This window comes from Apis laboriosa, unplaced genomic scaffold, assembly GCF_014066325.1.
Source record: "Apis laboriosa isolate Shangri-la unplaced genomic scaffold, ASM1406632v1 scaffold49_cov149, whole genome shotgun sequence".
In the NCBI taxonomy this organism is placed as follows: Eukaryota; Metazoa; Arthropoda; class Insecta; order Hymenoptera; family Apidae; genus Apis; species Apis laboriosa.
In genome coordinates this window covers 1,444,710-1,510,453 of record NW_025223500.1, presented here as the reverse complement: position 1 = coordinate 1,510,453, position 65,744 = coordinate 1,444,710, and the positions used below count along the sequence as shown (strand labels likewise).

The 65,744-nt window shown below is 31.6% G+C and overlaps 4 protein-coding genes and 1 long non-coding RNA gene across 7 annotated transcripts in view; 4 read left to right on the top strand and 1 right to left on the bottom strand.

The window, feature by feature from the left end:
- Nucleotides 1-5,080: 5,080 nt before the first annotated feature.
- Nucleotides 5,081-19,426, top strand: LOC122716883 (protein snail). Its single transcript, XM_043940372.1, has 3 exons — nt 5,081-5,470; nt 16,911-17,565; nt 18,078-19,426. Exons 1-3 carry the CDS (start codon nt 5,152-5,154, stop codon nt 18,772-18,774), a joined length of 1,671 nt encoding a protein of 556 aa, XP_043796307.1. The 5' UTR covers nt 5,081-5,151; the 3' UTR covers nt 18,775-19,426.
- A 22,120-nt stretch (nt 19,427-41,546) lies between these two features.
- Nucleotides 41,547-46,831, top strand: LOC122716884 (juvenile hormone esterase-like). The gene is made up of 10 exons (XM_043940373.1): nt 41,547-41,774; nt 42,141-42,272; nt 42,886-43,045; nt 43,126-43,311; nt 43,927-44,135; nt 44,262-44,424; nt 44,579-44,682; nt 45,207-45,354; nt 45,422-45,554; nt 46,516-46,831. The coding sequence occupies exons 1-10, from the start codon at nt 41,577-41,579 to the stop codon at nt 46,736-46,738; spliced, it is 1,656 nt and encodes a 551-aa protein (XP_043796308.1). The 5' UTR covers nt 41,547-41,576; the 3' UTR covers nt 46,739-46,831.
- A 588-nt stretch (nt 46,832-47,419) lies between these two features.
- Nucleotides 47,420-51,236, top strand: LOC122716921 (juvenile hormone esterase-like). The gene is made up of 10 exons (XM_043940437.1): nt 47,420-47,548; nt 47,903-48,040; nt 48,501-48,660; nt 48,755-48,940; nt 49,577-49,776; nt 49,901-50,063; nt 50,202-50,353; nt 50,433-50,580; nt 50,667-50,799; nt 51,029-51,236. Exons 1-10 carry the CDS (start codon nt 47,483-47,485, stop codon nt 51,234-51,236), a joined length of 1,554 nt encoding a protein of 517 aa, XP_043796372.1. The 5' UTR covers nt 47,420-47,482.
- Nucleotides 51,237-53,632: 2,396 nt separating this feature from the next.
- LOC122716881 (solute carrier family 26 member 6-like) overlaps nt 53,633-65,744 on the top strand; it is a 16,426-nt gene continuing 4,314 nt past the window's right edge. The window contains exons 1-8 of one of the 3 annotated variants that reach the window (XM_043940369.1): nt 53,633-54,006; nt 57,979-58,092; nt 59,188-59,349; nt 59,996-60,106; nt 61,467-61,639; nt 61,735-61,902; nt 65,298-65,399; nt 65,594-65,727. In XM_043940369.1, the coding sequence (XP_043796304.1) occupies nt 57,996-58,092; nt 59,188-59,349; nt 59,996-60,106; nt 61,467-61,639; nt 61,735-61,902; nt 65,298-65,399; nt 65,594-65,727 (947 nt within the window). In that variant the 5' untranslated portion in view covers nt 53,633-54,006; nt 57,979-57,995. Of the gene's footprint in view, nt 54,007-56,054; nt 56,882-57,978; nt 58,093-59,187; nt 59,358-59,995; nt 60,107-61,466; nt 61,640-61,734; nt 61,903-65,297; nt 65,400-65,593; nt 65,728-65,744 lie in introns of those variants that run through there. The other 2 variants (XM_043940368.1, XM_043940370.1) reach the window with 2 other exon arrangements.
- LOC122716893 lies at nt 58,860-60,350 on the bottom strand. Its single transcript, XR_006347117.1, has 4 exons — nt 60,165-60,350; nt 59,895-60,100; nt 59,254-59,414; nt 58,860-59,008 (listed from the first exon to the last, which is right to left on the bottom strand). It is a non-coding gene; the product is annotated as an uncharacterized LOC122716893 (long non-coding RNA).

Below are 65,744 nucleotides of genomic sequence, written 5' to 3'. Positions count from 1 at the left end.
GGGGATAAATCACGAGGTCAAAGGTGGTGCGGTAAGTGGCGTGGTTCGCGCCACCGTTTAATTAGCGATTGATTAGAGATAGCGGCGGAAAGACGAATGCGCCGCGAGATAGCGCGTCAAACTCACTGATACTCGCGGATCGGAATTAATACGCGACGATCGCGCATGAAATATGCAATATAAATACTTTTACCTTTCGAATTGTGAAACGATCAAAATTATTCCTTTTTTTTTTTTTTTTTTTTTTTATTTCGATTATTATTTTGTTTCGGGTTTTAAATTTAGTAACGTGACCTTCAAAGGTCGGATGGTCAAGTTACTCTGAAAGCTTATCTGAAAATTGATAAACAATGGAATATTTAACACGGTCGATCGGAGAATTTTAGACCACGTTTTCGTGTAATTATCGGTGAATGAAATAATAGATGTGGTAAGAATTGGATTTAAAAAGGAAGTGAATAATTTGAAAAAATGTATGTATGTAATAGAATGAGATTTGTATTGTTTAACAAAGTGAAGAAGAGAGAAAAATGAAATTTGAAAATTTGTGAAGGAGAGTTTTGCCCCTCCCCTCCCTTTCTCGAGAGTTTTGAAGGGAAAAAAGTTTTGAAGCGTGCAGTTAGGATTGTATGATGCGAGAGAGGGTGAGCAAGGGCTTGACTGTTCTATTTACCGATGGAAAGGGATTGATAGGGTAGTGTAAGAATAGAAGCACTTGTGTTGATTGCTCTAGAATGTTCTATAAGCAGCATTGAAATTCTACCAATTGTTTCTGCTGTGTTGGATACAACTTTCTTTAATAATCAATTCGAGAATTGTTTCTATATATAAGTATTTTTTAACGCGAGAAAAATTGCATGTGAAGTTATTCAGATCAAAATCAAAATGAAACGAGATTATTTCCATTATTTCTGATTAGTTTGCATTACCTCCGGTGTAATAAAATCTCATGCATAATAAACGGGCAAGGAATAAAATATATGGGTATTAATAAACCTATTAATAAACCTGAATATTCCTTATTTTGATAACAATCGATTTTATTACGAATATTCTGCGATATACGATTCGAGAGAAAGAATTTTATTTTTTCTCTAAAATATAAAAAATACAATTATCAATTAATCCCCCATTTATTAAGTTTTTCATTAAATTCGACGAATTAAAAATTGATCGTTGAATTATAACGAAATATACACCGATAAATTTATCAATATTATATCGTTAAAATGAAATAAATCAAATAAAAAAAAAAAATGATAAATTAGATCACGAGGTCCAACGTTTGCTGAAATATCGATAGATAAATTAAATTAACGTGACAAATTAAGAGTCTTACGAGATATAAAGAATCTGCAGGATCTATAACATTCCCGTTTTATCAACTTCCAATTTTTATTACTCTGACGAGTTTTCGATGAACACGGTATTCTATAACCGATCCCGCAAATCGAGATGCATCAGCTGTTGCGGCACGGTTTCGTCATATGGCACGGTTATTACGCGACACCACTTAGAAAGTTTGCGCGCCGGTGGAGGAGCGACAATAGTCGGTAAATAGGGCACGGGCGACGATGAGAGTTTCCGTTGGAAACATCTGTCCGCAAAACACGAACCAATCTCGATATTGTCGCGGGTGATCGGCGCCTCGAACTTCTTCGTTTCAGTGGGAATTGTGGTCGACAGTTTCCGAATCTCTGCGCCGCAAATGAAACGAGGAACACTGCTGATGACGCTTAAGATAGCTCTGTATATATTACGAGAACCGTACTTTATATGTACTTTATATTTTTAGACTCTCTTATATTCGATGCATTTAAACGGCGTGGAATCAGATTTTTCTTCTCCTTTCTCTAAAGCGAAAAAATCGAATTATTCTAAACTGACCAAGAAATCGTTACATCGTTGAAATAAATATAAATAATAGCGTATTTATATTATAATTATATACACGAAACGAAACAATTAACAGATCACAGTTGATATGTTCTAGAACTACTGTTTACGATCGATAACACCCATTTATTACGGTTTGCTTCACAAATTTCACGAAACTCCTAGCGTTCCAACTCGACGGATCGCGGTTGATGCGCTTTGCAAACAAACCTGGATCCTTACCACGAGACGCCCGTTGTACACAAGCGTGCCTCGCTATTGATCGGACCTGTGGAATCGATAATAAAGGAAAAACCGGTGGCTATCAATTTCCTTTTCTACACAAAAAGTTGAAACCGGTTGTAATTAAGGAGAGGCGCCGTCATCGAAACCAGGAACCTGGTTTCGATTCGTTCGCATCCCATTTACAAGAGAAAGAGAGAGAGAGAGAGAGAGAACTCGAGAGGCCCGAACAGCGAAACACCGTTGAAAGACATGGTTGGCGTGGGTCAGTAGACGGGACAGGAAGGCCAGCGTGATATTCGATACGAGGGATCGCGTGAGCGGGGTGGCTGGTGCCACCCTAACGTGGCACGTGGGGCGCTACCAGGTGTTGCCTAGACGTCGGGTCGATGCCGATCCGCGGCGCATGCGCGGCCTCCCCACCACTCCTCGCCGCTCCCCACCACCGCCGCGGCGGACCTTCGCCCCCCACCACTCGAGCCTCGTCTCTCCTGGCTCCTCCGCCTCTCCTCCACTCCCCCCTCCCCTCCCTTCCCTTTTTTTGCACGACAGGGAAGAGACATAGAGGAGCTCTGGCCCTTCCCTCGGCATCTCTCGCCCCGAACGTGTGCGCCACCCTCCTCCTCTTCTGCACCCCCCTTTCCAGAGGCTGCACCAACACCATCAACCTGCTACCAACAAGTTCGCGTCGCGTATCGGGCGACATAGCGTCACCACTGTGCACAGCCAATCTTCCATAGGAATTACCATCGTGCCTCCCCCTTGGGAGTTTACACACTCGTCGTGACGCGAGGAATGAGGCCGGTGCCCGTGGCAGCCCGGCCAGCTGTTCTCTCTTCCGCTCCCTCTCTCTCGCTCTCCCACGATGTCTACATTCGACGCACGGTGCGGCCTCGACGACCACCGACCACTTGCACACGAGGACGGTTTCGGTGGTTCGGTATAGTTCCTTTCCTCTCCCCCTCTTTCTCTCTCTCTCTCTTTCTTTCTTTCTTTCTCGTTCGTGAGCTACCCGTGGGTTCACTAACCTCCACCGTGACACACGATGATGGGCGTACGAGCTTCCGTTTCGTTGGATTTACAGGTTTTGCCCGCACAGGAAATTAAGTCTCGATCGATCGAACTCGAATCAATTTGATACGTCCTTCCCCTCTATTACCTTCTCCCCAGGCTATATCACGAGTTGCTCCTCGTAGATAGATCGAAAGATCGTGGACAAATACGGACAGGGAGAAAAAGGAAGAAACCGTTCGTTTCGAATCCGGATTAGCATGTGCAATTTGGAACGAACCAATATTGCCGTTGTAATATATACGAATATCCGGCAGACTGTCTCGTAAATCCGAGTTTGCACAAAGCGTGCACGGGCGGAAAAGGAGGAGAAAGAAGGAGACAGTCGTGTGCACCCTCATTCGTCGCAATGACGCAGCCGAACGGGGGCACGAAAAAATATCGCCCCTCGAATCTTAACCGCCCAACCACTCTCTCAACTTGCAATCTTCACCCCTCCCCTCCTCCCTCTTCAAAACGATCCACTCCCCGTGCGAACAATCGCGATCCAATTCCAAACCGTGAAAAGAGAATTCGAGTCGAGTCTCGATCGTGGCCTACGCCAATGGCTACGTGCTGCGCGAACACACAGGGGCGCGCGCGCGCGCACACAATCAAAAGGCCTGCAGAAATCGAGAACTAGCACCCTCGAGGGGTTGCGCAGCCATCCCTTGGTTCAGCATAAACCGTCAGCAGCAGCGGCGGTGGCGGTGGCGGTGGTGGTGGTGGTGGCGGCGGCGACGGCAGCGCCGCCCCGCGATGCTGACTCAAGGGGAGCCGCAACGGAGGGGCGACGGGGGTTCCCAGTTGCTAGTGTAGGAGGTGGAAACCGTTGGCCGTTGCACGAGGAGGAGGGAAAGCAACGGAGGGGTAGGGGATAAGCGGCAGCGCCACCGACCAAACAGTCGCACCCCGTCGTTGTGATCGTATTCGAGGGCACCCCCTGTCACTGGCGAGAGCCGCGACAGGGAGCGACCGATAGAGTATCGGACGGACGGACGGACGGACGGACGGACGGATGGTCAGTCAGTCAGTCAGTCAGTCAGTCGGTCCACTCAGTTTAGCCAGCCACCTCGAAAGTTAGCAGTAGTCGTCGTGCGAGGAAAAGAAGTGCACCCGCGCCGAGGAAGGGTTGAACGAATATACATATACATACACACACACACACTATATATATATATACACACGCGCGCAGCAGAGATATAGAGACGTGCATGTATATGTATTTATACAAACGTCGAAGAGAGGCACGAGGCTGGAGGCAAGCTAGTGTATAAGGTGAAACGAAGAGCGCAAGAAGAGAGTAACACGTTGGAGGAGAAGGAAGAGGAGTAAGAAGAAGGAAGGAAGGAATAATCGGTATTAGGAATCAAGTACAGTACAGTAGGAATAGTAGTTGTCTAGTAGTAGAAGAAACGGGAGAAAGGGGTGAGGGCCGGGAAAGTGGAGGAGGGTTGTCGTGCGAGCAGGCTGGTGGCATGGTGGCGGTGCATCCTACGAAGGAGCTGCCCTCGCCGTGCCGATGACGAGGCTGCAGATCACGCCCCAACGTGAGCAAGGAAGGACGAAGAGGAAGAGGCAGCGGGCACCGTCCACGACGACGGGAACCTCGATCATCCGGGGAGAGGTTAACGACAGGTTACAGATACGGAAGGGGCTGAGTGACGGAAGGCGGCGACGGAGGCGACGGCGTCGCAACATCGACGACCGCATCGCCGTGGTCGGCGGCTGGTGTGACGAGGAACGCGATACGGGTGCCGGTGGCGGGCTGTAGGCCGGTCGAGGTCCACCGCGTCGGTCGTCCTCGGTACGGTGGTGCGTTTGGTGCGGGTGTTTTGGTGAGGGGTGTGTTGGTATAAATAACAGTGGTGTCAACGTCGGAGGTTTCTCGTGGAAGGGAGAGCTTACCCGCCAACCGGCCGGCCACCTGGCGAGACCTGGGCCGCGACGGCTGCTGCAACGGGGAACAACCACCGCGCCAACATGCCGCGCTGCCTCATGGCCAAGAAATGGAAGGCCTACCCGTGGCCGGATCGCGTGGACGATCCGCAGGAGGAGGAGAACGATCCTTCGGGGGTGCTGCAGGAGAGCCATGGCGTGCAGCAGACCACCGCTTCGCTGGAGAAGAGGCAGCACAGGCACGAGCCCGTGGAGGACGAGGAGATCGACGTGGTCGGGGACACGGATAGCAGGCAGACAGTCGATCATCAGCAGACTTGTTGGGGCCCCCATAGCCCCACCGCTGGTGCAACCGCGCCTAGCCCACCGCCGCTCAACGCCTCCGGTGCTCTCTATTATCATGGTGAGTAAACGATCGTTCGATTATCGCCCCCCCCTCCTTTGAACAGTTTTTCGCTGGAAAAGGAAATTTCGTCGAAAATCGGCCTGATAAAAAATTCCACGTGTTCCAATTGTGTATTATTTACATCCCCGTGTGCCACGCCCTACATTTAACACGCCCGGATTCCATGGATTCTAATCTCATGTCGTATCATCCACGGACGAAGAGAGAGAGAGAGAGAGAGAGGACTTTCTTACCCCTGCGAGAGAGATCGTGTATCCTGGAGTCTGGCCATGCGTCGAGCCACGGGGGTGACACACCCGCCGATTGGCCGATCGGTTGTGTGCTATAGAGAAATTGCGGCACTTGTACGAACTGCGACGAGAACACGAGGCAGCTCTCCCCATGGGACTCGAGGACTGTCAGAGAAATATCGTTTGGACAACGTCTCCCCCTCCTTCCTTCTCCTCCCCCGCCCTCTCCTCCATTTAATGATTTTCCTCGTTTAGCGATCGTGCACGATGGATTCTGGCCATGCGTCGCACGCACACGTGTGCACATGTGTATATATTATGTATATACATATATATATATATATGTGTGTGTATATGTATATGTATATACACACAAATACACGCGTTTCAGCGACACACCCGCCAGGCCGATCGTTGATTCTACTGCGGATCTTTGGGTGGATCGAAGCAAAAGGGGAGGAAATGATTCCTCTTTCTCCCTCTCGTCCCCATTTGGGTCACGTTCCTTTTACGAACAAAGCGTCTGGCGGGGTTTTCTTTTTTTCCTTTCTTTTTGGAACCGCTTTTTCTCTCGTGCCTCCGCCTGATCTCTCGCGTTATAACAAACGGGGACACGAGGATTTCGGATCGGAGCTGCGTTCCGATTTCCCTTCGAATGAAGAGCCTCTTTGCGTGATTCATGGACGAGGCTCTTGCGTAATGTTGTTTTATTTTTTATTTAACAATTTTTTGAGAAAAATGGTGTTCTGGAAAAAATATTGCTTGCTCTCGAACACCGTTATTCAGAAATATTTTTGAATAATTATATGATTGGGATTCTGTTGAATTCTATTTCGAATTCTATTTCGCTTTTTATATTCGAAGATTGCCACCTGTTTCGAAGCGATGGGCTAGCAATTTCGAGAAAAGAATACTGTAATACTTTCAAGAAGAAAAGTTAAACTTTGCTCAAACTGGAAAATGGAGGTACATGTTGAATGCATTCCACAAGTTGACTCACATAGCATGTAAAAATCATGCGTTTATAAAGGTCTTGAACATTTCTCGCTTCGTTTATTTATAACCAATGTTACGAAAATTGTTCGATTCATACGATGGATAATCCTTGTGTATATATATATTTTTACATTCATCGTTACGTAATCACGTCTTTTGTTTTTAACGACCGCTTACGTTGATCACCTCGTCGCGAAAAAATTCACACAGCTGTTAATTGAATTCCGTTATCGATTCTAACGGCCGGGTCTTTAACATGGCGCGAACTGTTACGTAACACGTGTGCCCCCCACCACTACCACCACCACCACTACTACTACCGCCACGCCGTGTTTCAGCCGTGGAATTTATGAAAAGTAAAGCGACCATCGTTCAACGTTCTTATCGAAATTTCCATAATGCGTCCTCTTGTTACGTTTAAATCTTCAAACGTGTTAAGATTAAAAGGTGTGTTAACGTGTACGATATATCGTATGCTGAGAGAATATTTGTTATTTGGAATTGAAGAGAAAGATCTGTCTTATTTGTTCGTTCGAAAATTTGTATGAAGTTTGTATGAATTTCTATATATATATATATATATATATATATATATATAGAAGATAACTCGGTTTAATTTATTCGTAACCTTTCGTTCGAAATTATACGCGACCTTGCAAGATCAGAATTCAGGTCGAAAATATGTAAGAACGACGTGGCATCGATTAAACGGCTTCCTTTTGCTATGACTTCATAACACACGAATAAACGAGCTACATTTTCTTCGCGGTCACGTAATGCATGATTGTAAGGGCTCCTTTTCACGCCTCCGTCAGATTCCAGTTTTCCATCTATTTACGTCTATTTAATTGACCACGTCATCGAGAATCTTAAATAAAGCAGAAGCGTATAATAATTGGTTTATACACGATTATTAAATGCCCTGTGGATTATTTTGCAAAATAACCTTGAAACTTGGATAGAAATCCTTTTAGAAAGTACTTGCTTTATTTGTTTAAAATTTTATTATTCGTGTAATTGGACAAATGATGATCGTAATTCGGTATTCGTTTGATTTTCTCTTTTATCAATTTTAATTAACCTCAACTTTTTCGTGAGAAAATGAAAACTTTTTATATGTTTCAAGATCGGGCAAGGTTTAAATAAAATCTTATCAATAGAAATTTTCACCATTTCTCGAATAATAAAAGTTCACATTATAAATGGATTTTAATTGGCAAAAGTTCAGTAGGTCGTTAACTAAAATTTCGTTTCAGAATGAATAGAGGTCGAGTAAGTTTCTCCAGTGTTTTTCAATCTTTTTTTTTTTTTTGAATTGCATTTCGCCCTTTGTAATATTCGAATAACTTTTCCTCTCTTTCTCTCTCTCTCTCTCTCTCTTCATCCTTTTTCCATACATGATAAGGAATTATTAAAAAACAGAATTAGCACAAATTTATCGCTATGCAACGATTTGAATATTTGAAAGCAAGTTCCTCTCGATAGTCTTTTTTCGTTATAAATATTCATATATAATAAATCACAAGAGTTTTTCTTAAATTAAATAACGAGAAGATCACTCTCATATCCTTGTACAATATAAACATTATTTTTGAATGAAAAGCTCTAAATTTCTAGTCTATCATTGACTGATCGACGATAACAACTATTCCAAACGTGGAATTTACTAACAAGAGATACACGTGTACCAGAAAATCAATAATAATATTTCAATAATAAATACATTGTTGCCCATTAATGAAGGATAAATGCAATCGATATAATCGTTCATTTCTTCAACGAGATTATCGATATCCCATCATTCACGACTTTCTTCGAATCGAAGAATTTCTCTTCGACTCGAACAAGACACGAAGAAATAATAATATATTCGCAACAGAATAATCGAACAATAATGTTACGAAATTAGATCCTGCTTCATCTCGTGGTTACGTAAGATACACAAAATTGCGATTCGATAAAAGAATCAAGTCGAAAAACATTTGTCAACATCGAAAAACAAATTCAGAGTTTTAACATGGTTATATAAATATTGGAAGGATTTTCAGGAAAGAATTCTATTCGTCGGAGTAACTACGACAGTTTCTACGGAGCGAATTTTAAAAATAGGTAAAAAAGAAAAAAAAAAATCGCTACCTTCAAATTTTTGCGAAATGTGAGCGCGGCCAGATTTTCCAGAGTCATCAAGAGGTCCGAATCCGCGTTGGCGGATACGCTAATTGCCAGCTTCATTATCACAGTCGCTCGACACCCACTGCGGGTTCTCGTGTTGCGCAAACGCGCCTCGCATCGCGTTTTTCGTTGCAGATGCTCGAATCGAGACGTGAACCTTCCTTCTCTCTGGATTCTCGAACAATCAACCAAATGTTGTTCCGAAAATCACGATTTCCAAAGGAAATATATTATTCTTACACTGCAGAAATATTGACAATAATTTCAATAATGTCAAATTATAAAATTTGATATATTGATTTTGATAAAATTTCAAAATTTTTTTAGATATATACATACACGTACAAAAAAGGGGATAAAAAAGAGAAAGGGAGAGAGAAAATTATGTTTTATTTTTTACATAAATACGCAATTTTTATTATTATTTTAATTACTCATTCGTGAATTCGTTCTTAAAGTACGATGCAAGCGAACGATAAGCAATTATATTTTTTAAGCTTCGTGCAACGAGGATGCGAAATACACCCCTCCCTCCCTCTTAAGGTCTTATCTGGCTAAGAAATCAATATTTTTGATTAATCATACAACAACAACAAATCGATGAGCTACCATTAATATTTTCGTCACAACATTAAAAATGGAAAATCAATCGAATAAATTGAAGAAAAATAAATAAATATCTCAAAATCAAACTGTTACTGCAGATCTGCCTCCCTCCTCCTGCAAGATCCTCCTCGATACCCATACTCGCATCCTTATCGTGAACTATTTAACATCAGACAAGGGGCTTGCCCCCTGTAAGAATGTTATCGACAAGTATAACGCGTTGGCTCGAAACGATCGGATAGGCGAATAACAATAGGAAAAAAGGACCTTACGTCGCCCTTTGAAAGGCTAGAATCAACAGACTCGTGAGAGCGTGCAGAGCGTTCATTCGACATTATTGATTCTCACCCTCCCCTCTCGCCCCTCTGCTCTCCACTCCGCCCCTCTGCTCCCCACCCTCCATCCTCATCCACTTACTCTGCTCTCTGTCTCTCCCTAGGCCGTTGATGAAATGCACTTCCAGACACGACTCGCTCTCCTCCCCTCTCTCTCTCTCTCTCTCTCATCCCCTTTTTTGTACGTGTATGTATGTATATATTATATATATATATATGTGTGTGTGTGTGTGTGTGTGTATGTATGTGTACGTTGACTTCCTTTTATTTCAGCCAATAATAGATGCGCGCCGGTTGATCGATCGCCGGCCACGGTTTTCTGATTTATTGCTGTCACGTCCGTCCCCCCCTAATGTCGACTCAACCAAGGAATTAGACACCCCGCGATTCGTCAAAGTGCTCCTCTTTACTCGTTCTCTTCTTTGCGGAATCGCCACCGAATTTCCCTATTTTTGGATCACCCGGATTTTGGATTTTTTGTTGTTTCTGGCACGGTTTAAAGAGGATTTCGGATCGGTGAAATTCTTTGGACGAGTCTTTTCGTTTCTATCGATTTTTTCACCATCGAGATTATTTTTTTTTTTCGATATAATTTCGGTAGAAGTTAGTTCAATATTGGATTTAAAGATAACGGCGCGTAGAAAAATATTATACGAAATTTTAGGGCAATATTGGAAGAGAATTTCTAAGAATTTGCTTTTGAAAAATATAATTTAAAAATTTTGGTTGTTAATGTACATTCGATGACACGTTTTAAATTATTTATTTCTATTTATTTTTACGTTATTTATTTATCATTTGCAAGCATAATTTACGATAATCGATTTATATATATATATAAAGTTTATATTAATAATTTAAATAATAATAATTTTAATAATTAATAATTTAAAGTTTATATTAATAATTTATATTTTTTTATATTAATTATTTTTGAGATTTAAATTGTTGAACGTGTGATAATAGAGTGAATTTTTAGGAATTTTTACAGAGTATGTATGAGAAGAAGAAATAGAAAAAGAGAAGTGGAGAACTTCTAAATGAATTAAGTTATTTATGATATTTTAAAAAAATGTTAATTGTTAATATTAAGGATTACAATTATGTTCGTGTCATTCATGTTCATTCTTAGGAGAAATTTTCATTCTTATTAGCCACGTTTGCATTCCAATGCTGCAAATCGTCATGAATATTTTATCAAGGTGTAATACGGCCGTATCAAGAAAGTCGAATTTAAAAATATAACACGTGTTCGCGCTGATAGAGTTACCATTTTTAACCAAAGTTTCAAGATTAATTTAAATGGATGATTCCATTAATCTTATCTTAATGAATTATTAATAGTTGCAATTTTAGATTCATTTAAATTTTTCATTTTCTCTTATACTGCTTCTCCCTTTTTCTTAATTTTATTGAACGTATAGAAAAACAGAAATTATATATATATATCTTATATTTTTACTATTATATTTTATTATTATTACTTGTTATTTTATTATTATTGTTGTTATTTTATTATTATTGTTTCTTTTTATTATTTTTTACCTTTGTGATTCTAGTCAACAATTGATTGACTTCTAGAACGAGATTTGGAAATGGAGAAGTTTACCCGTTTCACGCGGTTCGAGATTTCGAGATTTCGAGAGATAGGAATCGATTTTGAAAATCCGCTGAGTACGCACGTACCATCCGGATTATCGGTTTAAAGATTGCCGCTCGAGCGCGACTTTAGACATTGGAACGGGGTCAACACTTTCCGCGATTTGTTGAATTTGCGGAATAAACTAATCCCTGTTTATCGAAGATCTTCCTCGAATCCCAACCCAAGTGAAAATTTTCCACAGACTACGCCGTTTGAATCGATATCTTATTCGACGAGTTAATCCAAATTTCGATCACTGCTTTCGTCGATTTGGAACAATTTAGGTAATTTTGATTTTTATACGAATATTATTCTGATTCTGAATTTTGGTTTCAATATTTACAAACGATACAGAGTTGGGGAAGAAATATAAAAATATGTATTTCCATTGTCAGGTATCGACAATGGAACGTACATTTAATGCTTGACTTGTGAATAGATTGCTCATGGAAAATTTGAATGTATAAAAATACATATACAAAAGAATACAAGATGTAGTATTTGTAATATTTGAAGAATAAGATAAATTTCTATTTAAATCTTCCCTTATTTATTTATGAAAATTTGTAATCAGAAACGAATTTTCATTCTACAATTAAAAAAAAAAAATTAACCTTATTTCCAATATAATATTGTTAACGAAACTACTACGAAACACAAATCACGGAAAACATTTCCAATCCAATTGTACAACACGGTTAGTGTACAACTAGAAACGAATTTACATCGAACAATCAACGAACACGTTTCATCGATTGGAATCGAGTGGGTGGAACCGAGTCGATAAACGTATTTACGGGAAAAATAACAAGAATTTTTGTATCTTTTTCACAACGACGTCAAAGAGAAAGATGTAACAAGAAAAAAAAATAAAATAAATAAGAAGAAAAAGAAGAGATGATTCTTTGGAAAGGGATGCAGTGTTAACAGTGTTAACAGTGTTATAGAAATTAAAGTAACAGATTTTTTTTAAATATAAAATTTTTTACTCAGTTAACTGCAAGTATGAAAGTAAGATTATTCTTCTCTTTTAATACGCCTGTTTCATCTACTAAATTCGATGAAGAATCTTTCAAGAAAAGAATCTTATGAAAAAATTATACAAAAGTTGTGTGAAAACTTATAAAAATTGTTTGGCATAAGATGATGTATTATGCAGTATTAGTAGTTTTTCTATAGTTTGATGCATGTAGAAGTCATGTGAAAGTCAACTTTCATTTCTCTAAATGGAATCATGTAATTTTTATTGAATTAATATTGCATATCGAGTAACGTTAAACATCTCTTGGAAACAATTTTTATAAAATCATTTTTCTCGTATAATTCTTTCCTTAACTGGCTTTTCATAAAAATAATTCAGACACTGATATATATTTAATTTCAACTATCTATTAGTTTCTTTAGATGAAGAATTATTACACTTTAAAATAATATTATTTTTTATTTTTCTGAATAATTATATTCACAGCAATGTCTATTCCATCAAAACGAAGTTGAATAGTTATTTCTGATTCATATTATATCTATCTGATATTGAATTATCAGAGAAATAATATTATCCTTTTATTTTTCATTATATTGTTATAGAGATTATCTTTGTTAAATTATCAAGATTCACATAACTAAAGTGACTATCTAACATGGCTATATTCGTGTTAAATTCTATATTACTTCAATTACTGAAAACTAACATTGTTGTGCACTCGGTGTTACGCTTTATATATATTCTCACGAAGCTCTGATAACATCGGTCAATCCTTGGAAACACACCGATCAAGATGTCACGTATTCAAACGCTATTGTAAACAGCAATAACGAAAATCTAAAATTATACTGACTTGCAACTATATCCTGAAAAATTATTTTTATTTATCCATTTTATACAATTAATTAATCGATCGCGAAGAAATATACAAGCTCTATCATCTCGAATAAAAATATCCTTATTTAAACAGAATTATTCAATTACGAAAAAATTCATTTATTCGTTAATAATTATTATTTATCATTCAAATAACCCTACTTACGATATTTACATACGATTCTCAATTAATCTAATCGATTCATAATTGCCAATATAACCAACGACTCAGTGTTGCTCAGTGTTGCCAATTGTCCCTTAGCATGGAGTGGTTAACGATAATTTCTCCGCTCGAATGTTCGGGGGTCTCGTTCGCAACAATGCGAATGTCGCGTTACATTGTCGCAGCAGGCGTATCGATCCAATGTCCAATGGAAGGCCCAACGAGGCATCGAAGGCTAACTGTCGCGTGTCCTGTCGCGTGGACATCGACAATAAAAGAAAAGAGAGAACGTTTAACCGTTTTGCCGCATGAAACTTTTTTTTGAAAAGCATCTTTAAAAAGGGAACTAGAGTCGAACTGTTTCTAAACAATCAGCTTTACGTGATAGACTCCAAGTGGCTAGGCTGTTAATTGACGGTTTATAGAGGGAAGGGTTGTGTTTTAAAACTTTTTTTTCTCTCTCTCTCTCCTAAATCCTCTTGTACATTGTAATTTATTGGTTTTTTTTTTTTGTTAATTAATTGGAAAAGTGTAGATTAAGTAAGCACGTGTAGGTATATATATATGTGTGTAATGTATAATTTATATAAGAATGTAAGGATAATAATAAAGATGTAAATATAGGAATTAGGTTATATAAATTATATTACATCGCGAAATGAAGCTTGAAAATTTGTTTCAAACTTTTATTATTTCGTATCTCGTGACTTTATTAACTGTTTTATTAAGTAATAATATTGGAAAAGTGACAAATGATAAATTGTGGGATTATTGATTTTTGTTGGAGAAATAGTTTTAAGCTGGTATGTAATTTGTGAAATTCGTTATAGAATAACCTAGATCACTTTATTAACAAATTATTTTGTCGTTATACCAGAGAATATCAATAATAACAATTCGATAACTTTTGTAATTCGTAACATGGAAAATTTTCCTAATAATAATTCGATCGTGCAAAAGGATTAATTCGTGATGTTTACACGCGGCTTGATATACGAAATTTTGTTTATTAATTAATGAAGAATAAATTAGGTTATTCGTTCAACAGACATTTTCTAATCGATTTAAAAAGAGTTGTTGATTGTTCTTCGATGTAAGAAATAATAATATTCTTTTAATAAAAATTACATTATCTTAGCTGTTGTTTCCTGAATATTTTCAATACGAAGATTCTCATCGAAGATCGGGGAGGATAATTGTTGGAAGTAATATTCATATAAGATATCGAGTCGTTTTCGTTGACAGCATGGACTAGGTAAATCTTCAATAACAATAAATATATTAATATCTGTTCACCAATAATTCTTTCCCCTTCTTCTCCCACTCGTCACATTTCTCAATAACGAACGAACTTTTTTTTTTTTTTATAGGCATTAAGATCCTCATTATAGGATAATCATCATACGGAAAGAAAAATTTAATAAAGGTTAGAAATTTTGTTATCCATCCAAACAAACCTTGCAGAGAAATATCTATTAAAAAAAAATTAACCCAAGATAAGACATTCGTTGATCATCAAAAGTGATTTAAAACTTCGAAACCGACCGAGCAGAGCAAAGTTAACGAGAAAAAAGAAAAAACATAAAAATTATAAACAAATACATAAAAAAATCCAATACTCGAAAATTTCAACCAACAACAAGATATGAATCCACGTGTTACCAAAGGGGGCCCTGTCCACCCTTGTATGCAACAGATATCCCATGCCGCACAATAGCGCCTCACCCACCCTCCTCCTTCATTTTCGTCGTTTTCTCGTTAACAATCGCACACGCTAGGACCAGCTGACGCGTGCCAGCAACAGGAAATGAAACGGGCGCACCGGTTCCGTGTGATTCACGAATTCAAATATTCATGGCGGGGGTGCCACGGGGCGTTGCGAGCCGGCTGGCACCGATACAGGGAGGGAAGGAAAAAAAAAAAAAGGGGGGAGAAAGAAAGGGAAGGAACGGTTGCGTTATCGCCGTGCCCTTTAATTTTCCTCGTCGTTCCACCCGAGAAAATCCTTCACGGGGATAATTAAAGGCTGTCATTTCGCGGCTCATATATATATATATATATATATTGTATATAACACCGTCGATCGAGGATACGCAAAACCTCGTGGCGTTTAATTTTGGAGAATCGTTTTGGATAATCGTTCGAGGAGATCGAGGGAAACGCGAATTTTCTCGTGAATGGAAAACTCGTAAGGGGGAGAGGAATTCTAGCCTTTCGAATTTTAGGAAGCTGATTTTATGATTTTCGACTGATATTTATGTATTTTTATCTTTGGAATGTTTTTCGAATCGGTGATTTAATTTGACCGGAAAGGAGTTCGTTGAACCCATCATCCCCCTCCCCGGGTGGCGAATACGAGTTTCGATCGCATGAATTTCGAGACGCGAAACCTTCAATTTGCATTATTCATTACCAGGCCCTAATCAGCTCCGAATCCCCCATTAAGTTTGATTGAGCGTGTATCCCTCGTTACTTAATATTCCGTGTTAATTCTAGCCCCGACAGTGACTGAGCCAATTCGTTAACTGTACCAACACGCCGAAATTGATAATTTCGATCGATAATCCGCCATAGATAATTTGGGATTACGATAATCCTCTTTGATCCACGAAACGTGGGAAATGTTTATAAAATTCCTCCTTTTCATATCGATCTTGAGCAATCCTGAATAGGACGATAATTTTAATAAATAATTTTTTTTAAATTAAACGTCTAATTTGACTACAAAATTAGAATATATTTAATAGGAATTAGGAAAACGATTTCGAGAAACAGTAAATAAAAATATTGTGATAAACAGAACAGAGCTTGTCTGAAGATAAGAATAATTGGCTACATCGACGTTTCGCCAAACTTAATATCAAATTGCTTATATTGAATTCTATTTAACGATCATCAGTAAAATAATCAATTCTAAAGATCACAAATATATATAACAAAGTAAAATGAATAACATTTGCTGTTTTAATATTTTCAAATTTTTAACATATCTTAAATGTTAACTTTAAATATCGTTAATGCAAAATTTGTCCTCCGATAAAATCAATATTAAAATGATATCTGTTCAAAGTTGATGAAATTCTACAACGTAATATATATTTACAGAACAAGATGACGCTAAATTAGAGGCAGAAGAATTTCAAAACTATTTAATTTTCTTTATTTCTTCAATTATAAACCTTTTAAAGAAAAACTTTAACATCAATTTATCTCCATTTATGCGCAATCTTATTCCTTTTTATTTCATTACTCGCTCTCCTTTACATTTATTTTTAATATATATATATATATATATATATATATATATACAAAAGAGTAATGAAATAAAAAGGAACGTATATATATATATATCGTTAAATAGAATTCAATATAAACAATTAGTTACAACTAATTTCGATACCAGAGTTTCTGCAAAAATCAAACGATGTGCAGGTTACACGCACGAGTCGTGGATCAACCACGAGGAGCCGCCGAAGTACGCGACGCTACGTTCGGCCGCGGAGCTGGCCCGACCCGTGGTACCGTCCCCTCCGCCCCCGGCCGCCCCCCAGGAGCTGGCTGCAGTGGTGACCGGGTCCGGCCTGCACCAACCGCACCCAGCCCCAACGACGACCCCGTCGGCCACGTCGCTGAGCCTGCCCCCGAGGAAGAGCCTCTCGATGTGTTTCACCAGCACGGGGACGGCGCTCTCGTTGCCCCCCAAGAAGAAGGACATATACCGGCCCTACAGCCTTCAGCCGACGTCGGAGATCCGCACGTCGGCCGAGGAGGACCTGTCCGCCGCGCAGGCGATCCTCGACCTGAGCGCGTCACCGGCTGCGCCCACCCACTCTGTCTTCATTCACACTTTGTCGCCGCCGCCGCCGCCCCCGCCCCCGCAGGCAGCGCCAGGCGTCACGCCGAACGGCCAGCTGCAACCTGCACAGCTACAGCCGCCGCCGACCGCTCAGCCCATCCCCGTGTCCGTGCTTGTACCGGTGCCCAGCTCGCAGACCAACCAGCTGCGCCAACAGGAGCAAACGCCCCAACCCCAATCACCGGCCACCGCGGAGACGAATGCGAACAACTGCACTGGCGGGAGAGATGGGTGAGCAATTTTGCTTTTTCAATCAATATGGATCGAATGAGCGTCTATATTGGCGTTTAACACTTTGCTCTCTGACGCCATTGATGTGGCAACTTGAACGGCGACGATATTTATTTACGTTCGATTTTTTTAGAATATCGCTTTATAAGTAGATTCCTAAGCTCTTTACGTGTAATCTTATATCTTACGAGGCCACCGAACGCGCAGGTCTGAGTCTGGAGTTGCTGGTTCGAAACAGGCCTCGAACAAATTTTAAATGAATATTTCAAAGAGTTTCTCTTTCGAAAGGAAATTAAATTATTCGTCGTAATTCATAAATTAATAAATGTGTCCACAAGTGTTAGATTAAGTTTCTTCTGTTCTTTTTCAATGATAATCAAGTGCACGATACGACAGAAATATGGGCAATCGAAAAGGAGCTTAGGAAATTTAGAACTCATCGAATATGAAGAAAAAGCCTGAATTTTCGAGACGATTCCACTCACGAGTGATTTATTATATTTTGCCCACAGAACCAGCAGTGGCGGAAGCAAGACGGTGGCCTACACGTACGAGGCGTTCTTCGTGTCGGACGGCCGGTCGAAGCGTCGAAGCGCGAACACGAACGGGGCGGCGGTGCCCGACAAGGAGGCAGCCCAGCCGGACAGGCCGAAGTTCACGTGCACGGAGTGCGGGAAGCAATACGCGACCTCGTCGAATCTGTCCCGGCACAAGCAGACGCACCGAAGCCTCGATTCCCAATCGGCGAAGAAGTGCATCCACTGCGGCAAGGCGTACGTCAGCATGCCGGCGTTGGCGATGCACGTGCTCACCCACAAGCTTGCCCACAGCTGCGGCGTCTGCGGCAAGATGTTCTCCAGGCCTTGGCTGCTCCAAGGCCACCTGAGAAGTCACACGGGTGAGAAGCCTTACGGGTGCGCGCACTGCGGCAAGGCGTTCGCAGACCGGTCGAATCTCCGCGCCCACATGCAGACCCATTCCGCGGACAAGAACTACGAGTGCTCGAGATGCCACAAGACGTTCGCCCTCAAGTCTTATCTGAACAAGCACCTCGAGTCCGCCTGTCTACGCGATGACGAGATACCGCCACCATCGCAGCAGCAGCAGCAGCAGCAACAGCAACAGCAGCAACAAACGGGAGCTACGAACGGTAATAATAATAACAACGCGACGACGCAACACCAGCAGAGCAACAATCGTAGTTTGTAGCAGCGCTTCGACGACAGGAAGGCTACGAGCAGGCGTCTCGACGCCATGGCAAGGGAGAGCTAGCGGTTGTTCCCGGCGACACCCGGTTAAAACCGGGGTATACACGAACGAGATCGTCGATGGGGATGAAGGGAAGAGGAAATGAAGAGAGAGGGGAAAAAAGAAAATAAAAGGTTTGCCGTAGGTTTTAAGTAGAAAAGTGCCAGTAGAGAAAAATGGAGGATAATAGAGAGAAGTAACCGAATGGTAGTGTTGTAGAAGGGAAGTAAGAGAGAGAGAGAGAGAGAGAGAGAGAGAAAGGGAGAGAGAGAAAGAGAGAGAGAGAGTGGAAGATGTCGGTTTCTTAAATAATGTCTAACATTGATAAAAACGTCCAATAATGTTAAGTCTTAAAAAAAAAAAAAAAAAAACGAGCAGAAAGAGAGAGAGAGAAAGAAAGAGAGAGAAAAAAGAACAAAAAAAGAGAAGAAACGAAACGACGAAGGAAAATAAGAGGGAACGATAAACGAGAAAGGAAAAGAATATAAGAAAGAGAGAGAGAAAAGAAAAAAAAAACGAGAACAAAGAACACGTCGAACGGTGACGTCCACACTGCAGTCTAGTCACTCTAGTCGATTATACTTAATACATTATGATATTATATTATTATATATTATATATTATATTATATTATATTATTATATATATAGTATATATTTACTATAGCGCGTACGGTTCTAGTCGCGAGCTCGTTACGGAGACACACTATTTATTGATACTTAGCTGCCTAAATGAGATAAAGAAAAATGAAATTCTTCGAGGATTAAAAAATACAATAATACACGTATATATATATATATATATACAAATTTAATATATATATATACAAATCATGGGGGATACCCATACACACACACACACACGTACACATACACACATCATTGATTGATGATCAAGGACGATAAATTTCGACGCGATAACGAGATTTCCGGCCGGTTTTCGATTCTTCTTCTATCTTCACCCCCCCGCGAAATCATGTAATCGGCGTCCTGACGTCGATCAAGCAACTTTTTCAGAATGTATATCCAAAGTATAAGATTCGTTGTCCATTGAAACGCACAGTCGTGACCGGACGACTTCTTCGATCGACCCCCCCTCCATGTTCCTTTTTCGATGGCTCCTTCGACTCGGTTGGACCATCATTACACACTCGATCAATAGAGGTGTCGATCCTCGAACGGACGATCGATACTCTCGATGGAAGCGGCGGTACATGCCTGTACGTTTCATTCGACGATGAGGAAACGTGTGATCCGTTCGTGTAACGTATTCTAATTTTGATTAATCGAATTCTTGGCGGTCGTTCGATGGCCATTTTTTAATGATGGTGGTGGGCGAGGATACATTATATTAAATTGATTTATCTTTTAGGGAAACTTTTAGTCGTTAGATCATATTTTTATTTGGAAATAATTTGAAGATATTATGATACAGTTTAAGATATGAGATTAGAATTTTAAACGAGTAAATACGTGTTCTCTGAAAAAATTCTGCAACAATATTAAATTCAAAAGTGAATAAACGACGATGGATATCACATCGTTGAGTATATTTTGCACATTTGCGAGAAAGTCTTTCATTTACATTTCATAAAAAAGTTCAAATATCATATCCGTGAGAAATAAATAATTAATAATCCAATAGATCTCTAGATTACGTGTCCTCGTCCGCCATCATTATTTCATCAACTCGACACATTTTATGTCGTGTAAAATTTTTTCACTCTGGTGAATGGTGATATTCTCACCTTTTCAAATATTTAATCCCATCAAATTGCCTCGTTATTTTTACCTCGCACGGGAGAGCGCAAACGTTCTCATAAATGATAAAGAAAAAAGAGGGAAAAAAAAAAAGAAAAAAAGAAAAAAAGTCATCGACAGTCATGCGTGGCATAAAACGTGTTAACGACACGTGGACATCGATCGAATCGCCTCGAGGCCGTCGCAATATTTTCTCAGCCATCGTTACACGATCGGTTATACATATGTATATGCAAGCATCGAACATCGAAAGAAGATAAAATTTTCATCGCGTTCACACGCGTATACACGTACACCCTCGATCGAAAGTTTCAGAACATTTGGCTCGAAAATTTGGAAGAAAATTAAGTAACTTTTGAAGAAAAAAGAAACAATTTAAAATTTACAACAAAAGATTCGCGTGTTTCTATTGAAAAATGTTTCAAAGACTTTTGAACGAGAGCTACATACACACGAGTATATACACAAGAATACGTAGAGGAGAGACAAATACGTCATACAACACAAACACGACAAGAAACGCGTTACACGTAATATTTAGAGCAGATTCGAGTAATAGATGCGTAACATTGTTATACACATATTTTATAGAAGCAATATAACGAGTAAGAAAAAAAAAAAAAAAAGTAATAATGACGACGCGTACGGTCAAAAGCAATGTTTCGACACAACGAATTATATAATTATACATATAGAGGCGAACATCGAAGTTTAACGTGATGGAATAACGATGATTTGCTTCGGCATAAAATTTTTTCGATCGTCTCACCTTTACCACGCTCTTCCGTCTTTCGCGATATTCGTTCAAATATTGGCGCCAAAAATTCTGACCGGATTTCGCAATTCGAAAAAATTCATTGTTCCTCCCTTATTTAAAATAGAAGCAATATTTTTTCTATCAAGGGACAACATGTTTTAGAATTGTATTTAACGCGAGAAAGATATTAAGTTCTCTGAATATTTGTCGATTTCTTGAAACAAACGAAACGGCTATAAAATTTTTAATTTTTACAATAAAATAATCTGCATATCATTTGCATAAATGGTAAAATGGCAATGAATCATTTCGTTTATCAGAAATAAATGTTACAACTTATTAGAATAATAAATATCAAAATTAATGAATATTTGTATAAAATAAAATTAGAAAAATTGCAAATCGTTTGCATAATATTGTACGATAAACAGTAATAATGTTAAAAATGCCAAAAATTTTTCACACATGAGTTTCTTAACTAAAAAAAAAAAAAAAAAAAAAAATCGACGCAAATTTTCTAGACAATTCGACAAATCGAATATTGAATAGTGGCTTCGTGGTTTGCCTTTATTAGCTTCTAATATTTTTCAAACGAATACATCGTGTAATTTAAGCTTCGTGCAACGAGTGGAACACCAATTCTAGTCTTAAAATCTTCTTTCTTAAATATTGTATATTTTATATAACGAACAACGATCTCTTTGCTCCGAAAGATAAGAATATAGAATTAGTATTATAAATCGTATAAAATTTTGATTCTATAAGCAACGCAACGACGACGATTATACATCGAAATTCGTAAATATTTTATCGTAAATTTAAATTCTTTCGAAAAAAAAAAAAAAAAAAGAAAGAGATATTTCGAGACAACGAAAAGGGAGTAACAACGAAATCCGGTTGAAAAAAAAAAAAATTCTCCGCCTCATTCGACCAACTTTTCCTTCAAAAGCAACGATTACAACGCGCCGAATTATTGTCGAGAGAATAACGAGAGAAAAAAAAACACGAAAGAAACAAATAGAAAAGCACGGTTTGGAAGAAAAAGGAATGGGAATACACGCGAAACAGGATCGCGAGAGAACAAAAAAAAAANAAAAAAAAAGAGAGAAGAGCGTGGATCATTGCCAACTCGGGAAGAGTTGGCGCGACGATCCAACGAGTCCTTTTATAATAATTATTGCCGACAAATAATTACCGCGTTGCATGTACAGAGTAGCCGACCTCACCGCCAAAACAGTTTAAAAAAAAAAAAAGAAGCAAAAATGGTAAAAAAAAAAAATTAATAATAATCGCAAGAAAAAAAAAACGAGAGAAACGAAGCAGCACCGGAGACACAGAGAAACGCATATACACACATACACACATGTACACGTATACATACATTCATATCTTGTACTATACTCATTTTTCATTTCGCATAGCAGCTTGAAAGGTCGACGTTGAACTCATTCTCGAAGAGATTTTTCCTCCGGGAGAATCATTCCTCCAAATGGATCCAACGCGATCGAGCCACGCGTGAAATCGATCGATCCCAAAGGCTTTTCCCTGCCCCCCCCCCCTCTCCCCCATTATCACAAACGACGACGGTTTATTTCGCGAATAATTCCATAAAAATTCTGTGTACCGCGTGCAATGATCGCGTACGTACGAACGTAGAGCAATAAAACCCTAAGCAATATTAATCAATTAACGAATTAACGAGTTAATTAACGAGAAACGAGTTAAAATGAAATTAGTAAGTCGGTTCGGGCGTAGAGAGCAGAAACATTTTTAAAGAAGAGAATAAGATAAGTAAGAACAAAAAGAACAAAAAAAAAAAAATTATGAATTAACAAAGTGCACCGTTTGACGCGTGTTTGTTGATTTGATCGATCGAAAAAAAAAAAAAAAAAAGAAAGAAAGGAAGAAAAAGATGGTATGCGTGAGAATAAATAAAAAAAATATACATATATATAAAATACAAATTAAAAAAAAGGGGGGGAGGGGAAAGAGCGCGATTCGAACAAATAAGTTGATCCGCTTCTTTCCCATTCCTCCATTTTGCTTTCGATCAGAGAATCTTTGACCACCGGCACTAATCGTCTCTCGGTTTTTAGCCACCGATTTTCATTGTTCTTTCTTGATTACGTATAGTATATTTATTTTTTGCGAATTGTTATCAGTATTATTATTATTATTATTATTATTATTATTATTATTATTATTATTATTATTATTATCGTTTGCAGCATTATCGTATTTATTATTGTCATCGGTATTTATTATATTTATTATTATTATTATTATCATTATTATTATTATTAATATCGTGTACTTTATTTATCCTTATATTAATTCATCTTGCGTTCCTCTTGTTATTGTTATGCATGATTGATACGGTAACAGCCATTATCACTGGTGATAATACTGTTACTAATAATATTTCATTCTATCATCATCATTTTTCTATTATAATTATCCTTTTTTTCCTTTTATATATATATATATATATATGTATGTATATATACATATACATAGGATGGTTCCTCGTATCAAGAAACAGCTTTGATAGATGATTTTGAACATGAAAACAATAAAAAAAAAAAACTCTATAAATGCATATGACTTATTTGATCTTGTTCTCGAGTAACAGTGAATTTTATGTTGAAATAATTCTATCGAAAGATTCCATTTCGCGAAAAAATTGAAAGATTTCCAAAATAACAAATAATAATTGGAAAGGAAAATTGGACAATCAATGATGAAACGTTTTCAAATTTGTGTTTGGATATATAATTTTTGGAACATCTCTTATGAAGATAAAATGTATTAAAAAAGAAATTCGTCAAATTTAAAAAAAATATTGATGTATGTTTACATTATTCTTTTTTTATTCCTTTTTATTTTAAATTCATCCATCGAAGCGAAACTTTATATATATATATATATATATATATATGTATATATATATATGTTGCTGATTGCTGATACAACGATTCGATACAACGATCAGTATCGTTAAATAGCGCAACGAAAAGAAATTTGTTCAAAGAAGGGAAAACGAGGTACATGCTATTTCCATTTCTTTTTTTTCTCCTTAAGTATTTTCTCGCGTCCATTAGTAACAATAAAATGCAATATGGCGAATATTACTCGCCTTCTGCTAAGATTGTTTTTGTTCACGAGCTAAACATAATAATATGTTTACAGTCATTGGTCGACACAATTCAATTTCTGGTGATCATATAGAACACGTAGAGTCACGAATTTCCGGTTTGATCGAAGCGGAAACTATACACGACACATTTAAAGGCTGATGATAACTTCGTTTTGCAGTCATATTTTAAAATTTCAAGTATTTTGAAAAATACGTATATGTTTTATATTCGGTTTGTTGAAAGGAAATATTTTCCTAAAATAAAAAGACGTGGAATTATATGTTTATAGTGATAAGCTTCAATTATTTTCTATGTAAAAATAATTGATATGATCGATAGAAGCGATGATGATGTTTATGTTTCGAATTGAAAGAAAATATTCAGATTGAAAAATTTGGAAAATTTTGAAAGTTCAAAAAATTAAAAAAAATCTGATATCGATATTATATTATATCTAATGTACATAAAAATTAAATAACTTAACTTAATCATCAATAACTTAAATTAATCAACATTTCTTTTTCAATTTTAGCATTATTAGCAATTGGCAAATATTTCTTTTTAATATATTATATAAGTTCGAAATAAATAATTTAATCAAATATTAAAAATATTAAAAATATTATGAAATTTTCGAACAATCTGATATTTCCACGATTTATAAAGCAGATCTATTCAAAAAATAAAAAATCGAAAATTATAGATAAATAAGTCTTTTTTTTTTTTAAATATTTAAAGCAAAATGGAATAATCTTCAATTAAATTGGTCGATGATAATAAAAAATAATATCGGGCGAATTGGATGCAAATATTCGACTGGATTCCCGAGTTCGTTACTGGAAATTGCACCGGTTCGTTACGGAAGTCTCACGGACAATTAAACTATTTTAATTGACCAACCAGCGAGACCATTTCACGTTTGTCGTAACTTCACGGTGTTATTAACAGCCGAAAGCGATTCTCGAACTAATTAAGAGTTCTTTCCACCGTGCCATGGAAAATTCAGCCTCTGTTTTCCCTCGGCCTTATTGCTACTGTCGAGAAAAATAATCGTTAATCTGTCTCTTTTCCTAAAAAGAACCATTTGTTTTCGACGGAAACAGTTAATTACTAAAATGCCAGAAGCAATAAATGTATTTTTTTTCCACTTTGTAAAACGATTAAAAGTCTTTCTGATCTGTGAGCCCTTTTTCAATGAAATGTTTTTTTAATTAATCATTATATATACCTAACATACAGACATTTCTATATAATAATTATTTTAAAATAAAAAAATCGACTTCTTTTAAATATATTTAAAAAATACGAATTGAGATTTCGAATTGAAATATAATTTTGTTTTATTTATATTCGTTATGAGCTCGAAATGAATTTAACAAATTTTGTTTTAGTAGAAATTAAATTCTGTATATTATTATTTTTGTAGCATTGTAGCTGTCCTTATTCGCACTATTTATTTCTCACTTTCACCCTTGATGCATGCACGGTAGAGTGAGTCAGATAATGTTGGCCAATTCTCAGAAATTCACGGATCATATATCTTCGAATATATGACCAGGCACGGCATAGTCTCAAGCTATGTTATGATATATAATTTGCTGTTTGCAAGGACAATTCGAGCTTGTAACGAATAAACACTGTGGATTCAGACATTGCCTTTAGTTATATTAGAATATTTCATTTTTAAAAATTAAATTAAATTATTTTTTTTAAAAATGTTCTTTAAATTATTATAACAAAATTTACGAAGAAAAAATTAACTAATTTTAAATTACTGATCGAAAATCTTACAATTCTTGAAAAAGAATTCCTTCCGCTTCGATGCAAAACCTCGACTTCCTTATATTCTTATCACGGTGTACATCACGAAATCAAAAATAACACCTAATGATCGAACAACACGTTTCAGTAATAGTTTTAAAGATCAATCATAGCTTGCAACAGTATTTTTCATATCGATTAATTTAAAGAACAAAGAAACACCTTTATCACACATCTGTGTCGCGCATCGATATTCAATTATTTTCGAAAGAAAATACGAATTAACAATAAAAATGTAAAAAATAGATTCGACGAGTTTTAGATTTAAAATAGAAGTTCTTAGAAATGAAAATACTGTTCTGGCCAAAGTAATAGTTTTCCTCGTGAGTCAATATCTTCGTTTTGTTTCGTTTAAGAAGACTTTACTCGTCTTGCCCAAAGTGAAACAAAAAAGAAAAAGTGCGCGTAACTCATAAATAATATATTCTGTACATAAATACGTACATATATATCTACACATTGCGTAAATATTTAGTGCATATATAAAAATTTCCTAAACTACGTTTAAAAAAAAATAACATTTACGCAAGGACACACAACTATATACTTAATTAGATAATTCTATCATATAACTCTGTAACTCGTAATTAGTCTAATCTTCCTCTAATTAAAGCGAAATATTCTTCACTTATCTCTACTCGCTTTTGATACTTGCTCGATTGAACAGCATCATGATTTGTTCGCTGGAACAGCAATAGTTCATTTTGGAAATTTTGAAAATACAATATTTATTGTCGATTAAAAAATATTAATTATATATAGTAAAAGATAATAATAATAATAATATGATGATATTATTATGAATTTTGAATCTTTATAAACAAATATCTATAATAAGATAAATTTTTCTATATTTTCTATCGTATATTTAATTAATTTTATCACTCGTATTATTTCTTTATTGAAATGTTAAAACGTTATAATTCTATTAGTATAATATTTTCCACGAATAGAATTTATCATCTCTCAAAATCAACGGATTGAAGATGAGTTCGTCACAACTATTGCTGCTTCCAGCTTTCTTCTGTCCGTGTCTCCTCGACTGGCCGTGTTATTTCTTCTGCTCCTATCTCAAATGTCTGTGCACTTTTGCGAATTTCTATCTAAGGCTGAAATCTTTGCCGTGTCTATTTCCTGTCTCCCTCGAGTGACGATTTTCTCGATTAATAACCAACGAGAACTTCAATTATATTCGTCTGACTTTCTAGTTGAATCAAAAAACTTCTAAATATGAAGTATTCAGATAATCAATATATATTGTTAACATTTCAAGATTTTCAATATCCTAAAATTATAGTACATAAAAAATAATCAATGTATATTGTTAATATAATGTCATTGAACTTTTACAAGAACATCGTATGTAAAACTGATCAATATACATATTATTCGATATATGCATATTGTTAATATAATATTGATAATATTAATGAATATTTATACTTGAATATTGAATATTGAAAATTTTGAAATATTAAAATATAATTAATCGTCTGAATGCTCTTTAACTACAAGCACGTCGTATCTTTCACAATTTCTTATCTCGACTATTATTGTTTATATCATTATTAATTTTAACAATCATCAAAGATTTTTACGAAGGATAATTGTGTATTCGACGTGAATAAATATTATGTTTTATAAGTAATTAAAGTAAATTATTAGTTTCGAAAGTTCATGTGCATTATCGGATTAAATAATGATAAATAACTTCCTTATGATTACATGATCATGCAAACTCGGTAATTAAATTTAATTCGTTCATCTAACGATTCTCCTGCAAACGATCTATATAACCAATTTTAATCAATTTCGATTTTCTCTATTATACATATTTTATTTATGATTCTATGATTTCTAGAGGAAAGTTATAGAAAAAAAAAATTCAACAACAATTCTATAATATTATAATAATTAAATTTAATTGGAAAAGTTATTATGCATTTGAAACGATTTCGACGAGCTTCCTCGTTTTCTACATCGTAATTTATTTTAATTTTCCTTCGAGTTTCCAAAATACAAGACCAATCAAGAACTACTTTAAGATGTCTATCGAACGAATATCTCGAATATATTCAACCAAAGACTAGGAAAATACTTCGCACGGTTATTACCAATTCTTAGAAACTCTGAACTTCGAAAGCTTTCACGCAATCTCTCCTCTGACTCATGGCTACGAAACTATATCTCGATCTTTGCTGTATAGTAATAGTAACGGTCGAACGAACAGTGTCGATGAAAGCAGGTGGAACACAAGTTAACATTAAGTGAATCTTGTCTTGTTAGACTGACGCGAAATAAGCAACGCGAACACATTGTGGGAACACATTTCGTCGCTCGTTTTACTCGTATAGTTTACGGTATCGTACCAAGAGAGAACGAGGGAGGAGGATCGAATGAGAGCAAGAAATTGCGATTGCAATGCTAGTGAACACCATTTCTGCTACGTTTCAAGAACGAGACCCTCGTATCCGAGATAGTATCGTTCGTATTATATAGAGTGACGCGTTACAGTTGTCAAAAAAATTTTATTTATTAATAATATATCAGAGAATAACATGAACGACAACATGGACGCGTCGCGTTTTGTAATCCTTCCAATAAGAGCCTTGACAATTTTTTAACTATTCGTTAGTTGCCTTAGTATAAGCAAAGAAAAATAAAAAAAAAAAAAATGAGGGAGAAAAGGAAATTAGATAAAGAGGGAAACGGAGAAGAAAGGTGAACGAATGCTCCCCCGGCCCCAATTTCATGTGATCCCCGCACACGATTATATTGTAGTTGGTGCCGGTGTTTCTCTAACTGCAATACGTGATAATTTCAGTTGAACGAATATTTATTTCCCATTTGGAGAAGTAGTGTAGATAGTTCAAAATATATAAAGTTGAGAGGGAGAAATATGTATTATTACAATATATGACCATCTGGCAGACCATTTTTATTGCAATACCAATACGTTCCAAAACGAATCAGATACTCATATACACGCGCGACCATATCGGTTGCAGTACGAGTGAGCCAATGATGTTCCTGGTTCGAACCGCGCCCATGGCTCGTTCAGTGAACGTAACTTTGTATGTATATTTGTAGAACAGAGAATACGAATCGAACGCCTGAATCTTCAAATGAACATTAAACGCGCGTCCTTTATCTAATAATATATAATATACACGCAATATAGGGATAGCTGATAACATAGTGTACACAGTTATGATATATATATAATATATTATTATACATAATATATTTTATATATTCCGACGAAACATAAACGGTAAATTTATGTAAGGGAACTGTAGCTTTCGCCAACGTGACTTTCGTGTAAGACATGGACTTACTACCTTAAACCACGCATAAGAAACACCAATCCCTTCCATACATCTCGACAGATATATTCGTATTATATATGGGAATCGAGAATGCAACCTCGTTTTGCAGCAGATTCGAGGAGGCCGAGTACCTTAGACTCCGTCGATGATAATAAAATGCGCTTAATAGCACGATGTCACTTAGAGAACGATGTGTTCAGGATCTAGTTCTAGCATTAAGTACGCATGTACAGAACAAAGTAGCTACCATAAACGTGTTTCTTCAATTTGATCAATTCATACGTTCTCAATAGATTTTATTTTTGCCGGATATCGTTCGCGCTTACGTTTTCGATTTGTTTTCACTTTTCACTTTCGTGAATTATACCGATTATTCTATCGAAGATGTACGCAAAAAAAGAAACATATTCGAAAATATTTATCGTTGAAGACGATAATAAATTATTAAATTAAATTATTGAATAAATTTTTTAAACTCACCGATATTGATATATGAACGTAATGGTGACATGAAGGTCCTGTTGCAAAATGGCCGATAAATTAATTTTTCTGCAAGTAGAAATTTAATCAATATATTAAAGATATTATAAATATAAAAAATATGTTTTAAAAAGTAAAATTATATGATTATAAATGATATTTATCATATGATGATTATGTAAGATTTATTTTCTCTCATGAATAATATTTCACAAAGTAAATTAAAGAACATATATCGAAGTAGACAAATAATATACATATATATGACAGAATGTATCAGGAAATATGTTTAAAAGAATGTAAATATATTTATTTCTTAACTAGATCGTGATACATGATTATTTTAATGATATTTGAATATGCTTCACGTGAATAATCGATTAACAAATTTGCTAATAAAATTTGCTAAGAAAGTTTCTTTCCCGCCATTATTAATAACAGAAGTACAATGCAACCAGTACTTGTTTAAACATCAATCATTCTAATAAATTATTATAAACTTACCTAAAAAATCAACGTGTGTGCATTTTCGATGATATTGTAGATATTAATAACACAAAATTTAACACTATTGTTATAATACAAAAAAGATCAATCTTGTTACAACAAACCGCCAAAGATTATTCGGCTTCGTTCCTTACTCATCGCGCCACCTGCAAACTGTCGAGGACTATAAAGTTATATAGATTACGCACGTAAGCATAAATTTGAATATCGAAGCGCGATCGTGCAACGGCATCTTTTTTTCTTTTTTGAAAAGTCGAAGAAATAGAAAAACACGAAAAGCCTAGAACACGAAAAAACGAAGTAAAAAATAAAGATAAAGAAAGAAAGAAACAATTCTATTTTATATTATTAAAAAAATGAAATATGAAAAATAATTTCATTAAATTTTTTAAAAATACGATGAATGAGAACAGTTGCGTAATAAATCCGATCGCTCACGCACATTTTTGATGCATAAAAATAATATATACACTATATACATTCATAGTATATGCACATATGCATTAGCGAATTAACGAAACTTGCCTAATTATTGTCTATTGTGGATTAATTATATTATTGTCATTTATTTTTTTGTTATCGATCTTTTCATTCGATTGTATATGTTTTTTTTTGATTTCTCTTTTTCCGCGTTCTATAGTGTAAATAAGAACCGTATAGGGACGATGTAACGATGTAAAAGAATTAGTAAGGTAAAATAGTAGCAGTATCAAAGGTGAAACTTTAAAACATATAATATATATTAGAGTCTCATGAGACGAGATACATTATAAAATAAGTAATGTTATACTGGCGAGAACTGGGTTCCCAGTTGGGCCAATATTCGATAAATATCGGCGTGAAGGATCTAGTTATTTTTTCTTTATCTTTTTAGTTCGTTCGTGATCGCGTGATGATCGTTGCTTTTCTCAGGAGATGAAAGCCTGTCTCGACGTGACATTGCTCGGATTCGTTGGTTATGAGAACCAAGTGATTAATTTAATTTTCTTCGTATAAACGTGTGTAATAAAACCATTTGTACATATGTACTTACTTTCATATGTTTTCCCAGTTTCTTGGAATATTTTAATAAAATTTTAGAAATTGTGAGTCATTTCAATACTAGAATATTTTAAACAGAAAATTGTTATACATATAAAAGTTCAATTCAAAATAATAATTATGAACATAATTAATAATGTATGCATATACATTACATATATAAGAATATGTACATAAATATCAAATATGATTGTTTAATATGTAATGTACATCAATAATAATTTCAATCATAGTTGTTAATACAGAGTATAACATGTTTTTTATTAATTGATTAATCTGTAAAAATTATTAGTTAATACATTATTTTTAGAAAAATTTAAAAATAATTTAACCAATATTAGAATATTTTTTTTTTTATTTGACTGAAACTGGGATAACAACATATGAATTTCATGCATAATCCTTAAATACTGATTGCATCCAGTGACCTACATTCCAGTAGATTCCTAACCTAATATTGCAAATAAATAACATAATGCAAAGGTAACGTATATAGAATCGATATATTCTTGCATTTTCACACAAATATTGAGAATAAATTTCGAATTGTAGGTTTGAATGTTATACTTGATCATAAGCTTAAATTTGAAATTGGCGATCGCTTTAATGTCGAGATCAAAGGATCGTAGATAGTTGGATGCAACGAAATATTGGGTTGGAAAATCTTAATGAAGGGAACCTGATGGGTAATCAAATTTATTAAAAACTTCACAAGGAACATAAATAAAATATTTTTATTATAATTTTATAAATTTCTGTTAAGAATAATTTGTGTTTTGTTTAAAAAGGTTATATAATCGAAAAAGATGATTAAGAATATTGGAAAAGAAAAAAATTTAATTGAATTTATATCTAAAAATGATGATTCAGCTGCTCGTAAAAACTGCATGGTGGACATCAATTTCGTGAATTATCGCGTGCAAATCTTTCATTTACATGAACGTGTTGAAAAAATAAGAAAGATTGCACGCAACTTTACAGCAATAACGCTCAAGCACGAGATTAAATGGCTACTTGTGTATTACACATTTATGTCGTCGATGTTTAATGTTTGTGGAACAAGAAAATTAGTAAAAAAAAAAAATTATGTATTAAATGTTCAATTATACTTGGTGTAATATTCAATAAGAAAATAAGAAAACATGTCAATAATATTATTATATGGTACGTAAACGCTATGTTTTTTAAATTAAAACGACTGGACCACTCGGACGATCGTCGAAGCGGTAGTAAACGGTGTTGTTCCTGGCGCTTCGACGCGAGCTCAAAGATGAAAACGTGATACATTAATTTCGCTGATAAATTAACGATTCGGCTCATGTCTGATAGTAGAACTAGTCATACGTACTCCAGTCAAGACAAAAGCAATACTCGAATATAGAATAATTTTTCATATGTAATGTCCATGAGTATGTACAAATATTTGAACACCTTTATGTATGAAAACTTCGATAATTGACCATATTCGATGACAAGATTACACGTTGCGAGTGAAGTTTATAACTCAATGAATGCTCAAAACTCATAAATATCAAATATGTAAAAAAAAAAAAAAAAAAAAAAAAAATTATTGATTCAATATCTAGAAAAGAAATAACATAATCTTCTTTTTCAGATTGATTCAACGAAAAATTATGTATATACATACAATGATCCTTAATGTGAGAAAAAATTTTATGTATTAAAAAATACATTTTGAATAAAGGAGAAATTAAATGTATATACAACTCATCCCAATGAATGGAATGAAGTGCTTAATGGCGATTAAAAAGAATATAAGAGTTTGAGCATCTTGTTGAGTCATTGTCATAAAATTATCTACTTAAGCAATAACACATTACCCCATGTAATAATCATTTAAAAAACGACTCCAGGTTCCCATGAAACTTGTTCTATGCATGGCATAACCTGATAATAAAAGGCCAACTATAAAATGCGCGCGATCAATCGATCAGGATTGCTCAAGAACTAGAAACGAGTCAATAACGAGTCAATAAATTCATAAGTCTCGTTAGTTTAATTAGACATTATAGCAAGCTAACCATTTATATAGCAGTGATATTAAGTACAAATAAAAAAAAAAAAAAAAAGGAAGAACGAAAATAAAAAAAAAAATTGTAAAATTTCGTAGACAACAAATGCAACTATGTTAGTCGAATGTCATTTTCTTCGCTCTTCGATGTTCGCGCGCATTTTCGATCGATAAAAAGAATCGGATAAAAAAAAGTGATCGTCAAAGATGTCACACGGTGTCGATTATTAAGAACAAAGTATTTTATATTTACCATTGCACGAAGAGTTCAATTTAATAGGAATCTACTGATGATCACTTTTTTCACTTCTCGTATTACACGAAATTTCTCTCTATGACTCTCACTGTTCACTGTACTTTCTACTTCGTCTGCGACCTATATGCGTACGAGAAACATCTCGGTTGCAAAATCTGCAAAGCGTTCGCAATTAATAATTAAACTTTAACAAACATATATGTATACACGTAGGCGCATTGAGTGTAATGACACTAGTGTTTTGTGGACGTAGAAATTTTGTTATATAAATTTATTTTTTATATAGATGGTAAAAATATTGAAAAAAAATTTTTTTTGTTCTTTATTTATTGAAAAAAAGATTGAACTTTTCAATTTTATTTTTAATTGAATCGAATTTTATTTATTTTCATATTTTATTATTCAAGTCAAGATGAGGAATAAACATTTGGATCAAGTTTTTAATTGGAATACGAATGCTCTAATAAAGTAATTACTACGTCCGGAAACAGGTGCGAAAATGTAACAGCAGCCTCTCGCTCGAAATTCTTCTATCTATCATTATATCTTTTCCTATTTCTACTTCTACTTTCTGTTTTCATATAGCTCTATTCTCTTCTACCAACTAACGTGTTATTGTATTACATCCTCTCAAAACGTGAAATATTTCCTATTTATTACCATATCAAAGCGACTATGTAAAGACTTGGTAGAAGTTAAGAGGCACGTAATTGTTCTCATATTTCCTTCAACCTGCTTTCAATTCCTTCTGTCACTGTCTCGATACCTTTTTATATATATCAAAAGAATTCTGTTAACGAAGATGATTTGATCGATTCTTCGTTAAGATGATAGGCGTGAATTTTGATTCGATTTCATAATGTTTTTTAGCTTTTAAGAAACGATTGTCTGAACACAAATGTCTGTTTTTAAAGCTGCAAGCTTTTCTTATCGAAAAAAGGAGCCTTTTAAGGTTGATAAACATGATAAATTTGTTGTTTTGGAATAGTATATGAGCGAGAGAAAGAGAGAAAGAGAGAGCGTAAGAAGAATGAAACGAGAGAGAGAAAGAGAGAGAGAGAGAGAAAGAAAGAAAGAAAGAAAGAGAGAGAGAGAAAGGGAGAGAAAATGAGAAAGGAAAGAATGAGAAAAGAGAGAAAGAGAGGGAGAGAAAGAGAAAGAGGAGAACGAAGAAAAAAGTGCCTATATACATCAGTAAAATTATTCATTAGCGTGTATTTATACGTTTCAACGAGTACGGACAGTGTCAATTACAGGTTTGAAAAAAAAAAAAAAAAGCAAACAAGATACATACGTGATGAAAACGAAAGATATGAGCAAGAAATACGACGAAGCAATATCGAGCGATGATCCGAGATTACAAACGCTTGCGAGTACCAATTATTAACAACGACTATGACGATGACGATAATGATTGCGAACTATGATTACTATTTATTGTTATTATTGATTGCGAACCTAAATTAATGAGCTAATCGCCGTGGGGTGTCGCTCGGGTTTCATTAGGACGTGTAGATGGCGTTTCAAGACAAATGTTTTTTTGCGATCAATGTCGAGATAAATACGAAATAATCAATATGAAATAAATAGTTAGAAAACTAAAATTATACCGCGATAGAAAGCAATAAGTGATTTAACATATTAACATTTATCGTGTATATTATCATTTGGAAGCTTGCTTGAAAATTACGTTTTTTTTTTCTTTTTTTTACGTCATTTCGTTCGAAAAATCGTGCTTCCAAAGCATCGCCATGGATCCTTATGAGCTCGTACGCCGCAAACCACGGCGTTAGGGACGGATGTGATATAAGGTGAACCTTAATCTTACCTATAACGCATATAGATATTGATATTGTATGCATTGTGATAGTATCCTCGAGGAAAAAAAAAAAAAAAAAAAAGAGAACAACACACACCAATCTAAAAAAAAACAACAGCAACAGAAAAGAACAAACCGCCTAAAAAAAAAAAAAAAAATCCCTGCCTCCTCTAAAGTGCGACTGATATTTACAGGATATTGTTCCAATTGGATGCTCCCAAGGAAGCCGGGGTATTCAAAAGCAATAACTTCGTAGGCGGTCGCGGATCCTCGATGAGGTACCTTTGCGACCGATTAATATAAATAAAATAAATAACGGCGCAGAAAAAAAAAATAAATAAATAAATAGGCCGAGTGAATTTTTAACCTTAATAATTTTAATTGTAATGATGACTTAGTGGCGCAGGATCACACACACAAGGACGTACAAGTCTGGATCACACTCGGAACACGTGTACACACACATTTACACAAATGTAGTGAATAATTATTTGCTACTCGTTACGATAATAAGCTAATCGAGAAAATAAGAGAGAATAATTTAGCGAGGATGAAAATAGAGAGAGAGAGAGAGAGAGAGAGAGAAAGAGGAAAACGGACGTGTGAAAGAGGGGAGTAAGAAATGGTAGAAATAGTGTAGTGAACATTTATACACGAGCGCCTAGCACGCGCGCACCCATCCACATAGCCACGTACATACAGTGACACACTATACAGTGAGCCTAATAAACGATTTAGTAAGAGTTATTATTATAATTAAAAAAAAAAAAAAAAAGAAAAAAAAAAGAAAGAAAGAAAGAAAGAAAAGGCGAGGAGACTAGCGATGGCTTTTATAAGATGAAGTAATAAGACGCAGCGCGGCAAACGCGCATCACTGGTTACATTGATATACATAAATCTATTATATATATATATATATATATTATATACATAAAAAAAATATTATATATATATTATAGTATTCGAACTTTAGTTCGAAGAAAATAGCAACGGTACGACGAGTGAGTAGAGAGCGCAAAAATAATACTAAAGTTTTGTCGTAAAGATCGAAGAAAAAGTGAGCGCGTGTGTGAGTGAGTGAGCGTATGTGTGAGAGAGAGAGAGAGAGGGAGAAAGAGAGAGCGAACGTAATAAAAAAAAAAAAAAAAGAAAAAAAGAAAATTGTATATCGCTAAGAATTGTATTGCAATGATAAACATTGTAAAATTCATGCAATATNAAAAAAAAAATAATTGCGCAGGTATCCATATTTTATAGCTTTTACGTAAGAAATTAAAAACCGTACACACGCAGAACGCGAAGTTAACTATATATATATATATATTTATATAGATACGTTGACACGGTATTACCGATGAAATTATATCGAATTACTGGTAGGGCTGGCGTATTATGTATACACCATATGATTTATCGCTTCGATGATTTAACGCGTTATTCGAACGCGAATCTACGAAGAAGAAAAAATACGAAAAAAAACCCACTGTTACTTAACGCGTACGTAACGTGTACACACGGCGATTTTAATTTTACCATAGCTAAGCTGCTGTCATCACTATCGTTCTTTACAACTTGATTATTTTCACTCCATTATTATTCCCGTTACCGACGATGTATTATTTATTACCATTTATCGTAAATGTCAACGATTGAACGACGACGACGAAGAGATTACCAGTTACATTATATTATCTATTAACGGAAAAAAAAAAATAATAATAATAATAATTATACCTTGCATGACTACGTAGGGCTATACTGCCGCCGAAGCAATACAAAGAGCAATATAGAGTTAAAAAAAAAAAAAAAGGTAATTAACAAGAATTAAAGGTAAACTAAAGGTAAACGATATTAAATATAGCCGCGGAGGAAAAAAAATGCCGTAGGTATATTATACGTTAAAGACTCGACACACTTGATGAACACTTTATAAACGTACATACACACACACACACATACACATATAATATATATACGTACATATATACGCCATTACAGAGAACACGTAAATAAACATAAATATATACACAAAAGACAAAAGATTACGTAATTACGTACAGAACAACACACACCACCAGGTGGATACACTATGTATGGTCATTAATTTATTCTGACCGTAGTGCTAATTGTACTTAGCATTTACGTAGATGACACTAATTGCCTAGGTCGACCAGCTTGTCCGGGGTTCCTGTTGCCGTGCGCAATCCTTCTCTGATCAACTCCTCCCTCCCCCCTCCCCCCTCCGGTTTGTTTCCTTTCCGCGACGAGGAAGCCATGATATATCGTCGTATAATTTCCTACCGCGTGGTGTGTCGAACAACGCAAGGGCGAGAACCCTGGTCGATCAAATTTCGCCTAATAATGAAATAACAAAAGGAAAAAAAAAAAACGGTAGTGATATAGAGATTATTCTAGTAGAATCGCTAATGTATTTCACTCGGTGCCTGTGACAGCTATCCGTTCTGCTCGCTATCTGTTCAAGAACGAGATGATTGACAATACATTGTTGGATGGAGAGCAACGTATTCGAACCTGTTCACCTTCCTTTCCTCGTGGGCTTCGATTTGTGTTAATTTCGAGAAATAATTTAGCAGTTTGATTAAAATATAAAAATTATCGTTGAAATTTCATTTCTTTTTCATTTAATTTTCGATCGTGCAATGGATTATCGTGCAATCGAACGAGAGATCGTTTACTTTCCAATTTTTCTTTTAATCTTTCTTACCTCCACTTCGTGTCGGAATATTTCGTACAATTTTCGTTTCTCAGGGTCGACAACACGTTCGATCGACTACGATAAGGCTGTTCACGGGTACCACCTGGAACACGTAGTATTAGCATGGTGTGAAAACGATAGTGACGCTAGATGAATTAGCTTTAAGCTTCTTTCTCGCTAAGAGGGAATCTATTATTATAATAACGATATTTACATACATTTGTATTATTTGTAAACTAGCGCTAATACAAAACTCCAATTTGTGCATCGACACGCGAAACAAGAAGAGAGCCCCGTTTCCCTGAAACCCTTATTCCTGGACCCACGAAGCCCAGACGAACGAGTCAAACGAAATCAAAGAAAAAAAAGAAAAAAAAAAAAAGAAAAGAAAAGAAAAAAAAAAAAAAAAAAAAAAAAAAGAAAAAAACGGAAAAAAAAGAAGGAAATGGAAAATAAACTCCCGCCCTTGTTCCTGTTCCGCTCGTTCGAACGGACAACCGTTTTCTAATGAAATGTGAAAAAAAAAAAAGAAGAATCATTAAAAAGAACACCAGAATACTTTCGTTTCTCCGTTCCAGTTTGTAATTTTTCGCTCTGTAACGTCTCTCGTCTATTATATGTATCTTCTCTCTCTGTAATATCGGGCCTTTTCCTCCAAAACGAAGTAAAATAATAATAATAATAAAAAAAAAAAAAACGATGAAGGGAAAAATGTGAAAAAAAAAAAGAGAAAAATAAATGACGAAGATGAAGAAGAACACGGAATAAGAGAACACGAACTTTACCTATCCTGACATGCTTCTCATAGTGTTGGATGGTAACGTTACAAGACAAAAGGGAATAAAACGTTAATTGAGCATTGTTATCTATGTAATACAACATAGGATGTTTTGTATTATATTTTCATAATAAATAGACACGTAGAAAAAGACGTATTAACCATACCAGCGTTATTTTTTTACTTTCCATCTTGTCTGTCCTTGTAAGAGCTCCTTCGTTTCAATACTCGTGCATCTATATCTTCGTTTTCACATTTTCTTTTATATTTTATATTTATTTTTTTTAGCATTCAGATTTTTTAAAAGATATGTCTTATTCACTTTTATAGTTCACTTTACTTACAGTTTACTTTTAACAGAATAAATAATGAAATTTATTATTATATTTATTCAAGTTCATATCTTGAATGGCACAAATGTCTTTTTCTTTCAAAACTAAAATTAATAAATATACGAATAATATAATTCATTCAAGAGGCAATTTATTTAAGAAATTTTTAATTTTTAATCTTTCTTGAATATATTCAATTTTTCTACTTTCTTTTTTATTTTTTTTTTTTTTTTTACTTCTACTTTGGAAAAATTGAACGATTGTAAAATTGTTCAAGGCGTAACACTCTTTCTTTTCCTTTTAAATTAATCGTTACTATAATTTTACGACAACTCCTGGAAACTCGATAGAAGCACCGGAGCAAGGGATAGTACTGTAACAGGTCACGTGTTATCTAATAGCTCCTGTCGTTACGAGAGCCATGAAAAGAACCTATAGAGGCGATCACGTATTGGCTCTTCCATTATAAAGCAACAACTTCGATACCCTTTCCCAGTGGCTAACAATAAAAGAGCGCGGGTGTTGAACTTAAGGAGGCAGTCGAGGGCTGAGCGTGGTGGAAATTCAAGTGAAACTCAGCAGAAGCTAGCAACGTTTCAAGTATCCAGAGAATGTGAACCGTTTCTTTGAAGTTTCATTTTTAAGCGTTTCTTTGCTTCAAAAATTTCATTTTATAAAAAAATCCATATATTCCAAGATTAAATTATTACACGTTTTATCGTTACACAGAGTGTTAAATTAAATTCATAGAATATCTTTGGAAAGTCGATTATATAAGCCAAAATAAATATTAAGGCTTACTTATTATGTTATTAAACGGTTTAAATTTGTTTTAAACGAAATGAAATAATAATAGAGTATTTGTCTCACGTTATCTAAGAAATTAAAATTGTTTATAACTTAATAAATAAATTTCAATCAATATTTTTTGTATATTAACTTTTATGTTTATTTTGGCTCTTAGAATCAATGATATTCTACACTGTATATATTGTTTAATAGATATAGTGTGTTATATTAGAAAGATCATTGAATATATAAAAAGTTATTATTGATTTGGAAATTTAAAATAATGATAAAATATCTTTTTTTATTTTCTCATTTTATTATAGACATAAATATCTATAAAGTTGTATTAAGTATATTTTTTAGAAAGAAAATTTTATTTGTGTTCTATGATAAAAGATTGGAGAGTTAATTAGATTTAAAATCACTTATCAATCTCTTATTCTTTGATAAATTTTTCATTATAACATAGTATTAATTTTTCTTTAGTAAAATATGTATTATGTAATTATTAAATACCAAATATTCACTATATATTGTACAGTTGTACGTCTAATTACATATTACAAAAGAATTGTATTTAATCAAATTATAGATGATTAAAATTTAACATCTGTTTCTATTTTTCAACTTCTTCTTTTGTAATAAATTGAATTACAAATTTAATTATATATTTTCTGCGCAATGTATACACAAATTATGAGAAATAATAATTAATTCACGAGCAATAACAATCTAAGATTTTAAATACAAAAGATTCGACCAACAATGGTATCTAGTTCGTTTAATTAGACACTGGCGTTTCGTTCTAATAAATAAAATTCAGATAAACGATGTTGTATTATTAAATGCTATTGTATAATACTAATAACACAAATGTACATAATTACATAATGCAACAATTATAATTAATAACTCAATGGACAATAAAATTAAATTAAAAATGTATCACATTTGTTAATCTTCAATGTATTTTTCTACAAGTATTATAATATATACACAGAGATATACCATCTGTCATAAACAGAATATTAATAGTCATTTAATAACAATTTATTTATATACATATCCTTGATAGCATGAGACACGGTATTAATATTCTCTAATTACTTTTGAAATTACTTAACTTTATGTACCATTAATTCCATAACGTCATTAACGACTATAAAATAAAACTAGATAGAAACGAAACGTTCCAGCGACATCGTTAAAATGAACGGAATAACTTTGTCGATTTTCTTCTCGTTGTTGACGTTGAATAACGCCGATATTCAACGAACATCGCTGGTTCAGACAAACTCAGGACCTGTTCAAGGCGCCACATTGACTACTGTGTGGAATGGCATCGAATATTCATCGTTCAAAGGCATCCCTTATGCCGCTCCACCAATTGGAAATCGTAGATTCAGGGTAAAAATTATAATTATAATCACAGTGGTGATAAAAAAATATGTGTATATTATTATTTACATATCGATTAATTAAATGTATGTATATTCCAAATATATTATATTTTTCATTTAGTAATATAAATTTACTTTTTTGTGATTATAAAAATTCCATATCGATGAAAATGAAACTTATAAAAATTAATTCAAAAATAAATATATGTGCAAATATATAATAATAACATTTAATAAATTATTATCAATTATTTACGTTATCTGCATTACATATATTAAATTTTTGGTATATATTTTATAAAAAATTTTTCAATCAAATTAAATATGTTATGCTACAGCATCGTTTAATTCAATCTTTTAATTCTTATTACAGCCTCCTGTTCCACCAGAATCATGGAACGAAACTCTGGACGCCATTGAAGAGGCCAATGAATGTCCTCAAGAAATATCGAATGTTTATAGTGGAAATGAAGATTGTTTGTATTTAAGCGTGTTTACTCCTCAGGTAACATTTTATAAAAACTTTCAATTAATTTTTTAATTAACAATAAAAATTTTCTCATTTTCTTCTATGAAAATTGAGAAATAGCGAATGTAACGTATAAATGAAATTGCAAATAAAATAAAATAAAATTGTGGATACATATAAAATCATAATACAATATGTTAATAATGGACAGGGACGATAACTGCAATGGAAAAATATTAATCTATTTTTATTAAGTAAGTATTGTTGTATAAAATAATTCCTATATTAGAAAGGGTGATTCAAAAATATAATTATTTTTTGTTCCACGTTTCTTTGGAATTAAATTTTGTGATAAATAATACTTTATAATGAATCACAACAAATTTTATCAATACTTTATTTCGATGTACATAATTTTCTTAGCAATTTTAAAAAAATTCTTAATTATTCTTTTTATCTATTCAAAATGAAGAAAAGTCAATATAATATTTTTCAATATGTAATATGTAATTTATATATGTTATAAATTTTGAAGTTCAAATTCAATAAAAAATTAACAATTAACAAAATCTTGATGTAAAGTCTGTATTAACGTTCAATATGAAAATTTATCGTTATTTAGCAATCTTTCATTTCCTATATACCACAGACAAAATTCGACGAGAAATTAACTCTGAAACCAGTTATGGTTTGGATTTATGGTGGCTCATTCCTTCGTGGATCCAATAACGCATCTGTCTACGGGCCTGACTTTTTCATGGAACAAGATGTAGTTTTGGTTACCTTCAATTATCGCCTCGGTGCTTTGGGTACACTGCACTTCATTCTTTTAATCGTGATATTTCGTTCGCCATCCTTCAAATTAATCCTTTGCAATCCTTTTTAACAGGATTTTTATATCTGAAACACGAAAACGCAGCTGGCAATGCCGCAATGAGGGATCAGCTGATGGTTTTGGAATGGGTCCGTGACAATATCGCTGCATTTGGAGGCGATCCAAATCAAGTGACGCTTTTTGGACAAAGCGCTGGCAGCGCAAGCGTGAACTATCACGTTCTGTCTGAGAAATCTCGTGGTATGATATCGTTGTAATCAATAAAAAACGTTTGCTTATCTTTCCTTGTTTTCGATATCCTGCTCGAAGCAAATTTTCAATTCTTTTGTAACGTGGAGTCAAGAAAAATTGTAATACTTATTAAATTTTGAAATGTTTGATCGTTCAATTCGAGAAAATTTTTTTTTACGTGGATTTGATGCATGTATTAATACATCGAAACAAATTCAAATCGGATTATAAAATGTATTAACAATAGTGTTAAAATAATTTCAATATATTAAAATATATTAGATATCAAAGAAAATAAATAAATTCAAGAATAAGTAATTTATTAATAAATAAAAAATTTAAAAATTGCTTAAAATAATAATATTTTTATCAAACACTTTATAATGAACGAGATAAAAATTCTTTAATATAATACACAATGATATGACAAATATTGATAAAGATAAAAAAGAGTAAAAAAGACTTGAGGATTTGAAAGATGATCTCGCTTTGAACATCTTCTATCTCCTTCCACATTTAAATTTTCCATAAATGCATAAAAATCTATAACCTCATCTTATCTTATATTTCATATTTATATATCTTATATTTTTAGTTCTTTTAGTTTGTGATTCTGGTCAACAGGTCTGTTCCATCATGCTATCGAGCAAAGCGGAACAGCTGCTTCGTATCTATACAAGACGCAAGAAGCAGCGTTTCAAACTGCTAATAAATTAGCCAGCGAGCTTGGCTTCCACTCTAACAATCCAAACGAATTGTTGAAGTTCTTCCTTGAGGCGGACGCGAAGGATCTCGTGGCAACGACCAATCGTGCCTTCCCGTTTGGCAGCGACGTAGGAATTCACATGATATTTTTAACATTTATTAGAAATAAATAAATAAATAAATAAAATTCTAATATTTAATATCATCGACACGAGATGAAATTTTCACTTTATTTTTCAATTTTGTGCCACCAGTTCTCGGTACCCTTCGCGCCGATAAAGGAGAATCCCGATCTCGTTGATCCAAAGGACATGTTCCTGTCCGAATGTCCAATAACCTTAGCCGCGTCTCAAAAATTCAATAAGATGCCAGTGATGCTGGGCTTCACCCACGACGAACTGTTAGATTTCTCGGAGGGTACGAACATTTTTTTTTTTTAAAAAGCATAATTTTTGATTTATTAAGACAGATTGTAGAAATTAATTTTTTTTTTTTTTTTTGAATATGAAAATATTTAGTCTTAATTCGCTTTGGTAATTATTCTTTAAGATTTATAATCTTTTTTTTACAGACTTGTATCAAATTATAAACGACACGGCGGACGCTTTGAAGGAGATATTTAATTTGAAGCTGGATCTTGTAGGACCTTACGAAGCAGTTAAGGAATTGTCAGTGGTAATGTTTTTATTATTTATCACGTTACGCATTCTTAAACTATATATCGATTATTTTGAATCAAAGGAAATAATAGATATAATAATTTTCATTAATCCTGAAAATTTCATTATTACAAAAAAATTTCGAAATAGTAATATATTTCAAACGAAAACTTATTCGAAAATCGAATAAATTAAACTTATAATAATTATATAAAATATATAATATATATAAATATTATATATAATAAAATATATAATAATAAAATATATAAAATAATTAAACTTGTTTATTTTTACCATCGATTGAATTTGCTGAATGATAAAATATATATATATTTATCAATTAAGAAAACAACGAAATCTTATAATATAATTTACAAAATCTACTTCAAATTAATCTTTAAACAAATATCTATGTATCTTGTATCTATTAATTTTTCTTCTATGTACAAAATTTTCAATTTCTCTACAAAAAAAATTTCTATTTCATGAAAAAATATGACTGCTTTTATACGTTGACATCTTTAAAATATTTGTTAGGTGTTATCGGACTTCATTATGAAGGGACCAATCGATTTTGCTCAGAGATTGCTCGTTCATGGTAACGACAATTATCCTGTTTATTATTATCAATTGTCATACGTGTCCAATTATGCGTTGCATACACAGGACGGTATACCTGAACCGGGTAGGTATTTAAAAAAATAATAATAATGAACATATATTAATAATTGATATTTAATAATTTAATTCAGGTATCGCTCACTTTGATGACATTGGATTACTTTTCAACGTGGAAAGCTTGAATGCTCCTACTAATCCTCAGCATCCTTTCAATCAGTTCCGACGAAAATTGGTCACTTTGTGGGCAAATTTTGCGAAATACGGGTATGCCATCATTTTTCATCATAATTGTTCTAATTCTTTTATACTTGAGTCTTGAATTTCGAGGATAAAATAAGATTCTTTAGTTATGGAATTATCGAATGACAAATATTTAAGAAAAGTTGACACAAGGGTTAATATTTTTGTAACTAAAGAATCCTAACTGTCATTTTTTATATTTTAATAATTAAAAAGATAGGAGATAATCGAATAATCGGATATTGATTCGTTATTTAATTAGTTTTAATTCTATGAATTATGTTACAAGTAACAACATAAATTTTGATTTATTATCAACAGATTGTAAAAATCAATTCAAATTGCAGAAGTAAAACAATGCATTAACTTTTAGACACTTTCAAAAAGAAGTAAATAAAATTCATAAAAAAAAAAAAATAAACAAAATAAATAAAAATAAAAATTTTCAAATTGTAAAAATTTGATTGTGTACAAGGATGTTAATATATTTCTGGAAAAACAAACATAAAATTGATAAATATAGATTCTACTACATGCACTATTTACATATAGATTGATACATAAAAATATATCAATATACATATTGAGATTTATTTATTAAGTTACAAGCAATGAATTTTGCTTAAATTAAACAAAGCTGGAGTGGAACTTCAATTAACTAATAATTTAATAAATAAATTTTATCAACCTTTCTATATACCAACTTTATATCTATTTTGATCTCTAGAATCAAAACCTTTCAAAATATTTTTCATGAATATATTAGTACTATGTATATACAAACATAACACTTTATTGATCTTTATTTTTCATAAATCATCTTTTAATATATATGTATGAAAAAAATTATCAATAAGATATAATGCAATTGTAATATACATGAATCACTATATTTTATATATTATATCATAAACTAAGAAATTAAAAGCATAGATATATTTTAATTAAATTTTTACATGTTATTATATTCCATTAATATTCATAGGAATCCAACTCCTGATAACGCAAACCCATTAAACGACGTAATCTGGAAACAGTCTGGAAAAGCTGGACAATTATTGGACATGGGTGACAATTTCCAAATGATAAATCGTACACAGGCGATCAACGAAAGGGCGCTATTTACGGAGAAATATCTGTATTTCTCCATGCCTATAACGAGCGATTGCAACGATATTACTTATGCGAATTATTTCAGTCTTTTCTAAAATTTCTATCAAGATTTTACTTTCTGATCCATGTTTCTTATTATTGGAATGTAAACATGTAATATATGTAAATATAAATATATCTGCAAATTAGTAAGTGTTCATTAATTTATATGAGAATAATGATTGATAATTAAAAGCTTACATTAAGGAAATTTGATAACACGATATTCCTTTCTATCTACAATAACGAAAATATAAAGAAATTAAACTTCCTATCCTACGATATAATAAATACTTGAATTATTTAAATTTAAAAATAAATAATTTTTATATAACCTCGTATATTATATATAATTAAAAATACTTATATCTAATTAGATTAAAGCATCTCCTTTCCTGCCTATTAATTTATCGAATTTTTGTAATCGACATTCTGGAAATCTGTGTCAAGTGAAATTCGAAATATCATTATACAATATAAATCGTAAATGGCATAACGCGTAAAAATCAAATAAAATTCCGCATACCGTGCAAAATTACAATGCTGATTAAGTCGATCGATATTCAGTTCAAACGAAGGCGCATCGTTTCAAAAAGATAAAAGACCAGTGAACGCACCGCCGTCTCTCCCGACTTGACATAACTTTTAGAGAGATCAGAATGAACGATGCGAGTTGGTTTACCCTCGTGCTTCTAATCTCAACGTTCCCGCAAGTGATCGTGAGTTCTCCTAGGACGCCCATCGTTTACACATCGAACGGACCTGTTCGAGGCCTGATATTGCGCACTGTGTGGCACTCGATGAAGTACTCCTCGTTCAAGGGAATCCCTTATGCCAAACCACCCCTCGGTGACCTGAGATTCAAGGTGAAATTCAATGGAACATTCTATCCATTATTTTGGTTAAAACAATCCTGTTGAACGTTTTAAAATATATATATATATATATGTAATATATGTATAAATATAAATGTATGTATAAATATAAATGTATCTGCAAATTAATAAGTGTTCATTGATTTATGGAGAATAATCGATTGATACAATTAATTAAAGGAAACACACCACATAAGGAAATTTGATAACTCGATATTCCTTTGTATATCTATTTAACGAAAATATAAAGAAATTGAAACTGAAAATTGGGATATATATTTATATGTATATAATTTCTTCGTTATTTCTATTTTGATTTTTTTTTGTTGCTTTGACGGTTTGCAGCCTCCAGTTCCGATAGATCCTTGGAAAAAAGTGTTACACGCCTACGAAGAGGGCAGCGTATGCGCTCAATGGGACTATTTATCGCTTCTCTACATGGGAAGCGAGGATTGCTTGTTCTTGAACGTTTTTACTCGCGAGGTAAGTTAATCAAATAATAATTTGACAAACAATTCTTTTTTCTTTTTTTTTAATTTTGTTATTGAAAAAAGATTAGAGAAATCTATTATGTTCTTATATTATTACACTTTTGACACGTTTAAGAAAATTATTATCACAAATCTAATTTTAATTTTTGTGAAAATATATTCGATTATTATATATTTAATATTGGAATACATTTTTGTATTCATCAGTTATAAAGAAATCTAACAAATTATCTGTGAATCGTCAAAATAATTTCAATATGATGAATCATTTTACATAGAGAAAGGAAAGGAATTTAATAAATAGAATCTTTTTCTAATTAGGGAAAAAATGAAGTCAATATCTTTATTTCTGAATATTAAAAATTGGAGCATCTATATAAATTGTCTCGAATCCAATATTCGAAAATTTCGCGCGAATCAGATGATTTAAAGTGCATATGAATATGTAACAGGTGGAATTCAAGAAACGGATAAATTTGAGGCCGGTCATGGTTTGGATACACGGTGGTGGTTATTTCTCAGGATACAGCAATTCGTCCTTGTACGGTCCTGATTTCTTTCTGGAGGAAGATGTCGTTTTAGTCAGTTTCAATTATCGACTTGGCGCACTAGGTATATTTTTTTTATTTACTATTATTTCAGAAATCTTGATCAATCTCTTATCCTTCAAATATTTTAGATCTTTAATTCTACTTTAATTCATCAGGATTCCTGGCATTGAAACATCCTAATGCAACTGGCAATGCTGGCTTGAAAGACCAACGGTTAGTCTTCCAGTGGGTGCAAAATAACATAGCTGCGTTTGGAGGCGATCCAAATCAAGTAACAATCTTTGGGGAAAGTGCTGGTAGTAGTTCCATTGGTTTCCACATATTGTCAGAACGGTCCAAAGGTATAAACTGAAATTTTTTCTTTTTTTTTAATTTTGTTATTGAAAAAGATTAGAGAAATCTATTATGTTCTTATATTATTACTCTTTTAAGACACGTTTAAGAAAATTATTATCACAAATCTAATTTTAATTTTTGTGAAAATATATCGATTATTATATATTTAATATTGGAATACATTTTTGTATTCATCAGTTATAAAGAAATCTAACAAATTATCTGTGATATTGTCAATTATTATAAAGATCATTTCTGATCCAAACTATAAATTTCGTAATTATTGATACATGAACACATCTCTGGAAGAAATAAAAATGTCAGTTGAGAACTTCCAAAATATATCAATTCTCTGTATAGCATAAGATAAATTAGGAAGGAAAGGTTATCTTTTAATAAAGCAAAAATAAATCTATAAATCTATAAAATTTTCAATCGTTCAATTCCTCTTTTATAATGAATAAAAACTTGACACTTTGTGCAATTTTACAGATACTTTCTATATTTAAAAATATAAAAATATATAAACATATAATAAAAATAAAAATTGACTTTAAAATTCTTTTCTTATCAAAATTTTCATTCAGAGAATTAAATAAGAAACATTTCACAAATCTTCTTAATTACATTTTCTTTCCCAGGATTGTTTCTTCGATCGATCAGCATGAGCGGCAGCCCATTGTGTCCTTGGGCGTATCACTCACCCGAAGAGATGATTCGGAATGCTCATCAACTTGCAACCGTTCTCGATTACGTCCCCAAGGATCACGACGATTTGGTGAATTATCTTCGCCAAGTACCTCTGATGGAACTCATACGCGCATCGACTAAAGTTGAAATGGTAATTAATTCCATTATAATAATGGTAATTAATTAAAAAAAGTTCGAAAATTCGCGAAAATATATATTCTTCCTCGTGTCTTGTATGCTTTCCAATTTTAAATTATTTTTTCGTATTCTTCCAGAACTTGCTTCCATTTCGACCTACTATAGAAGATCCCGACATCGATCCTAGCAATAGCACGGTGATAACAGAATGTCCAATAACGAAATATCACAACGGGGATTTTTATCGTCACGATATAATGCTCGGTTACACTCACGACGAAGTTTTCTTCTTTTTCGGTCGTAAGTATCCAAGATTTATTATTGATTAAACTTAATATAATGATTATTTATAATTATTATTATTATAATTATAATTATTATATTAATGAATAATTATTTAGATAAAGATGAAAAATTTATTTAAACAAAAATTTCCAGCTCCGATCGGGGTGGCAAACACGATCAATTGGGCGAAAAAATATCTACAAAACGCTGCTAAAGAAAACAGAGATATCGGTGAAGAGCCGAAAGCGCTGCTCGCGCGGGTTGTAAACGATCTCGTTAAAGCTAGTTTCAAGCAGGTCAAGAAGGTAAACAATTTGTATCTCTTTGTTTGCTCAAGTTAATAATTCTCTTCAGATTTTTGGATTGTTTTCTGGATTCACACAGATAGGGATGGATATATTTTTCAGCGGCCCTATCGATTTGACTCAAAGATTATTAGCAAAGCACAATAAGGGCCATCCTATTTATTATTATAGGTTGTCGTATCAATCAAAGTATGCTTTGCACAAATTCAAGGACAATCCATTGAACGGTATTGTTGAAGAAGGATTTCTCGACGATTTCTTCCTTTTTCTTTTCTTTATTTATTTAAAAAAAAAAAAAAAAAACTTCTTTCAGGAACTGCACATTTTGACGACGTTGGATACATATTCAATTCAAAATTACCTCGCACGCCGTCCAATCCTAAGAACAGTTTCAATCGATTTAGGAAGAAGATGGTTGCTTTGTGGGCTAACTTTGCTAAATATGGGTAAATAAAAGAAAAGGACAAGGATAAGGAAATAAAATATATGGACGAGAGAATGATATAACGTATTGATTTATGAAAAGAATATTTAATAACACGAAAAAGATAATTGGAGCAATTTAAATCAGATTTATTAGATTTTAAGAAGAAATATAAAATTGGAAAATCATATTATCATCCTTCTCCCTAATAAAACGATGATTCTTTTTATTTACTTTTTTTTTTTTTTTAGGAATCCTACTCCAAAAAATTTTTCTTTCGACGTCAAGTGGATAAAATCTGAGAGGGAAGGTTTTCAATTGAATATTAATACCATCTCCACGATGCATAAACGATTGATCGACAAAAAGACTGAATACGTGGAGAAATTGCTTTACAAGTTATTCCCATTGATCACTTCTTGCGTGAAAAAGCCTACGAATTTTATAGATCTTTTCTAATGTCTAGTTTTATATTTTGATACTTAATAAAATTGAGAGGGGGAGGGGGGGGGGAGGAATAAGATGTTTCCTTATTTATCGACCGTATATTATTTCAATCTTCCTATATTTTATCATCAAAATATTAAAATATTCTTCTGGATGTTGTTGATTAATTTTTGTTCATATCTTCGCATTTAATTTGATTTTTGATCATATTTTCTTATTTTTCCATTATTATATTTATTTAACGTCCTTGAAACAATATTTTTTTATCGTGTACAAAGATCTATCGACAGATTTTGTTGATAAATTCCGTGAATCCTTATCTACATATATTATCTATAGATACAAGTGCAAACAAAACCCCAGAAACAATGTTTTATGACTAATAATATGCTTAATAACAATAAATGTTACCATTCAATATATATTACCATTCAATTATAAATATTTATAAATCTCAATTATAAATGTTAATCACTTTCGAATATTTTATACAAAAGTTTTAAAATAAACCAGAACATTATACATGTGTATATTTATTTATTTATTTATTAATATACGAAATAATAAGAACTATTCTTAACGATAAGATATATTAGAGAAATATTTAAACAGATAAGATAATATTATGTAACATATGAAACAATTAGCATTATCTTATTTGAAATTATATCATTAACACTTGCAATGGAAAAAAAGTGCGACTTAAATTACCTAAATAATTCAAATTCAAATGACACGTTTCAAATTAAGAGATAAAATATAATCTTCCTTCACAATCTCTTATATAATATTATCACATAGTTTAATTTTGTCAAATCTTCTTGGCAAATTTTTCTTATCTTTGTGATTCATTAATATTAATAATTTTCCCAATGTCTTATAAAACTTTTAGTTTTATAAAAATTGGTATTTTATATTTTCAATTTTTCCTCTCTCTCTCTCTCTCTCTCTCTCTCTCTCTCTCTCTCTCTACGAAACTTTTGTAAATAATTATACATATATACGTTTAATATGAAAACAAAAAACCTCGAAGGAATTTTATAAATATCTTATCGGTAATTATTTAGCAAACAAGTACTTAGGTTCGTTCGATCTACGAAACGAAATATGTTTGTGAAAAACTAGTATCGCATCATTATACAGTCACATACACATTGGCAAAAAAATTATGATAGTAAAACTCGTTTCGATCACGCCATTTCTTCCCTTGTGAAACAGACTTGATGTATTGAGTAACATTTTCACGTGGCTAACGTTTTTCTTTGTATTCGAAAGAGAGGATATCGATTACGAACGAAATAATTTTATATCGTCATCGTTAATATTAAAATACAAAATTTATCTATATGAATAGATAGTTATATATGAATTATTATTTTATTTTGAATAATTTTACTCGAATAATAATATTTATTTATTAATTATATTAATTATATTAATTATAATTATAATTATAGATATTAATTATAATTAATTAATTATATTTATTATAATCAAGTTTAAACCTGATATATTGTTTAAATTAAAATATCATGTCATCAAATTGATGATAGATGTTACAGTAGAGAAATATATGATTGTATCAAACAAGACAGATAACTTTTTCAAGCAAATTAAATTTCATACAATACAAGATATTAAAATCTGAGATTAAAGAATCCCACAGTGATATCAATGTTGACTAAAGTATATATAAAATACATCGATATCAATATAAGTATTATAATATATGGATATTATATGATCTTATACGTTATTAATATTAATATTTTACATATTATTTACGTACTAGTAAAGAAATAAAAAAAATATTGTATATAAAAATTAAACATTTTTCAAATTAATTCATCGTTTTCTATTTACATTTTACGATCGTATTACAATGCAAATAAATTTTTTCATATTATTCTTCCGATACGAATTTAATCAATTTGTCATTTTATGCTTTGTATAACTATTTGAAAAATTTTAAATTTCGCACAATTTGTTTGGAAACTTGTAAAATTCATTATCTGTTACAATATATTGTTACAGATTTCAATCACAAAAAAATCAATACACAAAATCTCTCAAATATTCACTTAAAAATAAATTTTCCAACTATTTCAGAGAAAAGAATCATCACAAATACTTTATACTCGTAAGAATGTCATAAGAATGTCATGTTCTTTCTCGTTCCTTTAACCAACCATTGTGAAATCAAGAAGAAAAAGATGAGATAAGAAAAGGTTCCATAAATCGTGTCGAGACTCGACAACGTCAACAGAGAACGTTTGGTTTCCTCGCCAAATTCTTCCTTTTGTTTAACGCCATGTCACCTCGGCTTTACTAACTGCGTGTCCTCGCCAACGAATCGTAACGAAATTAAACAGAAACGTGGTATTCGAGGAAATCAGTGCTCGAGCAGAAGTGAAATGTTGTTGATGCTTGCTCCCTCAAGAACGCGATTTTAGTTCAGTTAACGGCGACACATCGATCGTACGGTGTTCCATCCTTCCTAACACGCGGCTGTAATATTTCATTTCGTTCTTAAATCAATTCTTTCAATCCTTTAATACTTGAAGAGAAAAAGAAAAATCGAAATCGTCGGTGAAATTGATTAAAATTGTAATTTTATATATGCTTTTTTCAATTTTTATCGATGACTTTTGGGATTGGAGGAACGAAAGATTGATGAAAGAGGTTGACTCGTTTCGTTTTAAAGAGTTCAAGCTCATTTTCGTAATCGATAAGTGGAAAAATACGTGGATTAAGGAGAGAGAATAAGAAGCTTAAAGCGTCGGTAAGCATCCGTTTTATATCGTCTCGACGTTGATAAGCGATGTCTCGTTTTGTTTGAAAGTTTCACCTCGTTTCGTTTCGGATCTTTACATCGTCATGCTTCGACACACTTTGGAACGTGGCGATCGACAATTCGTGATCGTGATAAAGATTACGTGATGTAACGATTAACTCATCTTATAAATTACGGTTTTTTTTTTTTTTTTTTGAAAGAAGAATTTTAATATTGAGTTCAAATGAGAATGTTCACATGTGCTCATAATTTCAGAAAAATTTGAAAACACGTTATTTTTGACGAGTAATTTTAATGTTAAATCAATTTCTTTTATAAATGACGGCTGAAAATTATAATGTAATGTATAATGCAAATTCAATCAAATAGAAAATGAAACTGTGCTATAATTTCGTGTTATTTTGAATTTATAATATAAAAGTATTTATACGTATAAAAAGTTATTTCAACTTATTGATTAAACTTTAAAATCACATGATATTAAAATTAGAGAGTATAAAAATATAGAAAACTATTATTTTCTTAAATATAAATATATGAATTCGTTAAAATAATTTGTATGTCATTTACACATTGTTATGATTCTTCAATGTAATGAAAAATGATATCCTAATGATATGATATGAAGAAATGAAGAATTATTTAACTTTTTATCGCAATCTTTAATATGAAAAATGAATTTTTAAGATAGTTGATGATAAGATAAAGTTTAATCGTTCATATAATTAATTTATGAAATATTTTTAAATCGAAATTCTGGGATCTGTATTGTTCATAATTTCATAAAATTCTTACTTCTTACATTATCATGGATTCGATTATAAAAAATTATTTATTGTGTATTGTGAATACTGCGTATTTACAAATAAGATTTAATCATTTTCATTCATTCATTTAATCATTTCATTATAAATATTTGTTAGGATATCTTTATCTCTCAAAAAAAAGACATTACAAATAATTAATCATGTCATGTGTTTTTTGAAAATCATCAATATTTAATATTTATTTCTTTTCTGAAACAAATAACACGTGTATTAGTTTTTCATTCAAATCATGTCAATCAATTCTGTAATAAAATGACAAAATTTGATATATGAATTGATATATGAAATTTGTTCAGCTGTACAAAAAATTATAATATTCTTAAAAAATACTTTTTGCTATGTAATAAATATGTATTTTTTGATTAATTAAGATCTAATTATATTACATATACAAAAAAAAAGATATATATATAAATTTTAATAAAAAACTCACATATCAAATTTTATCATCTGACTATTTATTTGATATTCAAAAATAATCTTCAGAAATTATGATAACTTATAGAGAAAATTTTTATTAGTAAATTTCAAATATCTTATATTATGAATTTAGTATTTTATTTTATTTTTAATACATATAATTATAATTATTACATAATTACTTATCTTTTTTATTTCTTTAAAAATTACAAAATAAATAAAAATAAATTTCATTAAAATATGTACAAGAATTTCTTTTTATAGACAGCAAAAAAATGAAAGATTATTCTACATACATTTACAATTTTATCAAATCATTTTATGATTTTTAAATTTTAATTATTGTTAAAAGTTTCATTATTATACATGTAACTATGATGCAGCTGAAAGTTATTCTATTGTTGTAAAAATAAATTAAAAAAGGAAAAAAAGAATATAATTTTTTCATTTGAGATTTTCTTTTCGAATAAATCAAATAAAAAATAAATTTTTTAATTTTTAATGCAAGTGAAATTAACTTCTTCCCAATAAAATAGTAGATAAATTAAATTATCAAATTAAATTATTTTATATACGAAAATAAGTAAATAAGTAAAAATATATTTTTTTTTTCATTTAATAAATTTTTAAATATCAATTATCTAAAAAATTAAATTTGGAAATTTCTCGATTGATATGACTTTTTAATTGTATAATTTGATTTTTTAAAAAAAAAAGTTTCATTTTATAGTTATTTTATATTATAACCTCTTAATTTCAACGATCTATCGAATAGTTCATTCGTATGTCAATCAGGAATTAATCAATTTTATTTTCACACTTGAATTTAAAAACGAAGGAATTCAAATAAAAAAATGTTCTTTTCTTTTTTCTTTTTTTTTTTTTAACTTATTTTTACACATTCAAGAATTGTATTTATCTCAGTTGTACCATCAGTTAAATGTACGGACATCTTGTATACAGATCAAAACTTTATGGCGTTCTATCGTATCATCTCATTTATAACCAGTATCCATAATTATTTTTTCTTTCATTCATTACACGTTATATTTGGACGCCTAACACTTGACTTCACATCGACCACATGGCGAGAAACAGCGCGAATACACTATAAATAGGATCATAAGGATTAAAACCCACGATGACGCAATTTCGTCTCATCAAACCTAGTTTCGTTCTAAGACAGAGGCATCAATTTCACTTTCTAACAAGCTTATTGCGACTCCGCTATTACATTGGCCCAATTAAGCATCTTAATCGCTACCAAATCGTACTGTCACGATCGAATAATGTGTATCATCCGTGGACTTGATACTCGTATGCTCATATACGTGTCTACATACGCGAGGGACAGTTCTTAGTCCGATAGCCGGCACGTGACTGAATTCCAATGGAAAATGCACACGCGCCGAAGAGTGCGTTACTTACACGTCCGATACGTTAGTAAGCGATAGACAGTGCCACTGACTTATCATCAGCGCTTCCATTTTCTGCCGACCCGCGCTTTTTTCACTAGAATTCGTCGCGACGTTCGATCGTGCGTAACAACGCTCTTTGACTTTGAATCCAAAGTGAACCGGTGCCAAGTGGACTACGCTTCGACACCATCATGACAGGTTCTTTATAATTCTTTATGGGATTTTATCGATGTGTTATAGTATTATTACCGACTGTGGAATTCAAATTAGAATCAAAGAATTTCGAATTTCTTTGAATCTTTATTTTGATATAATTTTATTTACAAAAATGTAATTTAACTAATAAGAATTAATCGAAAAGTATGAATTAACGAGAATTAATAATTGTTCAGACTAATAACAATTTTTTAAATCTTTAAACAAGAATTTTTTGGAACCTTAAATTTATCACAACTAAAATTTTATAGGATATCGTACCTTTTAAGTTATTAAACCTTGATTAATTCTTAACTATTTGGAGTTTGAAATGAACTCTGTTAACCTCGAATAAACTTAGAATTCTCGAACGAATTTAGAATTCATAGAACTTTATGTACTTACTAAGATCTTTCAATTGGCATATAAACTTTGTGTTTAAAGATTTTAATTAGAATATTACAATTTTGTAATAAATTATTTTTTTTATTACTTTTGATATAATATATGAACAGGTTGGAGCTAATAATATACCTGCAACAATCTCCTTTCAATTCTATATGATCATTAAATTGTTATTATGCATTTATGAAAAATCCACAATATAAATATATAATTATTACAAGTATTATGGAAATAGATAGTATTATATTTAATATACAAAATATTTGAAGACAGTAAAATCTTAGAATATCTTTCAAATAAATAAATCTTTATTTTGATATAATTTTATTTACAAAAATGTAGTTTGTATATTCTAATAATCGAGATATTACGAAATAAATATTTACCAATTATTCACTCTCAAATCTCGTTAGAAAATACGAAAAGTCACATCACGATTCGCATGCTGCAGATATCTACGTAATTTTAAGTAAATATAAAATCAACAAACATTTATGTTGTGAATCTTCTTTACTTTATTTCAATAGCGTTTGTTACACTTAATGATACGAGTTATTTTTCTAAATGTTTCTCCATTCCATTAAACGAGTTTCGAATTTCGCGCGCTATATTTCGAATCAAAGTATCGAAAAATTTCCCGCCTTCAATTCAAAACAAAGTAAATAAAATTTGAATAAACTTTAAATATTTTACAGACTATCAAAGTGACGATATGTCGGCGATTAGTCCTGAAATAACGGTGAGAAGACCAGTTTATCAACAGGACGAGCTTAACCATTTGTGTAAATATGCCAAACCGAATGAAGCACGTAAGTATTATGTATAATCAAAAATCGAAATAAACAATTTACTTTCTTTTTTAAAAAAATATTTGTTCAATATATATCTTATACATATATTTTGTTTAAAAGAACATTAATATAAACATTAAATTATACGATTTAATATTATTATATATTATTCAATAATAGTATATTTAATATTTACTATAATGATGAAGAATTTTTTTGATGTTAATAAACAAATTGTCTGTAACAGAAAAGTATTTTATTTTTATAAATTTTAAATTCTATTCAAATTATTTTAAAAAAAGATTTCTCTTAGTTTTATAGAAATTTATAATTGTAAATTTTATAAATAAGAATTATTTATTATATTAATTTTATAAATAAGAAATTTTAATTTGTTATATATATAGAGTGTCTTAATTTTTCAATATTATTACTTGCAAAGAAAAATGTTTCAAAATAATACTCTTCACGCTTCTTTATATTTTTCTTATCTTTCATACAATAAATTTTACAATTCAAATTGAAATATTTGTTAATTAGAAATTTTTAAACATATATGAGTTAATATTTTTTTTTATAGAGAATATATTAAAAAATATAAATATATAATTCCATTTAAAAAGACAAAGTTCATCTTCATTATACATCCACTCACAATAGAATTAATAACACCAGAATGTTTTAACTGAAATATTCCTTGTTATAAATAATAATACTAACAAAAACCAAAATACCAAAATGAAGTGAGACATTCTATATATAAACAAAAACTATCTAGAAAAAAATTCTATAATTGCTTTGATTATAGTGATTTCCGACTGAGTAAATCTAACATATAATAATAACAAAACCGCAATAATAATAACTTGTTTGTATTAGATATATTATCCATAATTATCCATATTATCCAAACAATAAAATCTTTGCGTCTTGTCTAGAAAAAAAGAATGAAAACTGTGAATGATTCGTTATGTAAATGTTGTATTAAAGAAAGAAATAATAGTAGAATTTTTTATGATTGATAGCATTGAATAGCAGGGAAAAGATTTTTTATAGGATTTTTGTATGAAATTTTAACTTTTAAGTCGTATTTATAACTCGTCAATGTTACAGTTTTGAAGAATATCTCGATTAGATGCAAGAAAATGAAGCCAATGAGAATTCTAAAGACTACTATACCTCTTATTGACTGGTTGTCAACGTACAATTGGAAGAACGATATATTAGGTGATATTGTTGCTGGAATTACTGTGGCGGTGATGCATATTCCTCAAGGTAAATAGGTTTGTAAAAGGTTTGATTCATCAGTAGAACACGAATGTTTATGCACTTATATAACACTTAAATATGTAAAAATATATATAATTATATAAAAGTATTTTAAGTAAACTTTACTAATTATAATATTTATCTATGTAGATTCCATTTGTTTTTAAAAATAAATTATTTACATAAAGTATTTTCATAATCTAATCATGAATGATATACAAAAAAGTACTTGTAGAACTTAAAAAAACAAATATATTTGAATAATTTTCTATAATAGATAAACCATATCATAATATCATAATCATATATCATAATTTGTACCATTATTAATATGATTACATGATGATATTATCAGAAATTGTCACATCATGAAATAAAAATATAAATGTATGCTTATGATTATATAAAATATTTGATTAAAAAGTTTTTAATTCTATATTCTTTAATCGATATAAAATTAAATTAAAATTAAAATATTTTTTATTAAATTTAATAAATCTTAAATAAATCAATCAATATCTTTATTAATATACGAAATTAAAATAGTATACCTGCTTTTTAAATATTTCCACTTCATTTTAAATAAATAATTAATTCTCAAAAGAATTAAAACATTAAAATTCGTATTATAAAGATTTTAATTATATTACAGGGATGGCGTATGCAATATTGGGCAACGTCCCACCGATCATTGGTATTTATATGGCATTCTTTCCGGTTCTTGTTTATCTCTTCCTCGGCACTTCAAGGCACAATTCTATGGGTAAGCAAGTATATTCAAATGATTCAAAGTAATGTTAAAAATGATTGTAAATACTTACTATATAATGCGCAAGCTTTAAAACTCCATTTTTTTTCATGATATTACAGCATTTGCCGATGACAGTGTTTATTTTGTGTATCAATTTTTTATATTCAGTAATTTTTTAATATACAAGATATCCTATGTTATTCATGTTAAAACTAGACAATAGGATAATTGCTCAAAAAGAAAGAAAAGAAAGAAAATATTATAAATTTTAAATGAAAAAGATTTATTCCATATTTTTTGTTTATTTTCATTTATAAAATTATCTCTTATCCATAATTTATTTATATACCTAATTGAGAATTTATCTATTTCACTTTACTTTAAAATTTTTCAAATTTGATTTATTCAAAAAAAAAATGAAATTTTTTTTTTTTTACTTTTTTGAAAAAATCATTTCTTGTTCAGTTGTATCACATACGACTCATTATATATTAAATTGCATTATAATAATTGTAAAAAATACACTATTTATATTCAACAATTTTCAAATTATTACAACATTTACTATTTCGATGAAGTTTATAGCTAATTATGTAATTTGAAAATTTACGAATCAAATAAGATTCTTATATTTCTTTTTTAGATATCAATAATTGAAGTCTCCAATTTAATAGCCGGAAATAATTTTCTCACAGTGAGCGATTCTCGTAATTTCATGACGCTTCCTTGCATCCAGTTCCTTCTACTTTCATTTCAACTTCACTTTCCAACGTTGATTTAAAAAAATTGACACGCAATTCCGCATGGCATCCGACTGATTTTTTATTGTCATAATGCCGCTTCGTGAATTGTTATGCATGTCTATTAGCCTAGATAACGGAAGTTTGACTAACAAAGCCAGTCATATCTCGTTGAAACGCATACTAGAACTCTGTTTAATTTATGACTAATTACATATGTCTGTTCGAAGATAATTTTCTTAAGTACAAAAAATTAGCATAATTTAACATAAATATTATCTCTTTCTTCTAAAATAACTGTTGACATAAATATCGGTATACACCAATAATTATTGATGATGCGAAAATAATGATTATATCTATGTTATAAATTTTTATTGATATTTCCTAAATTTATAGGAAAACTAATGCAATAATAATTTCTCTTAATTTTCTATCTTTTATTTTCTTTTTCTTATTATAACTTTTAATATAGAAAATTTTTTTACATTAAAAATTTTTTCAATTCAATTCACAGACTTGTTGAACTTTTTATGTTCTTTCTAATTTCCTGTTTTATTGATTCTGTAATTTTATATATTATATCATCGTTAAATTTAATTAAAATCAATCACTACACTTTTGATGTCAAGGTACCTTCGCATTAATATGCATGATGACAGGAAAAGTGGTAGCAACTTACAGCACTCAAGGTCAAGTAAACAAAAATTCCACGATAGGAAACGAGTTACTAACCTCAACAAGTAGTCAATATTCCTCGGTGGAAGTTGCCACTGCGGTTACTTTCACTGTGGCCTTGATTCAGGTACAATCATTTCGATCTTCCATACAGCTGATCAACCTGAATTTAAACCTAATCGATAATTATTTATTTTGGATGAATTTTTTTTAAACTTTTAGTTGATAATGTATTTGTTGCGATTGGGAGTGATCGCAGCGCTTCTGGCGGACAGTTTGGTGAGTGGATTCATCACTTCTGCAGCGGTTCATGTATTTACGTCACAGTTGAAGGATCTGTTAGGATTAAAGAATATACCTAGGCGCAAGGGACCTTTCAAATTAATCCTTGTAAGTATTAATCTTTAATATATCTTTAATCTTTAATCTTTAATATATGAGATGCTCTAATTTATAAATGAAGTTAATCATGTTAATTTAATATGAATTCATAAGAAAGTCGTTATAACAAAAACATAATAAAAAAATAAAATTAATCTTTATATAAAATACTTTAAAGATATTTAATTTTAATAACTTTAATAACTTTAACTTTAACGTAATACAATATAACTATTATAAAATTCATTTGTTATTATGAATAATTGTATGTAATATTCATAGTAAATAAATGATTTTATTTTTATTAAATGCAAATTAACTAAAAAGTTATTATAGCAAAAATATGACAAAATAAAAAAGTTAGTTTAAATTATAGATGAACAAAATTTTTTAAATATTTTATTAAAATCTATCTTATATTTAATATAGAATTGCATGTGTATAAAGAGAAAATGGGAAGTTGATTCAAAGTCAAGGGTCAAACAAAATTTATTGAGGAAGATAAAATATCATTAAATTAATCGTAACTGATACATCGTTACGACCTTTAGTTAATTGATCGATTGTTCGATTCATCGACAATTTTATGTACTTTCTCTTTAACGTAATATAGGAAATGAATTAAGTAACGAGAGATACGAACAACTTTTTGTATATATACTAAATGTACTATATATACTATGTATACTATATACTATATACTATGTATACTAAAGTTTAAATTGAAATATTATTCCATTTTTCAAATTTTAAATATTTCTAAATATAACTTGATTAATGTTTCTTAAATTAATTCCTATAAAATGCTTAAATCTCCTTAAAGAAACAGAATTAAATTTTATTTAAAAAAAAATTGATTTTACATTCATTAAATTTTTTTTATTATTTTCAGTTAATCACATAATAAATTTTAACATTTATTAAATTATAAATATCTCTAATATTTTTTAATATTTTAGTTCACAATATTTTTTTTAAATAATTGATGTTAAACACGTAATCATAATTTAGACGTTTCTCCAATTAATCTCTAATTAAATTAAACGCCAATCTTTTAATTTTGTTTTAATTTCATAATTTTATTTATATATATATATCTATATCAGTTCACGGAAGAGTCGATTAAAACTTTTCTATCTGATAATACCGTTTGTAATCACCATGATAATCAAACAACTTCTTTTATTTTTTTATGACTGTATATTCTGTATACATAGTAATCATTTTATCGTATTATCAAGTATCGTCTTAATATAATGAAAAAAAAATATAGATATTTTATTATAAACGATAAAAAAACATTAATAAGTTAATATGTTTCAAAGTAAGTTTTGTAAAGCAACATTATATTCCAATATTCGAATAATTATAGAGTATATAGTATAGTCGTTCAATTTTTAAAAATTCACCAATTTATGTTGATAGATTAAAATTGATATTAATGTGTACAATCGTTCATTATTAAAATATAGCTTGGGAACAATTAATTTATTGGATACAATATTTCCACCATTTTTTTATTTGAGTAAATAGATTAAATAAGAAATTTTGCAATTTTTCTAATATTTTGTACAGTAGTGATTACAATTGATAAATATTATGATGTAGAATCTCATTAAAAATTAAAAATTATATATTATAAAAATTAGAATTATATAATATTTCATTTATTATTAAACAAAAATCTCAAAAGAATTAAATAGATTATGAGATATTTTATATAATATAAAATAATAAATACATATGAAATACATATTATTGATGTTTGATATTTTGGTAAATTTATTATAATAATAATAATATGTGAATTTTTGAATGTATGAACATAAACATTAATAACTAAAAGAAAAATTCATCATGAAATTAATAAAAACTACAGATTAAATAGTCTATTTGAGAAAAATATTTATTGAACTATCAACTGTAAAATATTAAATTAATTTATTAGTAACTATTAAATTATTTAATGGTACGTAATTATATGTTACAATACACACAATAAAAAAAAAAGAGAAATCTTCGTGGCTTTTAAAAACTGAAGGATGAAATGTTCATATCCTTGGTACAATTTTCCATGAAAATATCTTTTATTTCCTGTATAAAAACAATCAAGAACTATAAGAATTCTCTATCGGATGTTTTAAAACTTGTTTTTCCATTTTAATATTTCAACTGTTGGAAAGTAAGTAGAGAAATTTCGTTTGGTATTTCATATATTTGGTGTCTGTAATAGTTTCTTGTTATCATTCATTACTGATCAAAATAAGAAATAAAAATCGGATTCCATGAAATAAATATGGAAGAAATAGGAAATGACAAATCTACATGCATAACATTCTATGTCTTTTTTATACGAAAGGAAACGATAGTCAGTAATGATTGTTACTTCTTTTACTTTTTAATTCTCGTTTAATTTTCTAGAAAAACAAACCGGAAGTGTTACGAGTTTATTTCCTAAGTTTTCGAAAAAAAAGAGAAACTTTTGATAAATATAATTACTTGTTATCTTACCAAAAAAAAAAAAAAAATTATAATAGTATTATACATGTCTAAAAGCAATAAGAAATTTTAAATAAAGTTATATTAAACTTATTTATTATAATCAAAGTTTGTCAAATAAAAGATAAAAAAACGATGACAAAATTTGAGATGAGTGTAAAATAAAATCAAATATTTTATATTTTGTATAAAATAATATTTATTTTTTATTATTTCTAAACAAATTTTGAGCATTCTATTTATTAATTTTTCTTTATCCAAAATTGTGCGTATCAATAAATATTTATTAAATATAAATAGTTATTTTTATAATATTTAAAATATTAATATTTCTAAATTTTTGAATAATAGTATAATTGATTATAATTTTATTATTTTATTAATAATAATTGAGAAACTTAACAGTTTTTTATTTAGATGGTTTTTAGCAAACTCGACATTACGTAAATTGTAGAGAAAGCGTTTTAATAAAATCGAAGACCTTCGTAATTTTTTTGACTCATTGGTCAATTTGATAAAAAATTCGCAGGAAAATTATTCGCAAGGTTTTCCAGTTATTTTCAGCTACTTAGGCATTTCTTTAACGATATAATTGCAAGCAATAAGCAAAAATAATATTATTACATTTAATAGCACTTTCACTGATTGCACTTATATAAAGGGTTTGAACTCTTAAGACATATAACAATGAATAATGTCTTATATAATCTTTCATTTGTTTTCATATGTATGTAGGTACATAGATTTTGTTTTAAAAGCTTTAAAAAATTACAACACATAAATAATATTAAATTTCGAATATTCAATTTAAATTTATTTAAATTTAAAATTAATGCTGATATTTAAATTTAAGTTGAAAAAGTAATATTTCACAGCATATAAGCAGTTGTTAAATATTGTTTCAGAGTTATGTCGATTTGCTCAACAACTTTCCATCCATCAATGGGATCGCCCTCTTGGTGTCTTGCGCCACCATTTTGATTCTCATCGTCAACAATGCCTTAAAAGTCATTTTAAAATTATTTGAACTTAAAATATTTCTTTAAAAAAAAAATAAAAGCATCTTCTATTAATATTGAAAAAGTTAGACTTTTGGATGTCAACAAATTTTATTTTTTTTATGCAATAAAATTAAATTTAAATTTTTCAACTTTAAAATAGAATGATTAAATATTAATTTTTATAATTATAAATTTCACAGCCAAGATTCGCAAAACTCAGCCCCTTCCCAATCCCAATAGAAATGCTGGTAGTCATTATAGGTACAGTCCTCTCCGTGTACCTGAATCTTGCAGACGTTTATGGAATTGCAGTAGTTGGTGACATACCAGTTGGGTAATTAAGTTTCTCGA

Coding starts and splice junctions, on each gene's coding strand:
- LOC122716884 (XM_043940373.1), top strand. CDS start 41,577: ATGAACGGAATAACTTTGTCGATTTTCTTCTCGTTGTTGACGTTGAAT. Junction 42,273..42,885: donor TAAGCGTGTTTACTCCTCAG/GTAACATTTTAT, acceptor TATATACCACAG/ACAAAATTCGACGAGAAATT. Junction 43,046..43,125: donor TTATCGCCTCGGTGCTTTGG/GTACACTGCACT, acceptor CCTTTTTAACAG/GATTTTTATATCTGAAACAC.
- LOC122716883 (XM_043940372.1), top strand. CDS start 5,152: ATGCCGCGCTGCCTCATGGCCAAGAAATGGAAGGCCTACCCGTGGCCG. Junction 5,471..16,910: donor CGGTGCTCTCTATTATCATG/GTGAGTAAACGA, acceptor AACGATGTGCAG/GTTACACGCACGAGTCGTGG. Junction 17,566..18,077: donor TGCACTGGCGGGAGAGATGG/GTGAGCAATTTT, acceptor TTTTGCCCACAG/AACCAGCAGTGGCGGAAGCA.
- LOC122716921 (XM_043940437.1), top strand. CDS start 47,483: ATGAAGTACTCCTCGTTCAAGGGAATCCCTTATGCCAAACCACCCCTC. Junction 48,041..48,500: donor TGAACGTTTTTACTCGCGAG/GTAAGTTAATCA, acceptor AATATGTAACAG/GTGGAATTCAAGAAACGGAT. Junction 50,064..50,201: donor AGTTTTCTTCTTTTTCGGTC/GTAAGTATCCAA, acceptor AAAAATTTCCAG/CTCCGATCGGGGTGGCAAAC.